A 72,089-nucleotide genomic window follows, 5' to 3' on the forward strand; every position below is an offset into this window, starting at 1 on the left:
ACAAACACAAATCAGAATAGGGTTGGTGTTTGATTGGCAAAGCATACATTGGAGTGGAAGCTATACAAATTCCCCCCAAAATTAATCCCATTTACAGCGCAATCTGACTTTGTTCACAAGAATCCATTGCGAGGCACAACTCTATTCAAATAGAATCAACTACAACCAAGTATACCACAAACTATGGTTCACCTGAGAAAAACGAGCTGTGTACATCATTTGACAATTCTATTCAGGTTCAGCAGTATTGTACCCTTTCGCCTTGAATCAGGTGGCAGAATACGGCGCTCTATGGGCCATGAGAGGCGCTTTGCGGCATCTGTAGCGTTCTGACGCATCCACGAAAATCTTTAAACTACGCGGACTGGCGTTCCAATTATTAGAATAAGGGAAATTTCTCTATCAGATATTTCAGTGTGAGGTGCACCCGTCCGCTGGTCTGGCCAGACCAATTTGATTCTCCGCGCGGGGTAGCCGAGCGGTCTATGGCTCCTTGTCACGATTCGCGCGGCTCCCCATGTCGGAGGATCGAGTCCTCCCTCGGGCATGGGTGTTTGTGTTATCCTTACCGTTCGTTAGTTTAAGTTAGATTAAGTAGTGCGTAAGCTTAGGGACCGGTGACCTCAGCAGTTTGGTCCCATAAGACCTCACCACAAATTTCCAAATTTTACCACCAATTTGGTTCACAGGCACGACGGTGTGTGCTGGAATTATCAAACGGCAGACAGCCAACTCCGGACGAATTAGTTCAGCCTCGCGACACATGATATGTCCGAAACGATATGCAGTTCCACTGTCTGTACAGTTGGAAATTGCCACTGGCTCATAGTCCACCACAGGATACCAACCGAAAGTATCACTCCCTAGGGAAAGACCTGAAGAGGAAGCAGGCAAAGAATCACCGTTACTTTCTACTGAGCCTCGGTATCGGAGCCGAATTAGCAAAAACGAAACCACCCCCACATTGCACAAACCAACTGAATTATCCTCTACTCATTGAATCTCCCCTCTTGACTGTTCTGTTGGCATAGTACCCAATCCAGACACAGCACCAAGGTTCCCACACTGGAAGAGCAAGCCTTCACTTTGGATAACCTGAGAGGAGCCAATCAGTGACTTCAAATGTCTCTTGTCTTAAAAGCGAAGATTTTAGACTCGTTAGGCGTCGTTCTCGCGGTAAGCATAGCCATGTTTCGGCAAAAAGCGTCTACCTAGCTGGGATCACAGTCCCACATTTACAGAGAGATCTAATCTTTCCAGGCCGACCATTTCCAGTTTCTGAAAGAAGCTCCCCAGACAGTCATGCCACTAACTAAAACAACCTGGCAGTTTCCTGGCGTCAGGGGAGTTACAGTCCTGCCTCCACTAAACACTTATGCCAACCATTCTGTCCGTGTCGTCCCAGCGTCTAACGTGAGAATACAGGAGTTTAATGACCTTCCCACCATTTGCGCAAAGGATCAGTTTACAGCAGTCTGTCTTAAATGGGTTTCTCCATCCACTTTCCACCAACTGGTCACCTTCGTGACGGACTGCCACCTGGCCCAGGTAAAATGTTTTGTGTCCGATACTAAGCGGAAGGAGGAGAGTGCTATGGCCATAAGTCCCTTTGCAGGTACGGTCCACTGCTTCCCAGAATCACTCACACAGCCTGTCTGCTGCACTCAGGATTTATGGCCCCTCAATCCATCTCTGTCCCTGTCTTCTGTGACCTCCACTACAGCCCCTAGGGTACACGTTCTCTACCGGTTCCACATGCAGTTATAAGAACATACTGCCCACAATTTCCTCATGTAAAAAAGTCATAAACCACACATACAAAATGTATTACTGGGAGACACCGAGATCATCACTTAAAATATGAACATTATACTGACTGACAATGTTGTTAAAGTGAGAGAGTGGCATGCCACCTCTCATAGTAATCATGCAACTTCGCTCCAGAGTTCAACACAAAAGGTCAATAATGTTGATTCGTGGTGACTATGGCGGGCAAGGTGAACATGACAGTTTATCCATGCCCTCACAAAAACAGTCCTAGACGATGTGAGCTGTTTCAACAGAGGCCCTGTCGCCCTCGAACACAGCAACACCATTGTTGTCAAGTCTTCGAAGGAAGACTTTGAAAAATGAATTCATGATATCCAGAAACTGTTGGCTCCAGAGCCGGCCGCTGTGGGCGAGCGATTCTAGGCGCTTCAGTCTGGAACCGCGCTACTGCTACGGTCGCAGGTTCGAATCCTGCCTCGGGCATGGATGTGTGTGATGTCCTTAGGTTATTTAGGTTTAAGTAGTTCTAAGTCTAGGGGACTGATGACCTGATATGTTACGTTCCATGGTGCTTGGAACCATTTTTTTGTTGACTCCAGTATGCCAGTATAGATACGTTTGAATGTCTATGCATGAGATGCATATGGAGCCTGAAGACGGCAAATCGAGTTGCCGAAACTTATTGTGAAAATAAAATAAAATAACTTTTCAAATGACACCGCTGTTTGGCGAGTCTCCTTGTGAAATAAATGGTACATACACTGTTCAAAGTTATTGTGGCACTGTAGTCCATCCCCAAGTGAACCTTTTCAGCAGTGCATTTGGCCCTAACGTCATTTTTATGGATGACAATGTGTGACCACATAAAACAAAACAGGCGGATGTTATCTTGGAATTAGAAGATATTCGACGAATGGAGTGGCCTCCCCATACCCCGAATTAAATCCTATTGAGCACATATGGGATGCATTGGGGGTCATATTGCAGCATGTCCACGCCCACCAGCGACCATCCAGTAATTGTCAAGTGCGTTGGTGGTGGGATGGATCGTCCTACCACAGGAAAACGTTACTGGTCTTGTCACCAACAAGGGTAAATGCTGCAGAGCATGCATTTGCATTCGTGGTGGTCACACACCTCATTAAGAACCATGTGCTGTCATTTGCAATGCCCAGGGAACCACCACGTATTGGGGTGACCTCAGTGAAATTATTATTGAATAAAGATGTCACTTCTGTTCTTAGTGTACTTCTTTCAGTTGCGTTCTGCACTATACTGTAGCAGTTTTTGCTATGTATGGTCCGGATTTCATAGAGTTACGTTATTTGGCAGTCACACATCATGCTAAAGATACTTTCATCCCTACGTTTTGCACGTCAGAGTGTGTGTGTGTGTGTGTGTGTGTGTGTGTGTGTGTGTGTGTGTGTGTGTGTGTGTGTGTGTGTGTGTGTGTGTCTGTGTCTGTGTACATATATGGGGTGATATAAAGTAGAAGGAGACATAATATTACCGTGGAAAGGCAGTTGCCAGACAGAGATTCATTGGAAGAATCCGCAGGAACAGTAGCCCACATCCAATGAAAGCCGCCCACGAAACCCTCGTCCGCCAGATACTTGAGTGCTGTTCCATCTGTGACCCTTTCCAGATAGCACTGACAAGCAAAACAGAGTACGATATGAAGATGAGAAGCGCGTTTCGCCGCGAGTTCCTTAAGTACGTGTGAAAGCTTCACGAAGAAGCTCATTCAACTTGTGAGGCCACTACTGCCTCCATCTCGATCGAAAGAGAACAAATAAAACGTCTGTGAGTTTGCGGCAACACGCGTTAGGCATCTATTGGCTAAGGAAAAAAAGCGATCGTAAAATTCATTGTTTAGCCCAGAGACGCTTAACCTTTAACTAACGTAGTGGCAAACATGGGACACTAACACCATGGTGCCATCAATCTGACCTCTTTATTATAGGTGGGTATAATGTTAACAATTTGAATCCCTTTGAAATTCTCTGTTTTGCGTATTGCAGAGTCTTTTATACAACGTAAATAAACATGAAAATATAAAACATTAACATTAAATAATTATTGTTAAACTGGTATTCTGATATGTTTACTGCACATCTTGTAAACTAATACATTTATATATTTTTCATAAGCTAATAACAAAATTAATGCTTCGATAGATTTTTTATTTCTTCTTGAAGAACTAATGGAACAAAACTGTAACGTTTTTAGCCTGAAAAAATACCTCATGAAAAATCAGAGCCCCCGAAATCACAATTTCTCACAACAGTGCTTGCAGACCTGGGAACAGCACTATATGAATATTGGTCTCTTGCAGATGTAGCAAACGTGCGAAGTCTCCTTTTTCTTGCTAGCTGGGCAGATTCTGCACGTTTTCCTATTCCTAGGAGCTAATTCTGCTTCCACTGCTTCTTCTGTTGGAGCGTCGGGGCCTAAAATCCACTGGACTCGCATTCGGGAGGATGACGGTTCAATCCCGTCTCCGGCCATCCTGATTTAGGTTTTCCGTGATTTCCCTAAATCGTTTCAGGCAAATGCCGGGATGGTTCCTTTGAAAGGGCACGGCCGATTTCCTTCCCAATCCTTCCCTCACCCGAGCTTGCGCTCCGTCTCTAATGACCTCGTTGTCGACGGGACGTTAAACACTAACCACCACCACCATCTAAAATCCGGCGGGTCATTAGTCGTAACTCCTGCGGAAGTCGTAGGTTCCGAGCTCGCTTTTGCATTCGTTTCAGCACAAGACTAAGGGCCAGCTCTTTCAGGAAGGTACCTCTGTCGACAGGAGCTTCATCTGATCCACTCTTCTGAAGAACATATGCATTTACTGTGCTGATGTCCAATAAACGGCAGAATAAACACATCGACCAACGTCGAGCTCTTCGACTGCAGGAGTATTTGGAGCACTTTTTGTCCAGTACATCGACACCTCCTTTAGTGGCGTTGCAGTATGATATTATTTCTGGTTTCTCAGAATTCAAATCCCCAGCGGGGCTATGATGCATGGAAGAGACAAGAAGAACCGCTTTGTTTATCTTTGGCACATGCGACAACAGAGTGGTGCCTTGCGTAAAACTGTACGAAGACGAACCAACTAGCCTATTCTCGTTTGGTTGGAAGGCTTGCGGAATCTCTTTCTTATTCTTTTTTAGAGTTCCAACAAAAGTCAATCCTCTTTTCCTTAACTCTTCTACAGCCTTTATTGAGCTGAACCAATTGTCAGCAGCAATGTTGCGATTACTGCCATAGACTGGTTTACACAATCGCAACAGAGACTGCGTTGCGGTCACCAGTTTCTTATCATTGTCCGGCAAAGTATCGCCATCAGAGCCTTTTGCAGTGTACATATACCCATTATAAAAGTAACTGGTCCTTGCATCGCACAAGGACATTATTTTTAAACCGTATTTACCATGCGTCTTTGCATGTAGACCACAAATGAGTATTTACCACGGAAGGAAACTAGTTGCTCATCTACAGTAGCATATGTGCCTAAACTGAAATATTTTTGGGAATTTTCCGCAATTTTTCTAAAGAGAAAAGAGGCTGCTGCTATTTTGTCAACTTTAAGACTCTCTTTTCTAGTTCAAAAGTCATCAAACCATAAGCAGTTCAACAGCATTAGGAAACGATTCCTAGACATGGTACATCTGAAAATTTCCCGACCTGAACCATCAGTTGCAAATACATAATTTACGTTTTCGTGGTTCGATTTAAAGACAGAAGAATGTATCAGAAGTCCTACAAAAGCCAAAACTTCATCCAAATCCAGGTTCTGAAGTTCAGCTTTGCTTTTGTCAGAGTACTTCTGCCTGATGCAATCTATTTTAGCATTTGTCCATAGTAGGATGTGATTGAGAACTTCGTCATCAAAATAGATGCCACGATGAAAATGGGTCTTTTGGACCTCCTGTAATCAACGTGGTGAATGGAAATTTCGTGATGATGTTATGGCGAGGAGTTCTAACGGCTCGGATCGGAGGTGCTTTGGCCCATTTGTTCTGATTCTTGCCATAGAATTTGAACTTGACATAGATCACTACTTTCAATACTTTCACCAGAGTAATTTTCTGTTGCACTTTGTTCTGATAAAGTGTCATGCTCACTGACAATGGGTTCAGTTTCTTCAGGATTATCGTCACAGTCACTATCGTCTGATTCCTCCAACCATCTTCTCGCAGTTTCCTCAAAGTTTCGGTCTGAAGTGTTCACACGTTGTCTGCTACCTGCATCAGATTCTTTACCTGTTAGGTTCTTCCTTATTTCAAAAGATGTGAAATGGAAAATATAGAGAATATGAAAGGAAAGTAATTGCAGAAAAAATGATACAAACAACGTAGTGCGGTCAAAATGACCACGAGCGATTTTCAAAAGGACGTCTCTCACATTATAAAAGCTCTGGGATAACACCACATGCGTTGCCGGTCCACTCACAACTAAACTCGAAGCTAACGAGCCGACGGCCGCAATGATGGCTAGGGAACTGGCTAAATCGCACGTTAGTTAAAGGTTAACGCACATTGTCGCCAGCTCAATGGTTGTCGCACAGTGCCCTTAAGCATCTCGTATCTATCGAGAGTCAGCAACGGTGATGTTGTAGACTCTAGTGACAAACACTACAAGACAACTGTTTACAGTTAAAATTCGACTTCGTGTTTTTCAGTAAAGTTCAATTAGAAAATTGCTTCCTCCTAGGTACGAGGAGTGTTTTTTAAGTAAGTACCTTTCTGAAATTAAAAAAAGACGTGCTAAGATAACTCAATAATTTTATTTTTACATGAAAGCCTGTCCCTTAATCTACTTTTCTACATAATTTACGTCAATATTGAGGCACCTGTCATAATGTTGTATCAGTTTTTGAATAGCCTCCTCATAGAAGTCTGCCGCCTGACTTGTCAACCATTCCATCACCACTGTTTTGACTTCGTCATCGTCTTGAAGACGCTGACCGCCCAGGTGTTTCTTCAAGTGCAGGAACAGATGGTGTTCACCACAATCTGCGTCGTTCAATTCAGAACAAAAGACGTGGCAAGCTGAGCAAGGGCATCCTTTTGCTGTAAGACAATGCCAGTCCGCATGTGGCGAATCAGACCAAAGATCTCATCACATCTTTTCGATGGGAAACTCTAGATCATCCTCTGTACAGCCTCGATCTTGCGCCCTGTGACTACCATCTGTTCCTGCACTTGAAGAAACACGTGGGCGGTCAGCGACTTCAAGACGATGACGAAGTCAAAACAGTGGTGATGCAGAAGTGGTTAACAAGTCAGGCGGCAGACTTCTATGAGGAGGGTATTTAAAAACTGGTACAACTTTATGACAAGTGCTTCAATATTGACGGAAATTATGTAGAAAAGTAGATTAAGGTACACGCTTTCATGTAAAAATAAAATTATTGAGATATCTTAGTACGTCGTTTTTAAATTTCAACGGTACTTACTTAAAAAACACGCCTCGTACATCTCGTTACAAGACCATGAAGTAAAATATGACTGATTACAGCTCATACGGAGGTTCAGCGGCATTCTTCCCGCACTCTGTTTAATACTAATACAGGAAAGGGAGGAAGTGATATTCGCTCATAAAGTACTCTCCGCTGCACACTGTAAGATGTAGATATAAACATACATAAAATTACGAAACACATAGAATACAAACTAAAAATAAGTAAGAACCAGCTCTAATGTCTTTTACACACGCACGGAAGGCGTGTATTCAATGGACGCAAGATAAGCACTGCCTACACAGCATAAAGTGGGAACAGTGGCGAAACTGTAAACATTAAAGCTTAATTCCATTTCTTACGTGGATCGAAAAATGCGATATGATACAGTATTTTTGTATTAGAGCTTCGGACTCTTATGTTTCTGAGCAGAAGTTCGCATCCAATCGACAAGGACCGATGTTTTCTAAGCGGACTGTACAAATGGCCGCTAGAGCTCCGGGAAAGGCGGCTATCCGCAATCCCGCCCATCAGAGTATACGATAACGGCAGAGAGGACAGCTTAAATTGCTCTGAGTGTAACGAGGAGCTATAACATTCATATTCTTCCTTGTCACAAATATTTGGCTGTTTATCGCCTATTGTATGCAGAGATAATGAAGAGACAGATACTTTACATTTTACAACCAACGGCACTTCCGGCTGATATATTTCTGCCACTAACGACATGTGGTCGCCAACACCTGGTCCCAGCGACTGCGGACCTTTGTGTGAGATGAGAAGAAATAAAGTCGCAATTTTTTATCTGTGCTACGAAAGACTCACTCATAATTAAGGCAATTGACTACTTACACTTGCGATAAATAGTTTCATGTTATCTCAATGCCATAAGCAGCCTTAACGGGTTATAATAACAATTATGGTACACTATATGATCAAAAGTATCTGGACACCCCCAAAAACATACGTTTTTCATATTAGGTGCATTGTGCTGGCACCTACCGCCAGGTTCTCCATCAACGACCTCATTAATCATTAGACATAGTAAGAGAGCAGAATGGGGCGCTCCGCGGAACTCACGGACTTCGAACGTGGTCAGGTGATTGAGTGTCACTTGTGTCATACATGTTTTAAGCACTTTCTTGCTTTCCACTGCTGAAGAGCAATTCGGGGATGGCGACTGCATCTTTCAACACGTCGAGCACCTGTTCACACTGCACGGCCTGTGGCGGAATGGTTACACGACAATACCATCCCTGTAATGGACTGGCCTGCATAGAATCCTGACCTGAATCCTATAGAACACCTTTGGGATGTTTTGGAACGCCGACTTCGTGCCAGGTCTCATCGATCGACATCGATATCTCTGCTCAGTGCAGCACTCCGTGAAGAATGGGCTTCCATTCCCCAAGAAACCTCCCAGCAGCTGACTGAACATATGCCTGCGAGAGTGGAAGCTGTCAAGTCTAAGGGTGGGCCAACACCATATTGAATTCCAGCATTACGGGTGGAGGGTGCCACGAACTTGTAAGTCATTTTCAGCCATGTGTCCAGATACTTTTGATCACATAGTTTCAGAAAACAACCGATCTCGTCTGAATCGTACTGCTAAGCAGGGAAACAAGGAAGTACAAGCATGGTAGCGTCAGTATGAATATCAAACTCTGCTGTACTGTAACTTTGCTTCCCCAAGTTTCCAAGAGGAGAAGAATATAATGCAACTGAACAGACCTACTACGGTATATTGCACCATAAATGGAAATCTTGATTTCGGGGTTTACATACAGAAATGTATAACAGTTAACTCGCACATCTGGTTAGTGAACATGACGAACGTCTGAAATATCATTTAGGACATTCTTCTATATTAACAGGAGTGTCATACAGTATCTAATACAGAATGACTTGACTGCCTTTTATCAATCATCCTCGTAAATAAAATAGGAAATAAGATAAGTGAATCGAATTTTGTGTCAGTTATTCTAGATGAAGCAACTTATGTGTCTCATTACTCGCAAGTTTTCTCAGTACTTCACTATTTCACAGCTGTTCATCAAACCAATGAAAGAATTACGGTGGAATTAGTCGTGGCTGGTATTTGAATGAATCGCAATCAAGAATGATAAACACGTTACCTATCGCAACATTCGTTGCCATTTGAATTCAGCGCTATCGCAAGCTGTGTCAAACACTGCAGAATTTTTTTTCTTCGCTTTGAATGGTTTAGCTACTGTTTTTTCGAGTAACCAAAAGAATCTGGGAAATAGATGAAGAAGTAAAGAAACGACTGTACCTCATCTGGGGAAACCTTATACCGCAGTGAGCTGATATCACTTTTCAAGAAGATAACGTACTGAGAAGTGAAACGAAGAAGCCTATAGTGCTGCTCGTGCGTCTGAAATCATGATGCAAAGTGTCAGATAGTTTGCCTCTCACTAACGCTTTCTTTGATGTATTACAAACCAGAGCTTACGATATTGGCTACTGTTTACCAAGTGTCACTGACTTGAAAGAATATGGGAAAAAGAGTCTTTCATGCCAACAAATCTCTTAACTAAATGTCCTATCCATAAAGCTGCAGTCAATTTGGAAAAAAATTTAAAAGAATCCACTTTAAAATTTTGAACACAGTGATGGGCCAGTTACGAAATAGGGTCAGTAACTTGAACTCTCTATTATTTCTGGAACTTTTAAATGTACATAGTTTGGATAAGTATAAACAGTGTTACTCTGAACGTGCATTATAATCACTAAAAGAAAGATCCAACTTCATTATACTGAAGATAATTTCATATTTTAAAATGATATTTTGTTCTTTTGTAACTGCTTACCTCAACGAAAAGTTCAATACATAACACTCTAAGTAACGTCACAAAAACCAGACCACCAAACTGATATTGAACACTTAGTTTACTGAGCTTAACTGCACATCACACAAGCGGACCGCTGAAACTGACACTTATTCAAGACGTTATGGCGGAACAAACCCTCTTCTCCTAAGTTAAACGGGCATAGTGGAAAAATCTATGATGTTAGAATTTATCCGCTTATGCTACCTAATGACTCCAAGATATGGGAATTAGGTCATTCGTCTGACGTGAAGAAAATACCTTTGCACTCATGGTGGCGTCCTCGGTAAGGTTAGAACCAACGCCGGATTAAGACAGTGTAGGACCCGTAGCAAATGCTAACAAGAGGCCCTTGATATGGTTTAGGTGTCAAAGTCTAGGATATAAAACAGCACTTTCCAAAAACTGTTTTCTCGATTTCATTTGGGCAAGTTCGGAGATAACACTAGTCAAATGAATGCAACTAAGTAAATCAAATTCTATGTTCATTAAGGATAGATCGTTTAACCGTTCCTGTCCGATAGTGTTCCATAACTCATTTTTAATGCGGTTTAATGTTGAAAAAGAACGGTCCCCACTGCAGACGGGGATCATCAAAGACAAGTAAATGCGTAAGGCTATTTCTACATTTGGGGAACATGATTCGAATGAACTTTCTATTCAAAGTTCATAAAACTGCAGTTCCAGGGGCTCGTGCTCTTTGCTGTCGAATAGGAACACCTACATCTTTTTTTGAACAGCTCAGCAAGCTGCACCGGTTCGTCACCTAGGCTTTCTTCCAAATCATCTGGGTAAGCACTGGTGATAATAATTGGAGCCCTTTCGAGATCTCTTCTGCTATTAAAGACTTAAATTGACGAAGTATTCCAAATACACTAGCCACTTGATGACACTTCTATGTGTTTAGCTAATACAGACAGCAAATTATCAATTATGACAAAAAACTCCAAAATTTGAAAATGTTGTCGAGGTGTTTGATTTATTCCAACTTCACAGAGTACAGCAGATTCACTGAGATGGTCGTACTTTGTGTTGCGCTTGTGTCGTCTTGAAATCTGTTACTTATATTCTTTACAGCCCGTCAGCACTTTGGCTTTTGGTTCAGTATCTGAAAATGTGGACCACATTGCTTGGACGTACTTGTGTTGTCTTGATCACAGGACTGCAGCGAAGCGCTACACATTTACAAGCAACAGTCGTTACGCCCCTTTCCAACCTATCCATCTTTGAAACTCGTCTATCATCCTGATTACGACAGTCTATCTTTTGATCCATGTTATTAAATATGTCATCCAAAACATGTCTGATAGTGGTAAATCCACATAAAGTGGCTTCATAGCATCTACTCACACCGACTACCTTTTAACCTTTGGGCGAGTTGCATATATTACGCAGCAATAAGGCAACTTTCACTCTAGGCGGCTCGTATTAAAAGTATTGTGACAAAAATAAATACACCGTAAAAGAAATGAACACCTATAACAGTAGCCTTACAAAAATAAATACTGTATATATTAATTGTTTTCTTATTGCTAATCAGCAGAAACCTGTTCCAACTGATCAGGTTATTACGACTGGCTCGGATAACATTTGGGAATATATGGTACGGCCAGCGCACACTTTTAGAAATCAGCTACAATCCTTGCCACTCGTAGATTTAGACACCGTCGCCTTTCGATTGGACAGATTTTTGTTACAGCCAGGCTCTGGGTCCCACAATGCGCGGGATCCATAGCATTTATTAACTCTTGCTGCATGCTAATCCGGCATGGGTTAGAACAATCCCCTCCATATAACAGAATATATTTTACTCTCCTCGCCCATTTAACCTTTCTCTTCTTTTTCTTTAGTGGTACAGGCTGATGTTATAGCCCTGTACCCATCTTTAGTTTCTTTTACACAGTTGCATCAACAGGGAATGCTGCAATACGTTTCTCAGTTTCTCAATCTCTACTTCTACAAGTAGTTGTAGTCTTATCAGCTAAGATAAGATCCGCGAGGTGTTAGTCAGCGAGAAGGTGCAGCAGTGTTGACGTAAGCCGCGCGGCAGTATCTGTGCGCCTGTCCAATGGCGCGCCATTAAAGTACAGGGTGTTTCAAAAATGACCGGTATATTTGAAACGGCAATAAAAATTAAACGAGCAGCGATAGAAATACACCGTTTGTTGCAATATGCTTGGGACAACAGTACATTTTCAGGCAGACAAACTTTCGAAATTACAGTAGTTACAATTTTCAACAACAGATGGCGCTGCGGTCTGGGAAACTCTATAGTACGATATTTTCCACAAATCCACCATGCGTAGCAATAATATGGCGTAGTCTCTGAATGAAATTACCCGAAACCTTTGACAACGTGTCTGGCGGAATGGCTTCACATGCAGATGAGATGTACTGCTTCAGCTGTTCAATTGTTTCTGGATTCTGGCGGTACACCTGGTCTTTCAAGTGTCCCCACAGAAAGAAGTCACAGGGGTTCATGTCTGGCGAATAGGGAGGCCAATCCACGCCGCCTCCTGTATGTTTCGGATAGCCCAAAGCAATCACACGATCATCGAAATATTCATTCAGGAAATTAAAGACGTCGGCCGTGCGATGTGGCCGGGCACCATCTTGCATAAACCACGAGGTGTTCGCAGTGTCGTCTAAGGCAGTTTGTACTGCCACAAATTCACGAAGAATGTCCAGATAGCGTGATGCAGTAATCAAATGAAATGGCTCTGAGCACTATGGGACTTAACAGCTATGGTCATCAGTCCCCTAGAACTTAGAATTACTTAAACCTAACTAACCTAAGGACATCACACAACACCCAGCCATCACGAGGCAGAGAAAATCCCTAACCCCGCCGGGAATCGAACCCGGGAACCCGGGCGTGGGAAGCGAGAACGCTACCGCACGACCACGAGATGCGGGCGATGCAGTAATCGTTTCGGATCTGAAAAATGGGCCAATGATTCCTTTGGAAGAAATGGCGGCCCAGACCAGTACTTTATGAGGATGCAAGGACGATGGGACTGCTACATGGGGCTTTTCGGTTCCCCATATGCGCCAGTTCTGTTTATTGACGAAGCCGTCCAGGTAAAAATAAGCTTTGTCAGTAAACCAAATGCTGCCCACATGCATATCACTGTCATCAATCCTGTGCACTATATCGTTAGCGAATGTCTCTCGTGCAGCAATGGTAGCGGCGCTGAGGGGTTGCCGCATTTGAATTTTGTATGGATAGAGGTGTAAACTCTGGCGCATGAGACGATACGTGGACGTTGGCGTCATTTGGACCGCAGCTGCAACACGGCGAACGGAAACCCGAGGCCGCTGTTGGATCACCTGCTGCACTAGCTGCGCGTTGCCCTCTGTGGTTGCCGTACGCAGTCGCCCTACCTTTCCAGCACGTTCATCCGTCACGTTCCCAGTCCGTTGAAATTTTTCAAACAGATCCTTTATTGTATCGCTTTTCGGTCCTTTGGTTACATTAAACCTCCGTTGAAAACTTCGTCTTGTTGCAACAACACTGTGTTCTAGGCGGTGGAATTCCAACACCAGAAAAATCCTCTGTTCTAAGGAATAAACCATGTTGTCTACAGCACAGTTGCACGTTGTGAACAGCACACGCTTACAGCAGAAAGACGACGTACAGAATGGCGCACCCACAGACTGCGTTGTCTTCTATATCTTTCACATCACTTGCAGCGCCATCTGTTGTTGAAAATTGTAACTACTGTAATTTCGAAAGTTTGTCCGCCTGAAAATGTACTGTTGTCCCAAGCATATTGCAACAAACTGTGTATTTCTATCGCTGCTCGTTTAGTTTTTATTGCCGTTTCAAATATACCGGTCATTTTTGAAACACCCTGTAATTGAATGTAACCCTTGTTAGTCGCGCGTCAGCAGAGACGCAAAAGCCTCTCGCTACTACAGACGCACCATTAGCAAGGACTGCATTGTGCGCCATTGGTCAATTGCACGGATACTACCATTCGGCTAGAGTCGCCACAGTCCACATTGGAATCCCACCTTTGCTCGAAAAATTTGCGACATCAGATTGGTCGCAGCAAGGCGGCCATACTCGATGGAAAGGGAGGGGGGGGGGGTTAGCGGGGTGCCCCTCCTCCCCCTAACTCTGAGGGAAAGGAAAAAATACAGAGTAGTCAGGTGTTTCTCTTTCAAATAATAACTTAAAAGCTGTTGTTATGGAGGTTTTTAAAAGGGTTGGAACTCGAACTTTGTTGTGGCTTCTTACAAGTAGCCTTCGTCTTCCCAAATATTAAAAATACTCCAAACCCCGCACCCAGTTTGCCCCCCACCACTCTACAAATATCGCAACAGCAGCTCTTGGCTCCCAGGTCTCGGCCAATAAATAAACTTCTTTGTCAACACGTAATAAACGTTTCTCCAATTTATTCCCATTCCCATAATAATTATACTTCTGAATGTGTAACTTTAGAGGTAAATCACAGATTAACTTGTGAAGAAATCCTCTGCCAGGAACAGTACGTTTACACTTATGCCTAATTTGCTGGTATTGACGCATTTCACAGGACATGGTGATTATTTATGCATCTTCCCAGCTATCTTATGTCAGAAAAGATACCATCAGTCGTCTAAGCATCTTACGACTACGATGTTTCAGAACTCACTCGACAAGGAGAACGTGAGGCTCAGTAGTTTTCTGTAACACTTCCGTATAGAAACCTTCTGAAATACGAGGGTTGGAACTTAAATAGTGGAAACTATTTATTCACACCCGATACAAAAGAGTAACATGTTTGCACCTGTTGCTGTCCTTCAAAGTAGTCACCAGCGCTGTGTAGAACCCGTTGCCAGCGATGTGGAAGGCTACCGTTAGCAGAGCCTGATCTGTTGATGGTGCGAATGGAGCGGTCTACTGCCTGTCGAATCTCCGGGACGGTTCTGAAGCAAATACCACGAAGTGGTTCCTTCATCTGCGGAATCAAAGTCACAAGGCCTTAAGTCCTGGGAGTATGGTGGATGGTACAGTACTTCCCAGTCCCATCGACCGAACAGAGCAGCCACAACTTGCGCTGTATGCGCCCGCGCATTGTCGTGCAAAATGATGGGTGGGCTGCGCAGAAAGTCTTGCCGCTTCTTTCGCAAAGCTGGTCGCAGGTGATGCTCCAGAAACGAACAGTAATACTGTGCGTCGACGGTCTGGCGTGGAGAAACGTAATGCGTTAGGATATCACCATCACAGTCGTACACGAGAATCACTATAACTTTCACAATACTGGGGATCTGACGCACTTTCGACTTTCGCGGCGACCCATAATGACGCCAATCGTTAGGCTGGCGTTTCAGTTTTGGCTCTTACGATGTGGCCCATGTCTCATCCAGTGTTACGATACGGCATACGAAAGCCACACCTTCGCGCTCATAGCGCACCAAGTACGTCTGAGCAGCGTCGTAACGCATCCATTTCTGCATTTCTGTCAAGTCATGCGGAACCCATCGTGATGCAGTTTTTCGCATGCCCAGGCGTTCCTTCAGGAGCGAAGCACAGTCATATGCGCTAATCCGGTTTCGTGGGCGAGCTCACGAATCGTATGGCGTCGATCACTGTCCACTAATGCGGCAACAGCACACACTTCTTCAGAGACGCTAGGACGACCTGCCCGATGCATGTCTGCCACAGTTTGCCGACCTTCATTGAAGGCTTTTACCCAAAGTGCCACTGTTCTGTACGGCAATGCCGATTCCCCGCATGCCTCTTGAAGACCTTGAAGACACCGTCGTTCTGTACGACCTCTGGCACATTTAATCTTGATGCAACTCCGTTGTTACTGTTTCGAAAACGTAGTGATACAGACCTCTCGCTCACAAGTGATTGTGTTGCCCTCGATTGTGTGCACGCCGGTGACGTGGGACGGGCGAGTCCATTTGCTCGGAGGTAAGGTAGGTATGTCAACAACGTGTTCCATCAGCGATAATAGTAGATTCCATTACATAGTGTCTCCACAGCAGTGTTGTCACTATTTAAGTTCCAACCTACGTATTTCCTCTGTCGTTCTTTCCAATGTATGTTCGTGGGCTGGTGTGATGAACTCTGTACAGTGATGTCCAATACTTAAGGAAGAAAGCAACTTTTGCGTAATGTGTCGCTATGAAGTAACAGCTCGTTGAAAGTTGTACCATACATAGAAAGAACTGCTGCAGTATTGTACAACTACGGTCGCAGGTTCGAATCCTGCCTTGGGCATGGATGTGTGTGATGTCCTTAGGTTAGGTTGGTTTAAGTACTTCTAAGTTCTAGGGGACTGATGACCTCAGATGTTAAGTCCCATAGTGCTCAGATCCATTTGAACCATTTTTCCCATTCCTCCAGCACTGCGACTGGGAGCTCCTGGATGGTCGTTGGCGCATGTAGACGTGCTCCAGTAAGTGTCTCCAACGCATCCCACCGGTGCTCAATGGACTTTAAGTCAGGGGAACAGACAGGCTATAGTCCAGTCGCAGAATATCCTCTCATCCTAGAGCTCCTCCATTTGCACTGTTCATCTACATCTACATCTACATGGATACCCTGCAAATCACATTTAAGTGCCTGGCAGAGGGTTCATCGAACCACCTTCACAATTCTCTATTATTCCAATCTCGTATAGCGCGCGGAAAGAATGAACACCTATATATTTCCGTACGAGCTCTGATTTTCCTTATTTTATCGTGGTGCTCGTTCCTCCCTATGTAGGTCGGAGTCAACAAAATATTTTGGCATTCGGAGGAGAAAGTTGGTGATTGGAATTTCGTGAGAAGATTCCGGCGCAATGAAAGACGCCTTTCTTTTAATGATGTCTAGCCCAAATCCTGTATCATTTCTGTGACACTCTCTCCCATATTTCGTGAGAATACAAAACGTGCTATCCTTCTTTGAACTTTTTCGATGTACTCCGTCAGTCCTATCTGGTAAGGATCCCACACCGCGCAGAAGTATTCTAAAAGAGGACGAACAAGCGTAGTGTAGGCAGTCTCCTTAGTAGTTCTCTTACATTTTCTAAGTGTCCTGCCAATAAAACGCAGTCTTTGGTTAGCCTTCCCTATGTGTTCCTCCCAATTTAAGTTGTTTGTAATTGTAATACGTAGGTATTTAGTTGAATTTACGGCTTTTAGATTAGACTAGTTATCGTGTAACCGAAGTTTAACGAGTTCCTTTTAGCACTCATGTGGATGACCTCACACTTTTCGTTATTTAAGGTCAACTGCCTCTTTTCGCACCATTCCGATATTTCTTGTAAATCGTTGTGCAGTCTGGTTTGATCTTCTGATGACTTTATTAGTCAATAAACGACAGCGTCATCTGCAAACAAACAAAGACGGCTGCTCAGATTGTCTCCCAAATCGTTTATATAGATAAGGAACAGCAAAGTGCCTATAACACTACCTTGGGGAACGCCAGAAATCACTTCTGTTTTACTCGATGACTTTCCGTCAGTTACTACAAACTGTAACCTCTCTGACAGGAAATCACAGATCCAGTCACATAACTGAGACGATATTCCATAAGCAGGCAATTTCACTACGAGCCGCTTCTGTGGTACAGTGTCAAAAGCCTTCCGGAAATTCAGAAATACGGAATCTGAAATCCCTTGTCAATAGCACTAAACACTTCATGCGAATAAAGAACTAATTGTGTTTCACAAGAACGGTGTTTTCTAAACCCATGTTGACTGTATGTCAATAGACCGTTTTCTTCGAGGTAATTCACGATTTTCGAACACAATATATGTTCTAAAATCCTGCTGCATATCGACGTTAACGATATGGGCCTGTAATTTAGCGGATTGTTCCTAATAACTTTCTTGAATATTGGTGTGACCTATGCAGCTTTCCACTCTTTGGGTACGGATCTTTCGTCGAGCGAAGGTTGTATATGATTGTTAAGTATGGAGCTAAAGCATCAGCATACTCCGAAAGGAACCTAATTGGTATACAGTCTGGACCAGAATACTTGCTTTTATTAAGTGATTTAAGTCGCTTCACTAATCCGAGGATATTTACTTCTACGTTACTCACGTTGGCAGCTGTTCTCGATTCGCAAATCTTTAACATAATGCAGCGCGTCAGCAACTGTATATGTATAGAAAATAAACAATTTTTTCAGGCTTCAGTTGCAAGGTAATTTTTACTCGTTTACCTAGGTTTCGATTCCAGTAATGGAATCTTCTTCAGAACCTATAAATTAAACCACATACGGACATATATTACACACTGAAATGCATCATCAGTCTAATGATTGAATAATAAAGAAATCGTGATACTTACAAAAAATTATATTATTTTGAGAGCCAAACATTGGCCATGTCACAGATTAAAAACTAAAACAATAAAGACGCATAATCATAAGATTATGTTTGTCAAGATTAAAACCATTAAGGCGAACGTAGACGGAGCTACGCCGGCCAGAAATAAGGACCACATGTGAGCGGCACGGAAACTAGCCGTCGCGAGCAGTTTCGCGGCGAGGCTCGGCCGCGGCCAAGCGCATGCGCGAGGGCAAGCGCAGTCGCGAGAGACAAACTGTCTCAAAAAATATTTAGAGCAAATATACATATAAACAAAATGTAACCGAAAGCCGTCCTACAAATGGACAAACCTATCTATTGGTATGGCAACATTAAACAATTTACCTGAGAACAAACTACAAAGCCAAGGTATAATTTTTTTTTACATTTAAATATTATAGTAAGAGGGCGAAGCCCCGCTAACCGAAAGCCGTCCTACAAATGGACAAACCTATCTATTGGTATGGCAACATTAAACAATTTACCTGAGAACAAACTACAAAGCCAAGGTATAATTTTTTTTTACATTTAAATATTATAGTAAGAGGGCGAAGCCCCGCTATAGTAACTAAAAAATTAGTGTCGAAACCATGCGTGCTAAGCATAAAATGTCTTTAACATAAAAACGCCTTAGCAACTATGTGTCATTAACAAGTATATTACGAAATACAAAGACACACATGTACAATCACACTATAATAAAGGGACAAAGCGGGTAGGGAAACAGCATCGGCCATTCGGAGCTGACTGTGGGTCAACTCCACCGAAGTAAAGGTTGAAATCCTTCGAAATAACTTCTATTTTTTAGTTGCAACTGATCATTAAGTAAGTTGTCTCTATCAATAATAAGATGTTTAAAAATTTGCAATTCTTCGAGGGTGTCTAGCCTACATCCCTTGACTTCATTATGCAAAAGCTCTGCGTCTTTTAGAGGCTTGGGAGCATGCGCCTTTTGGACCAGATGTTCAGCAAATGTAGATCCTCGTGTTCCATCATCGCTTTTTGTCGGCAGATGCTCTTTAAACCTAACCGACAGGGCCCTTCCTGTCTGGCCAATGTAATAAGAAGACTACCACCCTTTCCAGTTCAGGTACCCACAATCAACACCAGGCAACGAAATACATATCAATTCCCTTTATAGGTAACATATCCTATAAGGTAGGTCATTTATTAAAAAACCTAGGGTGTAAAGTTTCATACTCTACCACCAACAACCTCAAAAAGAATTTAGTTCATTCTCTGGATAAAGGTACTGATAAATCATCGCTGTCAGGTGCGTATAAGATCACGTGTGCTGAATGTCCTTCTTATTACATTGGCCAGACAGGAAGGGTCCTGTCGGTTAGGTTTAAAGAGCATCTGCCGACAAAAAGCGGCGATGGAACACGAGGATCTACATTTGCTGAACATCTGGTCCAAAAGGCACATGCTCCCAAGCCTCTAGAAGACGCAGAGCTTTTGCATAATGAAGTCAAGGGATGTAGGCTAGACACACTCGAAGAATTGCAAATTTTTAAACATCTTATTATTGATAGAGACAACTTACTTAATGATCAGTTGCAACTAAAAAATAGAAGTTATTTCGAAGGATTTCAACCTTTACTCCGGTGGAGTTGACCCACAGTCCGCTTCGAATGGCCGATGTTGTTTCCCTACCCGCTTTGTCCCTTTATTATAGTGCGATTGTACATGTGTGTCTTTGTATTTCGTAATATACTTGTTAATGACACATAGTTGCTAAGACGTTTTTATGTTAAAGACATTTTATGCTTAGCACGCATGGTTTCGACACTAATTTTTTAGTTACTATAGCGGGGCTTCGCCCTCTTACTATAATATTTAAATGTAAAAAAAAAAAAATTATACCTTGGCTTTGTAGTTTGTTCTCAGGTAAATTGTTTAATGTTGCCATACCAGTAGATAGGTTTGTCCATTTGTAGGACGGCTTTCGGTTACATTTTGTTTATATGTATATTTGCTCTAAATAATTTTTGAGACAGTTTGTCTCTCGCGCATGCGCTTGGCCGCAGCCGAGCCTCGCCGCGAAACTGCTCGCGACGGCTAGTTTCCGTGCCGCTCACATGTGGTCCTTATTTCTGGCCGGCGTAGCTCCGTCTACGTTCGCCTTAATGGTTTTAATCTTGACAGACATAATCTTATGATTATGCGTCTTTATTGTTTTAATTTTTAATCTGTGTCATGGCCAGTGTTTGGCTCTCAAAATAATATAATTTTTTGTAAGTATCACGATTTCTTTATTATTCAATCATTAGACTGATGATGCATTTTAGTGAGTAATATATGTCCGTATGTGGTTTAATTTATAGGTTCTGAAGAAGATTCCACTACTGGAATCGAAACCTAGGTAAACGAGTAAAAATTACCTTGCAACTGAAGGCTGAAAAAATTGTTTGTTCTCGATTCGAATCCTGGCATATTTACTTCGTCTTCTTTGTGGTCGCGCATTGTCATCCATCAAAAGAAGTCAGGGCCGAACGCACCCCTGAAAAAACGCACGTGGGGATAGAGTGTAGTGTCGCAGTAAAGTTGACCAGTGACTGTGCGGTGTTGAAAGCTTTTGATGTCAACGTGCTCATCCAACATGATTCGTCCCCAGACCATGCTTCCTGAACCACCAAAACTATCATATTCAACAATATTGGACTCACCTTCATATGGCGGGAGGTGGGAACACCTAATGCCCTGGAGCAGATGTTACTGTGTGGGGAGGCATAACGTTGCACTGGTGTACTGACAGCCAAATTTTTGAACGTGGTACACCCACCAGTCAGCATTACTGTGGCTCTTTATTCCATCCCCATGTGCGTCTGTTCAGGGGTGCATTCCGGCCGGGCTTCAGTTTTACAGATGACACTCCACTACCACATCAAACAGCGCAGCTGGAAGAGTTCTTGGAATGAGAGGATATTCGGCAACTGGACTGGCCTCCGGTTGCCCTGACATAAATCGCATCGAGAAGTGTGGGATGCGTTGGGAAGTCATATTTTAGCAAGTCCACATGCATCAACGGCCATGTAGCAGTTGTCATCCGCCCTTGTGGAGAAATGGGAAGCTCTACCACAAGACTTCCATTGCTGCCTGTATGACCCCATAACCTATTAAGAAACATGTCCTGCCTTTTGTAACGTTCAGAGGACCATCATGAATCGCAATTACTGCAGTGTAGTTATTCTATTGGAGTAAAAGGGTCATGGACGTATTGCTTATTTCCTTCAGTTGTCTTTGTACTACAGAGTGAGTTACGAGAAAGAGTACATGCTTTGAGGGGTGTTAGTGATGCTGAACAAAAAACCTCGCATGCACTTATGTCCTGTTCGTAACAGTGTCTGAGGAAACAAATGGGAAAGGGATAAATGCATATAACAGTAAATGAAACATTGTGATATTTGTTTTATTTAATTGTGTACATATCTTTACAAAAGATGTTCAATAAGTGCATCGTCCACTGCAATACATTTTGCAGCTCTTGTAGACAGTTCCTGCGTTGCTGATCTGAGCTCATTAGTACTGTCCTTTACTTGAGCCACGCATGTAAAATGCGAGCAAGATTTTCCTCCTTTGTTTCTACTCTGTGCATGTAGATTTCGCTCTTAAGCCAACCCCATAAACAGTAATCTAATAGATTAACATCGGGTGACCTCGGTAGCCAAGAAATGAATCCACAGCGATCGATCCAACGCCCAGGATACTCATCGCCCCACCATGCCATTAAAATGGTCATTGAGGACGTAGCATAACGATACTTTCATCGTATTAGCATGTGAATGCTAATGAAGAAGGACATGTAGCTGATTCCCATGATTTTCAATTGCTATATATTGGATATGGTGCAGAAAACAGCATAGGTTCATTTGAAGTTCTTTTTTCAGATTCACCAAAGCTAACACCCCTCAAAGCATGAATCCTTTCCTGCTGACTCATCGTGTATACTTTAGCAGTTCTTTCTATGTTTGAACCAAGTTTCATCGAGCTATGTTACTTGAAAGTGACACATTATGCGAGAGTTACTATACAGTGTGTATAGAGAAATCTCTCTACAATGGGATCTTCAATCTATGTAATTGCTGAATAGTGGTGTATATTGCACTGAAACTTTGAAGTGTACATTATAAATTCACCAACACCAACAGTGAGATGGTTGACAGGTTTACAAACTGCATATGTTTGCAGCAAATCATCGATCACATCGACAACTCCTTTGAGGTGTTCTGTTTACCTCGTACAGCAGTTTTATCGCGTAATTCGTGTCTGAATGGTAGCTGTTGTATCGAAAACTCGTATCGATTCATTCATTTAACTTACAGATATGATTTTGGTGTAATTTTGTATCAAAATACATCAAGTTGTATACGTTATATCTAAACTGGACCCTTGTGAATTCCATTGGTTATGGGGCAAGTGCTCTACCAACTGAGGTTTCGCAGGAGAGCTTCTGTCAAGTTTGGAAGGTAGGAGACGATGTACTGGCAGAACTAAAGCTGTGAGGACGGGGCGTGAGCCGTGCTTGGGTTTCCCAGTTGGTAGAGCACTTCCCCGTGAAAGGCAAAGGTCCTGAGTTCGAGTCTCGGTCCGGCACACTGTTTTAATCTGCCAGGAATTTTAATATCTGCGCACACTCCGCTGCAGAGTGAAAATCTCATTCTGGAAACATCCCCCAGGCTGTGGCTAAGCCATGTCTCCGAAATATCCTTTCTTTCAGTAGTGCTAGTTCTGCAAGGTTTCGCAGGAGAGCTTCTGTAAAGTTTGGAAGGTAGGAGATGAGGTACTGGCAGAACTACAGCTGTGAGGACGGGGCGTGAGTCATGCTTGGGTAGCTCAGTTGGTAGAGCACTTGCCCGCGAAAGGCAAAGGTCCTGAGTTCGAGTCTCGGTCCGGCACACAGTTTTAATCTGCCAGGAAGTTTCATAACAGCGCACACTCCACTGCAGAGTGAAAATCTCATTCTTCTACATGGATCTATGTCACGTAAAATCAACACCAACTTACATGGACACTCTACATCACTAGCGTCACAGAACACATGTTGGGCATTGATTTTCTTTGTCATTTTCGATTGTTGCCTGCCATCACAAATGCTTTACTCATAAAACAATTACTGGAGAATATATCCCTCGGCTTTTTGCCCTGATGGCACCTCCACACATTGTTCTAGTGTGCTGCCCTAACCAGAAACTCGACAATGGTTCTATGCGTGTCGAAATCCTGTTATGACAGCACAGGAACTTCTCATAATCCACTAGCGTTATGACAACTGCCATGCCAATATCAATGCGCTCCACACAGAAAATCCGTCCCTACCTCAACATACCAGCGACACTTTGATCGCCCTCACATTAAGACACCAACAGCTGTGGTGTACTTCATTCATGCATGGCATCAACCACCACGTGAGTACACCCCATACATGCCCACACCATTCGACTTCGCCTCACTTGGCACAAAGGTTAATACTGCACTATTTATTTCGCCTTGTGCCTCCTCACGCACTGTCTCTACTTCATTCCCCAAACACCACATTATCAAGGCTAGAGCATGCACAACAATCCACCCAAATGGCATAAAGTACGCTGACTAGCACCAGCTAACTTACACACTGCTACAGAAGTGATTAATGAAATACTGCAGGCTGGTATCATTCATCCATCCAATAGCCATTGGGTGTCGCCTGTCCAATTAGTACCAAAAAAAGACAGGGCCCTCCACCTCTGCATCGATTACAGATCCCTCAACATCCATACAGTGCATGACACTTAACCAGTACCAAATATACAAGATTTTACTCATACACTGGCAAGTGTGTGGTGTCACCGCCAGACACCACACTTGCTAGGTGGTAGCCTTTAAATCGGCCGCGGTCCGTTAGTATACGTGGGACCCGCATGTCGCCACTATCAGTGATTGCAGACCGAGCGCCGCCACACGGCAGGTCTAGAGAGACTTCCTAGCACTCGCCCCAGTTGTACAACCGACTTTGCTAGCGATGGTTCACTGACAAAATACGCTCTCATTTGCCGAGAGGATAGTTTAACATAGCCTTCAGCTACGTCATTTGCTACGACCTAGCAAGGTGCCATTATCAGTTACCATTGATATTGTGAATCATGTACCGGCCAGACGGACGTTCACCATTAATGGATTAAAGTTAAGTATTCCACCAGCTACGTCCGTTTTTCTAAATTCTAATTTCCTTGTCCTGTTCCAGACCTCACGCCAGCCTGCGTGAGCTAAAACGCGTGCCTTTCAGCCTCCTTCTAGTAACACGGTGTTGGCTCTCCTGCCAACCAAAACAAAGTGCATCCACCTTTAGTGTACTTGATTGTAAAAAAGCCTATTTACAAATCACTATGTGCACCGACGATATCACGAAAACCATGATTATCACACACTTCAGCCAATGTGAATACCTTTTCATGCATTATGGGTTGAAAAATGCTGCACAGACTTGTCGACGATTTATTGACAAGATCCTCTTCCAGCTCGATCATTTCTATACATGCCCCAATGACATCTTTATTTTATCGCCAGTCCTGAAGAACACAACGTACATCTCGAAAACATTCTCAGAATCTTACAGGACAACAGTGTGTTGATCAGTCTTTACAAATCTCAACTATGTCAAAAAGAAGTCACTTTCCTTGGACACTTGGTTAGTGCCACAGGCATCAAACCAGCAACAGACAGGGCAGATGCCGTACATCTGCTCCCAATATCACTAACTTACTATGAACTTCGACGTTTCCTCAGAATTTCAAATTTCTACTGAGGTCATCTGTCACAAACAGCTGCCTTACAAGGCACTGATCACAGACACAGTATCATGTCACAACAAAAATGGAAAAAGGTTGGTCGAATGGACTGAAGACATGTTGAACGCTTTTGATCGGACAAAATAATGTCTCGCTAATGCGGTCACACTAGCTCATTCCATCCTGGATCCTAAACTGACAGTTACAACTGACAAGGGTGACACCGCCATAGGTGCAGCGCTACAACAGCTGACGGGCAGTGAAGCTTAACTTCTCCAGTTTTTCTTCGACAGACTGACAGCTTCCCCATCCAAATAGTCGGCATTCGACAGGGAACACCATGCACTTTACGAGGTAGTTAAGCACTTCTGCGAAGATACTGAAAGTTGGAACGTCATTCTACTCATGAACCACAAACCAATTGTTGATGCTATAAAACACCCATCGAAGAAAGCCGCTCCACGACGTTTTTGACACCTAAATTTCATCTCACAGTACTCAGCAAACTTGCGGCACTTACACATTGCAGACAACATCACTGCCGGCTAGCTATTGAGGGTTAATACCATTTCCCTCTGCCTCGGCTATGAACGGCTAGATGCTGCCCAACAAACTGAAGCTAGCATTGCCAAACTATCATGCAGCACAATGACACTACCCTCAAAATTGGAAGACGCTCTATGCCAGGCAGTGAAAGACTGATCCTGTATAAAGTGAAATCTTTAGCCAACTGCACGGCTATATAAATCCTGGTATTCGCCCCACACTTCGCCTAACTACTGAGTGTTTTGTGTAGCTCAACACCAAGAGAGTTGCTGCACCTGAACAGACATGTGAATCTCGTCAGCGTAGCAAAGTAGGACGACTATAACTCGGCAATTCGCTTCTGCTTCCTGAGTCGGAAGGTTTACTAGTATCTTCTCTCCATCACAGACGGGGCTTCACAGTGGGTCAAAGCAACACTCATTAATCCATTACTGCACATTAGGCTAAGCGGTTGCCTGCCATGTGTCCATAATTTTCGAGCTATGCATACATATTGAAGAGCCAAAGAAGCTGCTACACCTGCCTAATATCGTGTAGCGGCCCGGCAGGCACGCAGAAGTGCTGCAATACAACATGGCAAGGACTCAACTAATGTCTGAAGTAGTGCTGGAGGGAACTGACACCATGAAACCTGCAGGGCTGTCCATAAATCCATACGAGTACCAGGGGTGGAGATCTCTTATGAACTGTAGGATACAAGACATCCCAGATATTCTCAATAATGTCCATATCTGGGCAGTTTGGTGTTCAGCGCAAGTGTTTAAACTCAGAAGAGTATTCCTGGAGCTACTCTGTAGCAAGTCTAGACGTGTGGGGTGTCGCAGTGTCCTGCAGGATTTGCCCCTAGTCCGTCGGAATGCACAATGGACATGAATGGATGCAGGTGATCAGATAGGACGCTTACGTACGTGCCACCTGTCAGAGTCGTATCTAGATGTATCAGGGGTCCCATATCACTCCAACGGCACATGCAACGCCATTACGGAGCCTCCATCTGCTTGAACAGTCCCCTGCTGACTTGTAGGGTCCATGAATTCATAAGGTTGTCTCCATACCCATACACGACCATCTGCTCGATACAATCTGAAACGAGACTCGTCCGACCAGGCAACATGTTTCCAGTCATCAACAGTCCAATGTCGGTGTTGATGGGCCCAGGCGAGGGGTAAGCTTTGTGTCATGCGGTCATCAAGGGTACACTAGTGGGCCTTTGGAACCGATAGCCCATGTCGATGATGTTTTGTTGAATGGTTCGCATGCTGACACATGTTGATGGCCCAGCATTGAAAACTGCCGCAATTTGCACTTCTGTCACGTTGAACGACTCTCTTCAGTCATCGTTGGTCCCGTTCTTGCAGGATCATTTTCCGGCCGCAGCGATGTTGGAGAGCTGATGTTTTACCGGATTTCTGTTATTCACGGTACACTCGTGAAACGGTCGTACGGGAAAATCCCCACATCATCGCTACCTTGGAGATGCTGTGTCCCATTGCTCGTGCGCCGACTGTAACACCACGTTCAAACTCACATAAATCTTGATAACCTGCCATTGTAGCAGCGCGCCAGACACTTATTGTCCTATATTCTGTGGCTTGGTTCTAAAAGAGCCATTGACAAGAACCTTAGTTTTAAGTTATAAGCTTCTGCACATTTCTGTCATTTTCTGACAACTATTAACAATATATTTGGGGCTATTTGTTACTATCATTATAGTAAATCAACTTAACTAAAGCTTATTTTTAAATAATAACTTTCTAGAATTTTCAACTTCAAAATTAAAGGACTTAAGAGGACATTGGCCCTTTTTAACATCACGAACTCTCTTAAATTATTTGACATTGGTCCTTTGGACATCAGGGCCAGGTGCACCGAAAAACCAAAACAGGTAATTTTAAGATAAATGTTTCCTTGTACTTATTAATTAAATCACTTTATTCATTCCTCAAGAATTTAATAATTGATAGCAACTGTTACATGTTCCAAAAATCACATTTTAACACCGCAAATCATGAAAACATTGTTTGATCTTGTAATCAGGGGGGAAACTGTTTAGCCACATTTCTTAATATCAGACAAATAATTTGCATACCCTACGGTCGATACTGTAAAAGGGGAAAGAAAAAATACGTTGCTTGTTTCCGCCATCATCATCATCATCCTCATCCTTGCGTTTGTAAGATATCTGTTTTTCCCTTTCATCTGACTGTGTATTGGCTCTCAGGTGATTGATGAACTGCATGTAGAAGGATGACTGCTTACATTGATGTATGGAAGAAGATCCCTTAAGTCCTTTAATTTCTTTTCTGAAATGGGTATGATGGCATCAGAAATAGGTGCAAGTGTTGACATAGACAAGTGTCAAGTTTTCTTTCTGTTCAGATCTATCATCTTGAATGGTTCTTCTGAGAAGTAACTGTGTTTGTAGGAGACAATTATTGGCATACCTGAGTGATACTTCATCCATTTTCTCTTGTTCCAAATAATAGGATTCCCTTATATATTGAAATTCTTGTGTAGATAATGACTCCTCATCGAGTCTTTAAAGTTGTAGAAGTCCGCCGGCCGTTGTGACCGAGCGGTTCTAGGTGCTTCAGTCTGGAACCGCGCGACGGCTACGGTCGCAGGTTCGAATCCTGCCTCGGGCATGGATGTGTGTGATGTCCTTAGGTTAGTTAGGTTTAAGTAGTTCTAAGTTTTAGGGGACTGATGACCTCAGATGTTAAGTCCCATAGTGCTCAGAGCCATTTGAACCCTTTGTAGAAGTCCTTTTCTTCGTTTTTGCTTTCAGGGAATCATGCATACTAATTTGGCCCAGTCTCTTAGCAGTTATACTTCAACAGTTGTTTTCTTTATCTTCTCAATGGCTGTGTGATGAGTCAGCTTCCAAGAGTGTTCTTCCTCCCCCCTTTCACTGAACTCTGTTGTTTCATTGCCAGACTGCTGTTGAATTAGACCAATTTCTTCAATCCTTGAAGATCTTTTCGTACAGCTATATTCCCTCCGTCATAGCTTTCATCACTGCTTTCGCCACCACTTGGAACATATTCATCAGAATCTTCAAATACATCTTCATCAGAACTTGAAATCATGTCTACCAATTTCGAGAAACTTGTGGCTAATTTCCAAATGTCTCTTCTGAATCATGAATTCTTCCACTACTCTCAGAAACGTGATGGCAATAAAAATATACGAATCGCTGTACAGGTGTACCTCAACAATTTCGTTGGCAAGTTTCATCAAGTAATCATATAGACAAGAAGCTGTTTCTTGGTCACCTCTTCCTACCACTGTTTCATTCCACATGTTACGTACTGGACAACATTCTTTACGTCTCTTTACATAGATGGTCAAGTTAAAGGTCCAAAGTTGTCTTTTGTAAAATGCTACACCACAGCTTAGAAAAGGAATGGGTAGACATTTCTGCAAATCAAAGGCCAGGGTTACTACACTGTAATTCTGCGCAGCTTTCTTTTTATCATTGTCTTTCTGGTCGCAAGCAGCGTGGGCTAAATCCAAATGTTGTTCCACTTCAACCGTACAACATACAGCATCATCAGTACAATTCTTGAGTAACATGGCGTGTTTGTCACATTTTGCAGAAGTGTCAGTCTTCGGTTTGTGGAAGCCAAGATTTAAACAGGTCACAAAAACTCTTCGATAACACGCTTCACTTCTTGGCTACATACCTTTGGTCTGGCAAAATTCTTGATAGAGCCAATACATTGCTGAAATACTCAAGTCTGGAGATAAATATTTTTTAGAAGAATGAGATCGAGAATAATGGCTTTCGTAGGAAGGAAATATGTTAATGTGTTCCTTTATCAAATCAGTGTCTTCAGATGGAACTTTCGGATGATTAGAATGTTTACTATGTCCATCTTCAGAACACACTCCTCCTTCAGAGCCCCGTCTTTTCTCCGCAATTATTCTTACCTTCTGCTGTGTTAAAGGAAATGTTCTAAGGAGCATATTCCGACGTACTTCTATCTTAGTCTTCAGAGAAGGACTGTTAAGAAAGTACTACCTGGAATATTTCCGCCTGTTTGCAGTTCCTTCAGTTTTGTTCCTTGAACGCTCCAAACGTTTCTTTTCCTCAGACACATGATTTGTTACGAACTGATTTTGAGTTTCTCGGGGCAGTTTGTAGTATTCTATGAACATTTTCTCTCTCTCATCCGCATTTACTTTTCCTCCGCAATTTTTCCTGCTCTTGCACGATGATTTCAGAACTTTAGCAGGTGTAACTTTTCCTTTCGACGTCACATATTCCTTTTCTGCAGTTTTCAATTCTTTCCTCCGATTTTTCTCCCATAATTTTTCGTTTCGCTTTCTCTTTCTGGAGGAATCCTGTGAATCACATTTCTTCCTCCCCCTTTCACTGAACTCTGTTGTTTCATTGCCAGGCTGCTGTTGAATTAGACCAATTTCTTCAATCCTTGAAGATCTTTTCGTACAGCTATATTCCCTCCGTCATAGCTTTCATCACTACTTTCGCCACCACTTGGAACATATTCATCAGAATCTTCAAATACATCTTCATCAGAACTTGAAATCATGTCTACCAATAATGACGAACATGCACTTCCTTCTGTACTGGTACTGGGATGACCTTAAAGAAAATAAAAATGAAATAAATTTAATAGGCGGTTGATAATATTTTACATTGGCGTTAAGTAGAGATACCTGTCAATTTATGGTCTTGCGTCGGAAACATTGGGATAAATGCTCCTGATACCAGTTTATTTTAGTAAACTTACCTTTCAGGCAAAGTGACGACTTCAGCGGTGATATTCCAGGTGCAGTTTGTTCCTCAAGCCCTTCCTTATCGCCTCTGTGAAACATGATGTTTGCGCCCACCAAGACTGTGTACTCCCGCCAGATTTAAGTCTAATGTCACAGCACTGTTTTAATTGTTGAAACCATCTGTCAGCATAAAAGGCCAATGTCGACATTGGCCCTTCTTACAACAACTGTAAAATAAGAGGAAGGGCCAATGTCAAGATTGGCCCTTTTATGCTCATTGGAAACTTGATAAAACACTTTGGGGCTTACATCTTAAAACCCCAGTATATCTCATCCTATGTGACTTAGACATTGGCCGTTTTAACACTACGAAGAGCACGTGAAACTGTATGGCATACACCAATAAAACCAGTTTTGACAAATATTTACATTGGCTCTTTTAGAGCCAAACCACATATGGGCGTTGCCGACCGCAGCGCCGTATTCTGCTTGGTTGCATATCACTGTATTTGAATACGCATGCCTATACCAGTTCCCTTGACGCTTCGGAGTATATAACGTATGTGCGTTCAGCAGAGACTGATCCACCAAATGAAAAATACTTTTTTATATCATTCTACAATTTTTCGTGCACATTTTACTGAACTTAGCATCATGTAGCTCCTGTCGTCGAACCCATATTTTCATTGTAGCTTATGATGCAAGCTGGTTTTCGTTTTGCTTCTGCCATTTTTGTCACTCGCTATAAATTTGCCGAAGAGCTGAAAGCATCCTCACTTCCCACTTGTCCTGCCACTTGAAAGCAAGAAGTTTATCTTTTGATATAACAGTCACACCTGTTTAAAGTTTTTTTCGATAAAGCAGCCATTCCGTTACGATTTTTCCTTGCAGTTCCACAAGCATTAGTCACTCTGATATGCTGATAAGAAAATACCGCCCAGCTAGTGTGCCAATTGTTAATATACAGTGTGTACCTTTACCAAGGCAGCGTTCTAGTAAAGTATAAAAAATGCATGCAGGTATACCATCATTCACACAAAATCAGTTTCCAAACCTAAGACGTTTGGGTGGAATGTACTGTTAAAGAAGACACGACCTTTGTAGATAACTAAATTTTTGTCAGTGTGCAAATTTTTAATATGTTGGAAAGCAGCTGGAAATACTTTCCTTAGATGTTACACAGTTCGCTTAATTTTCCAGATTTCGTCATTTCCAGGCTAGTCATTGGTATCAACAAAGTGTAACAGTCTTAGTAAGAGAAGGTGTCTTCTTTTGGCATTATTTCCGCAAACACTGGAATAGCCAGTAACGGATTGTTGGCCAAGTTGATTATTTCATTTTTTTCACTTGAGTCATCAGGAAATTTAAGGCAAGAAATCAATAAATCTCATCAGTGTTTGTGTTTTGTCTTGATTTTTCACTGCCGTCGTGACAAAGGTGCTCGTAATATAAATTACATTGCTCAGCTATGTGGTTTACAATTTCTTGTCGACACAAAACTTGGGAGAAGTCATATGCAGTAGATGAATCAGCTAGACTGAATATTTTGCAACCGGAATGACTTGTTATCCAAATTATACACTTGGGGGTCGAAATCAGAGTCTTTTAAACTAAACTGTTTTAGTAGGTCATTATACATATACTCAGGCTCTTCTTCGGAATCAGAGGAAGAAGCAATAACATCGAGATCTAGATCTGCATTTACTGGTTTAGTTCACTGGTATTTTGAATATTTTTGGTGACAGACTGACCTATAGATTCATTGGCATCATTAACTGCCCAACCAAATCAGCTGGACTGAGCGTGATGAACTTACGATCTTCAATTTGATTTAGAAGACTCGGCAGCTCGTCTTCTGTAATGTCGAATCGTTTCATTGATAACACGGAACGTGCAACACACAACTAGGTAATGTTACTATACCAGGGATCTCTAATGAGAATTCAGCCTTCAGTAAGTCGTTCAAGTAGTTCCCAGAATTCTAACAATTACACCGCTTACTCGTGCAACAATCATCCCCGACTTCCTGGCCGGGTAGTAGACGTTATACGAATCTTTACGATTATAGCAGGACACTGCCGTAAATATTATTCAGAGCAGGTCACACACGCCAGGGGCATTGAAAAAATATATATTTACAGTGAAAGGGTTGAAGACATTACAGCTGAAATGACAGCATGTACTTCTGGTGATACTTGGTTATCGAGCTTCGGGACACCAGAAATCAGCGTCACATCATCACAGACCATCACCATTTAGAATCGGCGCTCTTTGCGGCACTTTGCAGCCTGTGCGGTATTGAACGTACCTGTACCACTGCCTTCCATTCACAGAGCAATGACCTGGTCGAGCAATGGCATAGGACCCTTAAGGTCACTGTCATGTTCCACAGCAAATCTTGGGCGGAGGCTCTGCCCTGGGTTCTTCTTGGAGTGCGCACGACCTTCAAAGAAGACATCCAGACATTATCCGAAATCTTATACAGGAATCTTTGGTCCTCCCAGCGGACTTTGTACTACCAACACGAAACGACGAATAATCAACCCCACCAGCACTTGTACAACATGTCAAAGAACACATCTAATGCTCCCATATACTATCACCCAACCCTCAAACAGCAACTCGAGTATTTGTACAAAAGCCCCTTTCAGACTGTAAATGAGTTATGTTGCAAGATGATGCAGTGCAACCTGGGCTCTGACCACCTTATTCAGGCCCAAACAAAGTCATAAAACGAAAGATACACTTTTACCATAGCTACAAAAGATAAAGTCACTTCTGTCACTGTCAATTGACTGAAACTGGCATGTGTACTTCAAGAAGACAACACTTTAGATGATTCCAGTAGCACCAGATGCTACCCACCTCCAACATCACTCAGACAGCCACATCCAAAGCAACACCATATTTCGCCATCCAGCTCAGTGTCGCTGCCTTCGAACGTAATGGTGTTTCCACCAAGCCCTTGGACGATGGCTACACTATAATGGCCCTTAACAATGACACACCTCCCAACGATGCTGCACATATCTGCCAACCTGAACATACTTATTCCCTTCCAGATAACAATGATTATGCTGCCACCTCATGTGACTGTGTATGGCTTCCACATCATTATGTTTTGCCCATCCCGCATAACGTGTTTGATGCATCAGCAGGGAATACCACATCCCTGACTCCTTCTTCGCCTCTCATGCCCCCTCCAACTTTTAGGTATGGGCACATCTGACACCCCCTCATCAAGTACAACCATACCATGTGGGAAACAGTCTGACCGTGCCCCCAGCAGAGCCAACCACAGCACAGTTGGTCACACACAATTATGCCAGCTACCATCTAGAAATGGTCCGACAATGTATCACACCTGCACCAGCCATGGCACAGCCAGCCATGCGTACCTGCAGCACCAAACCCCATACTCCAGCTGTCACCATGCCAACTGTCTTATTAGTCAATGTCCCCACACACGTCCTTCTTTCAGTGCTCCACACTACAAGTGGGAGGGGAGGGGGGACACTACGTAGGAATATCGACACCAACGACCACCGCTAGTGAGTCAGGACTGCAGTATCTGTGACCTGACCAAAGACTGCACTACATTCCTGGCTGTGTCTGAATGAGTGTGCTTCTTCTATTGTTTATTTCTATTGTTTTTTACTGGTATATTCCTACCACCCCATTTTCAATTCTACCAACGAGTCTTATTCATCAAGAGTCTGTCGCAGTTATTCAGCAATGTGTAAATATCACACCCGTGATAGCCCAATTCTGTGTTCTACATCTGCTGCCCGATCAGGAGAAAGCTACTACCACATTACTTATAGGTTAATTCTGACTCCTGGGTCGAACAAGAAACGCACTGAGTGTTGATGAAACGATTACTAGACATATCTCGATGAGAGGAAGAACGACATATCAGAATTAAAAACCTGGCTGTAGTGTCACGATAATTGGCTGGTGCTAGTGGTACAAAATGAAGTACTAGAAATTGTGACTCACATGATCCACCGAGACACTGTGCAGCAAATAAAAAGCTCTCCACCTTAGAGAGTTATGGCACATTCAACAGGGGACATGGATGGCTAGGAGCAGTTCAGTTTTTGTGCACTTAGTTGACACTGAGATGCTCAAGGTAAAAGAACGTTTTTTGGGTTTATACATTTCATCGGACTCCAGGACGCAAAAACTGGCAACTACCACTAAGGACATTCTTCTAAAACTCTCTCTTGAAATGGAGTTTCTACGCGCCCATTGTTTCGATGGTGCAGACAATATGCCTGGGAGGAACAGAAGTGTGAAGGAAATCCATTTCCAAAACCAACCAAAGAACTGTTACATCCACTGTAGTAATCATTGTTTGGACCTTACACCACACAAAGTTTTAAAAAACTGTGAGCCAATGTGTGGTGCCTCAGTAACTATGAAAGACGTCTCAGATATAATTCTGGAATCCGCGAAAAGAAAATCAGATGTGCTTTGATCTGATGTCAACAAGGTGTATCCAAATCCGAAAGTTCAATAACTGATACCATTGTGTCCAACCCGACTACTTGTAATCCTAAAATCTTGTAAGCATTTCAGGGAAAACTGTAACAGCACCCAGAAAATAGTGACCAAATTATTGAATGCATAGAGCTTAATTAGAGACGAGAAATGGTCATCCCTGTGGGGCTAAATGAAATGTCTATGAAAGTTTGGCACTATTTTTTATAGAACAGTCGCTATTGAAATACCTGGACTTTATGAATAACTCAACAGATCTCTATATAATCCTAATATTAATGCAGCCAGAATAAAATGTTCAGTAGATCTTCTAGAAGTAGCTGTTCTGAATCTTAGGACTACAGATCCATTTGATATGCTGCCAGATAAAGTCGAACATTATTCCAATCATATTAATCTGATACACCCAAATATCTCATGGCCCAGAAAACTACCAGCGAGATGGAAACATTCATAAACATCGTTTGTTCCTGCAGAGTTGTCTTTTGAATGGAGATTTAAGAAAGATCTATTTGAAATACTTGATCTCTTTCTGAGTGAGATTTATTGAAGGTTCAGCTGAGAGGATCTGAAGCAAATATCCCATTTTGAAGATATACTCATTATGTTCTTCCAAATATATACTCCATCTACACAGTGTTTGGGAAAGTTTTGTAGATTGTTTGCACACAGCAGACTTCAACCTGGACAGGCTTCATCCACACTTCAAAATGCTGTGAACTATGATGACTGGTGTACAGCCATATAATGTTTCCTCTGTCAAAACCAGAGTATGAGATGACTTCCTAACCCATGCCCCCTTTCTTGGAGACAGACCAATCAGAGAACTTCAAAGCCATTTATTTTACATTTGCAAACACAGTCTAGTATTTTACTATCTTAAAAATGAAACAGCTGATCAGTACAGTCTCCAGACCCATCATCTTATTCTGATAGGCGCCAAACCTTGATGGTGGCTCGATCTTAGTCACCACTTGTTGCAAGACACAATAGACCCTAAAAAATTATTGCAATGCTATTTTCATGTCTAAATTACCTGTATTATTTGTAAAAATGCGTAAAGATTTTTTCTATAACAGTACAAAACACATGTGGCTCGATTATTGGCACTTCTGATATAACTTACAGACTAAAGTACACTTGGTGCCAAAACCCGACTGTGGTGTGATCTTTGTAGCCATTTGGCATTTCCATCTCTCTCATACACACACACACACGCGAATACCTGCTGGCAGCTTACTTCTTTCAGAAATAATAATGTCTTTGAATAAGGTTCCACCATGGAGGTAATCCATGGGTTCCACATAGAGTTTGGTCTCTGATCCCAAAGATGTTACATGAGTAATTAGATCTCTGAACTATGGACGAAAGATTGATATTTACAGCAACAATAAAACAGAACTTTAAAGAAACGAAAAACTGTCTGTATTATTTGTCATAAATTGTCTTACTTTGGCTGAAACTGATGTGCAACTTGCCAGAGCCTGATGATCAGGGCGCAGTGTATGCAGTCATTGGAGCCTGTAGAACACTGGACACTGTGCTTGGCACCGAGCGAGGTGGCGCAGTGGTTAGACACTGGACTCGCATTCGGAAGGACGACCGTTCAATCCAGCATCCGGCCATCCTGATTTTGGTTTTCCGTGATTTCCCTAAATCACTCCAGGCAAATGCCGGGATGGTTCCTCTGAAAGGGCACGGCCGACTTCCTTCCCCATCCTTCCATAATCCGATGAGACCGATGACCACGCTGTCTGGTCTTCCCCAAACCAACCAACCAACTGTGCTTGGCTCTATACTTGCTGTACTTCGTGATAGTTACAATGTGTGAATAGGCATGGCTCCTTTTTGCATACTAACGAAAGCTGCTACTTTTACCGACTGGAACTATGAAGCTATGGCTCTCTGAAAAGTTTATAGTCTGTATCTCCTTTCCTTTCCATAAACAAGTAGTATACCAAGAGCTAACTCCAAGACAATATCTGTAAGATGTTCAGTCACCGTCATATTTCCCAGCAGTTTAGCCATACAAACTATATTAAAAATGATATATTTAGGAGAGGATTTTTATGCGGTGCACCATTTAAACGGCATATTTTCGAAATACGCAAGTATAACTGTGAAGAGCCGCAAATGTTAACTCCATAAACCCTTAGATTAACATGGTGGCTGCTCTGTTGCTTCTGTCACTCAGCCACAGAACAGGATCTGAGACATGATGAAAACATCACTGTTTTGTGATATTGAACACTCTTCCCCATATTCCAGCGAATTTGGCAGACAGATTTCTACATTGGCAGACAAATGGTTTTCGAATGCAGATCAGTTTTAATCTCTACAGATGGCTTCTATGGTACTCGATACATAATATATAGACCACCATAGTTAGATTCAATATAACCATACATTTTTAGAAGATCCAGATCCAAATGGGAATGAAGTTTTATAAAATGATTTTTCATATCTCCTCTAATGCAGTAAATGTCTTTGGATCCATAGTTTTCTGTGAGCACTCCAATGCATGGAACAGAATAGAATAGAATAATTTTATTGTCGTTAGGCCATTAAGGCAATAGACAAAGTCATACATATAATACAATATAGCTCATGTTGCAATAGAACAATAGGTTTGTAAATTAAGTGTAATATTACAATTGATGAAATCCTACAAAGTCATAATATAATTCCTGTTGCAAAAGAGCAATAGATTTCTTATTACAGCACAATATTACAATTGACAAAGTCATACATATAATACAATATAATTCATGTTGCAAAAGAACAATAGGTTTGTTATTACAGTGTAGTATTATGATTGGTGAAATCCTACAAAGTCATACTTATAATTATATAATTCCTGTTGCAAAAGAGTAATCGGTTTGTTATTACAGTATAATATTACAACTGATGAAATCCTTTATGTCATAGAGTGTGTGGGCAACTAACCACTCATACAGTGCTTGTTTGAATGGTTGCTCTGGTAAATCTTGCATAGCGAGTGGAAGTTTATTAAATAATTTGTGCCCCATTGGTTCATAACTGTTCAGTGATTTTGAGAGTCTGTGGAATGGAGTATAAATTCATCTATTCGTCCTAGTGTTGTAGCAATGTATATTTTCTCTGTGTTTAGCTTCGGCTGGCTTCTTTTTCGTATATATTAACACATAGTATATATACAGGTTTACTACCGTCATAATTTTTTGGTCAGAAAACGAAGGTTTACAGTGTGCCTTATAGGGTGCGCCTGTAATTACCCAAATAGCTTTCTTCTGTAGTAGAAGGATGTCATGCACACTGGAGTGTCCCATAAAATGATACCATAGGTTATTATGCTTTGGAAGAATGAGAGATAGGATATTCTAACATAATCCATTTGTCGCCTTAACAGATAGATTACCCTAAACAACTTACCACTAAGATACTTGGCATGTTGACCCCAAGATAATTTGTCATCCAAATATACTCCTAAAAACTTAACATAACTACGATCATCAGATGGTAGCTTGTCTTTTAGACTAAATACTATCTGCTGATTTTATTTTCACTAAGCGGAAATCCATTTGCTTTAAACCAGTATCATGCTTGAGCAATTGTCTCTGTAACACAACTTTTACGGCTATTGAGGTCCTTACTGCTGTTCAGAAAAGTTGTATCATCTGCATATAGTACGGTTTTTGATTTAATACTTGATGGCAGGTCGTTAATCACTGTTAACAACAGGAAAGGGCGAAGTACAGATTGCAGTGGGACATCTACCTTAACTTGTTCTACCGTGGTCAATTCTTTGCCAAAACAGACAGCTTGATTACGGTTCTATAAAAATGATCTTAATAGTTTAAGGCTATTACCTCTAAACTCATAGAAGTACAATTTTTCAAGTAGTAGTATATACTCTACACAGTCAAAGGCTTTGCCTAGGTCACAAAAAGTGACTTGAGCAAAGTCTTTATCCTCAAATACTTGATGGATGTATTTTACAACAGCATCTATCACATCAGTTGTTGACATATTTTTCCTAAAACAATATTGAGATCCACTAATAATTCCTATATTATCAAAGTAGTCAGATAATTGTTTGTAAATTGTGCATTCCAGAACTTTAGAAAAAGATGGGACTATGGAAATTAAGGCAGAGTCTTTATCCCCTTTTTTATAAACTGGAACATTGCCGCTTGCTGTTGGCATTAACAGAAAATATTGAGTCCTGTATTGCCTAGTCATATCCAAATTTTTCCGTGTACTCTGTTTTAAGTAATTTGTAAGCCTTGTTTCCGCATTTGCAGTGGCTTGTTCATTTCCCAGTGGCAGTTTATATTCTTCCTTTAAAACAATTGTTTTCCTTGCATAGTTTAGTTTGCATTTTGTTTTTCATCTTAATCTCTTCCATTTCCAGTTTTCTTTTGCATAAAGGAATAATTTCTGTAATAGGGAATGGCTCAGTCTGTTCTATACATTGTTTCTTTTTCTTTAGATCTGCAGAGCAACATTATTCGTGTGAACCAATCCGAATTTGACAATACTTGTGACTCCAGTACTGTGGAGGGGACTGTCCTGGAATGACAGTAGTATGTTTCTCCAGCTTTGGTACAACACTGATATATAATACTTGTCATCTTTATGGGAGTTTGTTAACAATTTCCACAAAGTTTACAGTTAAAAATTAAAACTACTGGCAGAAAGAATGTAGTTTTTGAACTTTTCTCACTCTTGATTGTCTGGAAGGTTTATTTGCATGCAGTAACATTAGTGTATTCTTGTTACCTCAGCAGACAATTTACAGAACACTGGTAAACAGAACACAGCACCTGTTCTGGGAACCATCTGATAGTTTATACCATTTGTGAGCAGTTGGCACAGAGTACAGAAGAGAAAATTTTAGATACTGTTTGTCAGTGTCTAATACAATTAGACAGTCTTCCACAGAGCCAAACACAGCATCGATTCTGCAGTAGTTTCTAGTCTGGTTATATCTTGTTCTCTGAAATCTGTGACTCGTTCAAACTATTGGGAACTATGCTTGACATGTTCAATGAGCTGTAGTGGAATATAGGTTTGTATGAAGCAGAAACAATAGTAAGAAAATCAGTTCTTTATGAGCATCAAATAAGTGTTGAATGAAGTTGTTTTCAGTATGCATAATGTAAAAAAATATTCTGTGTGACACTGAGCTATGTGTGCACCGGACAACTATACTAGTACTAGAACACACCATTAAAACAATTTCTTTACCAGTGTTCATTAAGTAAATAATGAGGTTATTTTCACTGTATGTCACGTGAAAATTATTTTGTTTCATGTCAAACTACATTCTCATATATTAAATATATTATTCGACAGTAACAAAGAGGTGTTAATATTTTCTTTCTTCTGTAAGACAACATATTAATACATTTCATTATAAGATGGAATGGGTGATACAGCCTTGTCACAGAGAGTTTACGGTAACTGTCTGGTCATGCAGCAGTGCAAAATAAAAACGAAATGGTTCATTACTACCAAATACTATGAGAGTGATTGTAGCTGGGTCCTCAAATTATGGTAACACTAAAACACTCACCCATCTTGATGATGGCATCTTGGGGATGTGTATCATGGGAGAAAATGGGATTGGTAGAATGAATGAGAGGGGAGAAAGGCTAATTAAGTTCTGCAATAAAGTTCAGCTAGTAATAATGAGTACCATGTTCAAGAATTACAAGAGGAGGAGCTATACCTGAAAAAGGCCAGGGGATATGGAAAGATTCCAGTTAGATTACATCATGATATGGCAAAGATTCTGAACACAGATATTGGATTGTAAGGTACATCCAGGAGCAGATAAGGGCTCAGATCACAATGTAGTAATGATGAAAAATAGGTTGAAGTTTAAGAGACTAGTCAGGAAAAATCAATGTGCAAAGAATTGGGATAGAGAAGTATTACAGAATGAAGAGATGTGCTTCAAGTTCTCTGAGGCTAAAGATACTGTGATAATTAATAGTTCAGTAGGTAGTTCAGTTGACGAGGAATGGACATCTCTAAAAAGAGCATTCATAGAAGATGGAAAAAGTAGGTAAAAGAAGATAACTGCGAAGAAACAATGGGTAACTGAACAAGTACTTCAGTAGAAGTAGAAGAAAGCACAAAAGTGTGCAGGGAAATTCAGGAATACCGAAATACACATCACTTAGGAATGAAATACATAAGGAAAAGTAGGGAAACTAAGGAGAAATGGCTGCATGAAAAAAAAGATCAACTCGAAAAGAATTTATTGTCAGCGAGATTAAAATCAAGTGTGGTAACATTAAAATTGCAATGGGAATCCCACTGTTAAACACAGGAAGACTTATCTGATGATATTCCAGAAGAAGAAACAGGAGACGACAGGGAACATCTAGGGGATCTGGTATTAGAATCAGAATTTTAAACACTTGGACGACTTAAGATCAAATAAGGCAGAAGGGATAGATAACATTCCATTGGAATCTCTAAATCATTGGGGGGGGGGGGGGGGTTATGGGAGTGGCAACAAAACAACTATTCAAGTTGGTGTGTAGAATGTATGAGACCAGTGATGTATCACTAGACTTTTGGAAAAACATCATCCATACAATTCTGAAGAGAGTAAGAGCCAACAATGGCGAGAATTATCCCACAATCAATATAACAGCTCCTGCAGCCAAGTTGCTGGCAAGAATAATACACAGAAGAATGGAAAAGCAAATTGACAATCTGTTAGATGAGGATCAGTTTGGCTTTAGGAAAGGTAAAAGCACCAGAGAGGCAGTTCCAATCTTCCATCTGATAATGGGAGTATGACTGAAGATAAAACAAGACACATTCATAGAATTTATCAACATGGAGAAAGTGGTTGACAGTGTCAAATGGTGTAGAACATTCAAAACTCTGAGAAGAATAAGGTTAAGCTGTAGGGAAGATCGGTCATACAGAATATGTATAAGAACCAAGAGGGAACTATAAAAGTTGAGGAGCAAGAACAAAGTGCTTTGATTAAAAAGAGTGTAAGACAGGGATGTAGTCTCAATGAGATTTTCACTCTGCAGTGGAGTGTGCACTGATATGAAACTTCCTGGCAGATTAAAACTGTGTGCCGCACCGAGACTCGAACTCGGGACCTTTGCCTTAGGCGGACAAGTGATCTACCATCTGAGCTATCCAAGCACGACTCAAGCAAGGTTTGCAGGAGAGCTTCTGTGAAGTCTGGAAGGTAGGAGACGAGGTACTGGCAGAAGTGACGATGTGAGGAGGGGGCGTGAGTCGTGCTTGGGTACCTCAGATGGTAGGGCACTTACCCTCAAAACGCAAAGCTCCTGAGCTCGAGTCTAGGCCTGGCAGGAAGTTTCAGGGATGTAGTCTTTTGCCCCTACTGTTCAATCTCTCTATTGAAAGAGCAATGATGAAAATAAAACTAAATGTCAAGAATGGGATTGAAATTCTAGGTGAAATTGCTATCCTCAGTGAAGGTGAAGAAGAATTACAGGTTCTGTTCAATGGAATGAACAGATTTAGTGTGCAGAATATGGATGGAGGATGAATCGAAGAAAGTCAAAAGTAACGAGAAGTAGCAGAAACGAGAACAGCAAGAAACTTAACATCGGGATTGTTGATGACAGAGTAGATGGAGTTAAAAATTCCGCTATTTAGGCAGCAAAATATCCCATGACGGACACAGTAATGAGGACACAAAAAGTAGACTAGATCTGGCAAAAAGCGCATTCCTGGCCAAGAGAAGTCCACTAGTATCGAAACTTAGGTCTTAATTCGAGGAAGAAATGTCTGGAAATGTACATTCAGAGCACAGACGTGTCTGCTAATGAAACATGGACTGTGGGAAAACTGGAGCAGAAAAGTGTGGAGTCCCTTGCTATCGACTCCACCACTGACGAGATCACTAGCACATGTTGGCAGCCTGAGGTTGTGCACAAAAAGAAAGTGGGCTACCTGCACAGGGGTTCCCAGAGTGAGGCAACTTGACCCGGGACGAAAAGTGTCCCTTTGTTATGTAATGAGGCAGCGCACAATGACAGCGGATGGGCATGGCCCAGTGGCTGCCGGCGAGCAAGAATGAACGAGACATTCTTTGTCTGATTTTGGCGCGCCGGTTGGCGATGTGCTGTGCTGAAAGACTCGAGGCTCACGCCCTGCTGTCTTTCTCAAACGGTTTTGTAGAAACGAATCGGTAGAGAAATGATTTTCAAATTAAGCATAGCTTTGCATGTCAGCTTCATGGTGAAGTGCCCAAAATTTCGATAGTAATCATACTTAACATGATATTCGGATTTAGTGCGACCCTGCACGAAATTCGGAAAGTTTGCAATGAAAAATAGAGGTCGCTATGATTTTGCGTTCGGTGTATATTACAACATAAATTGCTTCATATGAAATTTAGGTAAGATACTGAATTTTTCTTTAGACTTGAGAGGAGGTCTCTGTTTCCAGTCTCAAGAAAATGGAATTTGTACAGCACTTTCGCTTCCGACCGCGCGCGTGCGAGAGTGAAATATTCATAACGTACCTCGTATCTCTTAAACCGTTCGAGACGTCAGTTTGAGATTTTAGCAAGCGGTAGAGCGTAAGAGGAGAGTAGTTTGCTACGTGGTTAATACACAGAACTTTTTAATCCACAGCGGTGTAGCTAGAGCTTTTGTTTTTATTTTATTTTTTCAATTCAGTACTGTAATTTGTAAGGGTTTTCGGCAGTTATTGAGAAGGGAATTAGTATGAAAGTAAACCTGAAATCTCTTCTCTTACGTTATTGCAAACCAAAACAATATTTTCCGTAAGCTATTGACCTCTCTCGCCGCCAGTTGCTTGTTTAATATAACACGGTTTCAGAATTATGTGGCAATAGCTTCTCCAAGGCGAGTTTGTCATATATATATATATATATAATATATATATATATATATATATATATATATATATATATATATATATTTTACCAAGAGAAACATAGTCGTTACTCATGACTGATCATACTTCTTCAAATGAGAAAAGGTTAACAATTCATACAAAAATGACTCACCCATTCTGTTGAAATTTTGGTAGAATCCTGTAACCCACTGTATTTTCAATAGTGAACGACTGGAATAGAAAATTACCAAAGGATTTTTTCCGCGTTCTTCATCCGAGAAATATGAAAATAATTCACTGCAAACAGTGTACCATATTTTTTCTCTCTATTCAGAGTGTATTGGTGATCTTATTCACCATGATTGTCTTTTGATGTGTTAAAGATAGATTATACACAATTCTAACCCATTTTAACCTTAACGCATGGTCTCGAGCGATTCATAAAGTAATAACTACCATGTTTTTCTAACCTCGTTGTCCATTGCTACACGGGCACCAAATTTATTATTTCTAATAGAACGATGCTTCATTTTTGTTGCAGAGTAGAACTGACCTATTAAAACTCTTTCGTCATTCTGAAGCTGTGAACACACTGATGATTTGCGGAATCTTGCCAACTATTCGTCAAAGTCGAAATCACTGATGAATTAAAAGATGTCTGCAGTAAGACGATTCATTCCCTCACTCTGTACAGGGATAGGAACTGTATCTTTTCATATGCAAAATATAATTGAGGTGTGGAAAGAAGAGGTTTTGTCAAGTTTTCGTCCAAGCCGTTCATTATTGAAGACTTACTGGGTCACAGGACTCCCCTGAAATTGCAACAGAACTGGCGATTTACTTTCATCTGAGTTGTTAATTTTTTTTCTTCAGGGGAATGTCATCAGAGATGAGTTTTAAGTAACTGCAACGTTAAATTTTGCTTTTTTGCCAGACACATTATAAATTTCACGCGCTCACCTTGCAACAGCTGTTATAACAGAATCTTGAAACAATGATTTATCAAATTAGCAACAGGCGACCAGAGCGGTCAATATCTTATAGAAAACCCCATTGTGTCGACTTGCTGTCATAGTAGAGAGAATTTCATGTTTATTTTCATGCAAGCAAATTCTCTTTTCTCTAGCCATCAATGACTTTCGAGAAATTACAGCACTGTATAGAAAAAAAATTAAATAATAAACTAAGGCAAAATACTCATGCTCATAAATCGTTTGAGATAGCGAAACGAGATCTCGTTTCGAATGTTTGTGTGTTTGAGGCATGTTATGAATATTTCATTCTCGCGCGAGTCCCGTCGAAGTGAACGTGCTACATAAATTCCAATTTCTCGAGGCCAGAGACAAAGGTAAGAGACCTCCTTCCCTGTCTCAAGAAAAATTCAGTATCTTAGCTAAATTTCATTCCTGGCAATACAAGGTGTAATGTGCACCAAACGCAAAATCATAACGACCCATATTTTTCATTACAAACTTTTCGAATTCCCCGCAATGTCCGACGTAAGTGCGAATATCACAAAAAGTGCGCCCATTAGTTTAGCGAGGTGTTGGGCACTTCACCATGACGCCGATGTCTTGAGCTATATGAAACATAAAAGTCAATTTTTCTGTTTTAATGAGTAGTCGCTGTAAAATCATATGAGAGAGGTTACAGAGCTAACGGAGCGCGCGTGATGTTCTACGTGTAATGACGCTGCTGCACCTTGACTAACAGGCTAATGAACGTTCTATATGTGCGGTTGTGGGCGCGTATAGTTGCACCGGACAACGTGACGAGTCGTCACGCAGGTTACCTGCTTTCGTTCTGTTCTACACTAAGCCACGTGAGCCGCCACCAATCCGCGTCCTCCTGCAGGGAAACCCTCGGCAGGCAGGGACTGCAGCACCCCATCGGAAGGGTTGGAAAGGCGCAGCCGGCCAGCCCGCCAGCAGTCTTGGTAGATCGCCCACTCCTGCTTAACGCGGCCTGCTAACCAGGCGCCGTTACTTGGACTCTTGTGACCTCCTCCTGAATTAATTGGATTTGAGTTGCTTTATTCAACACTGTACTCAAATGGTTTAAATCATACCTAACGGGAAGAGTGCAGAAAGTTGAAATAAGCAGTTCACGTAATATGCAAAAAACTGGCGATTTCTCAAACTGGGGAACAATCAAGAATGGGGTGCCGCAAGATTCGGTCTTGGGTCCTTTGCTGTTCTTAATATATATTAACGACTTGCCATTCTATATTCACGAAGATGCAAAGCTGGTACTTTTTGCCGATGATACAAGTATAGCTATCACACCCGACAGACAAGAATTAACTGGTGAAATTGTAAACGATGTTTTTCAGAAACTCATTAAGTGGTTCTCTGCAAATGGGCTCTCATTAAACTTGGACAAAACACAGTATATACAGTTCCACACACTAAATGGAATGACCCCACTAATAAATATAGACTTCGATCAGAAATCGGTAGCTAAGATAGAATATTCAAATTTTCTAGGTGTATGCATTGATGAGGGGTTGAACTGGAAAAAACACACTGAGGATCTGCTGAAACATTTGAGTTCAGCTACTTATGCTATCAGGGTCACTGCAAATTTTGGCGATATACATCTCAGTAAATTACCTGACCACACCTATTTTCATTCTCTTCTTTCGTATGGCATCATATTCCGGGGTAACTCATCACTGAGTAAAAGAGTGTTCATTGCACAAAAGCGTGTAATCAGAATAATTGCTGAAGCTCATCCAAGATCATCCTGCAGACACTTATTTAAAGATCTAGAAATCTTCACTGTAGCCTCACAATATATATATTCTCTTATGAAATTTGTTATTAACAATCCAAACGAATTCAAAAGTAATAGCAGTGTACATGGCTACAACACTAGGAGAAAGGATGATCTTCACTACTCAAGGCTAAATCTAACTTTGGCTCAGAAGGGGGTAAATTATGCTGCCACAAAAGTCTTTGGTCTCTTACCTAATAGCATCAAAAGTCTGACAGATAGCCATATAGCATTTAAAAGGAAATTAAATGAATTTCTTAATGGCAACTCCTTCTACTCATTAGATGAATTTTTGGATATAGTAAGTGGGTAATTTCCCAACCTCCAAAAAAAAATAAATAAATAAATATTGAGTGTCATGTAATATTTTGTTTAATGTAATATCTTGTATAACCACCTTTTATTAACCTGACATGTTTCACATCATTACGAAGTGTCGTATTCATGGTCTATGGAACAAGTACTAATCTAATCTAATCCAATCTAATCTCTACTTGTATCATGGCCTGCCGTGTATCTAGACACTGCAGCTAATAAAGTTAACTAATATCAAGCTGTTGCTTATTAAGTGTTGTTCGCCTCATCACTGTTTTGTGTTTGAGTGCCACCTCACCCTCAGCACTTGGTTTGATTTGATTTGATTTTTTATTGGTCCTGTAGATCATACAAACTGTACAGCAAAGGACATCATGATATAGGACAAGTCAATTTGAAAAATTATGTTAAGATGGTATATGACGAGAGATGACAGTAGTGGCATGTAACTCACATAGCAGAATACATATAGGATATATAGACAAAATATAAAAAAGGTGGTGTGTGACGAGAGATAACAGTGGTGCATACTGCACATAGCAGAATACATATAAGAGATACAGACAGAATATGAGTAACAAATGATAATTAAATTATCTTACTAAGTAGAAATATCTACAAGGAAATATACAGCTTATTAGAAGTAATTAAAATATTGTGGTACATAGTTCACATAGCAGAATACATATATGAGATACAGAGAGAATATAGATAAGATACGATAATTAAATTATCTTACTATGTAGAAACATCTACAACTGAATAAACAGCTTATTGCAAGTAATTAAAATTTTGTTTCAAGAAATTCATGTATGGAATAGAAACAGTGATTTATTAGCAATTCCTTTAATTTAATTCTCATTATTTTTGGATTTTTGCTTGTTTTTATGTCTGTTGTGAGGTGGTTGTATATTTTAATGCCCATACATTTAACCCCATTTGCATATAATTTTGTGTTGTGGGCTATAATTTGTAACTGTGTTTTGTTTCTGGTGTCATGTGTGTGGCAGTCTGCATTTCTGTTGAGGGCATCCAAGTGCTGTACTGTAAAACAAGCTAGTTCCAATATATAGAGGCATGGCAGTGGCAGGATTTTTAGCTGTTGAAATAGTGGTTTACAGTGTTCAGTTCTTTTTTTACATTTCATTGTTCTTACTATTTGTTTTTGTAACTTGAAAATTGTGAGAGAATCAGAGCACTTTCCCCAGAAGATTAGGCCATAGCTCAAGACATACTCAAACAGGGCATGGTACACCAGCTTCAAGGTATCTACACTGGGTGTGTCTTTTAATGATCATAATAGATAGCAGGGTTTTACTAAGCTTTTGTGACAATGCCTCAATATGTGGTTTCCAATTTAGTGTGTTACTGATGGTAAGTCCAAGAAATTTGGTGTCCTGCCTGTTCATAATGTCATCTTTGCCAATAATTATAACTGCATTGAAGGGGGTTAGATTTTGTCTAGTATGGAAGTTCATACTTACAGTTTTTTGAGTATTTATGAGTAGTCTATTTACTTCAGACCACAATTGTAAATGACAAGTAGTTTCATTAACTGCATCTTGCAATGTGTCACCTCTACTGGTTATCAGGATATTTGTGTCATCTGCATACAGAAAGGAGCTGGCATTTGGTATGTGTTCTGGGAGATCATTTATGAACAACATGAAAAGAACGGGGCCAAGGACAGATCCCTGAGGGATGCCATTTGTTGTATGTAGTATATCTGACCTGCAGTGCCTGAATGTCTCTGATTTTCTTATTTCTACATACTGCTTTCTTTGACTAAGGTAGCTATGGAACCAATTGTGGGCTACACCTCTAATCCCATACTTATGGAGTTTCATAAGCAGCAGCTTGTGGTCGACTATGTCAAAGGCCTTGGACTGATCAAGAAATATACCGACAGCAGGTTGTTTATGGTCAACGAAACTTGAACACTTTTCTAGAAATGCATACAGAGCATGTGTGGTGGACCTATTTTTTTCAAAATCCATATTGGGAAGATGTGACTATGTTGTTAGAACTTAAACATATTTCTAATCTAGTTAACATACAGTATTCAAATATTTTTGAGAAGGAAGATAGTATAGCAATTGGCCTATAGTTTGTCATGTCCGTTTTCTCTCACTTCTTGTAGAGAGGTATAATTTTAGCAAGTTTTAGCTGGTTTGGAAATGTTCTCTCTAGAAATGAGGTATTTATGATATTTGACAGGGGTCCACTGATGTAATTTGAACACTTATGAAGTAAGAAGAAGGGTATCAGAACATGCCCTGCAGAATAAATCTTTTTGACTCTTTTTTTAATAATATCTTCAATTTCATATGGTGTTTTACGAGATAGGAAAAAGGAGTTCAGAGGAGTATTATTTTTGAGACAAGAGTGTGCAGTGTTTGGAGAGTTAGTCAGGAGATTTGTGGGAGGAGAGTGAACAGTATTTGAAGAGTTGGTTAGGAGATTTGCGGAAATTTCTGAAAAATAGCTGTTGAATTTATTGGCAATTTTATGTGCATTTTCAGTCTTTTGTCTTCTATATTTAGTGTGATTTTATCCTCTTTCCTTTTACACCTGGGACAACACGAGAAAAAGAATCAGAGCATTTGAGATGTCATGCTACAGAAGAATGGTGAAAATTAGATGGGCTGGTAAGGTCAGGAATGAGGTGGGGGGGGGGGGGGGGGGTGTTCTCTCCAGAATTGATGAAGAAAGGAATATATGGAAAACACTGACAAAAAGAAGGCACAAAATGATAGGACATGTGTTAAGACATCAAGGAATAACTTCCATGGTACTGGAGGGACCCGTGGAGGGTAAAAGGTGTAGATGGAAACAGAGACTGGAACACATTCAGCAAATAACTGAGGATGTAGGCTGCAAGTGCTGCTCTGAGATCGAAAGGTTGGCAAAGGAGAGAAATTCGTAGCTGGCCACCTTAAACCAGTCAGGAAACTGATGTCTCAAAACCATTATTCCATCCCAAATATTAATCACTGACAAAAATTTTGTCAGATATTGACAGTCTAATGTATATTGCATTCGGCAGCTGATAGTGGTACCTCCCCCAGACAAAGCGAAGCCAATATCTCAGGATATTGTGAATCAGAACCAGAAAAAAATAACACACTATTTCTATTTTGACAACATAATACTACTGACATATACTGTATGTCATAAAAAAAAATCACAAGTACCAAACAGTTGGTGCATGCCAAAAGAAACCTTACGATATTCAAACAGGATGTTAAAAATTTAAAACACATGTATTACATGTCTTTCAACTATCTCAACAGTCTCTATACCAAGTGCTGAAACCAAAGTAAGTAAAAGTTTTTACTTATTGATAATGCATTTAGTCTGAATGAATGACGACACAGATGGGTCTTCAAAGAATTTTTACGTGCATTTGTTGTTGGTGGTAACCAAAACAGACAACAACACCTCTACCTTTTTGAATATTGGATTCAGTTAAGAAGTCAATTTTGACGGAGATGTGTGATTAGCTAACATCAAACCACAACTTCTGTGTGCAAGAAGTCTACCAAGGAAACAGCATAGTATTGTGAACAATGATAAGACAAGACTCTATACCAACTGCTGAAACCAAAGCAAGTAAAAGTATCTACTTATTGATAATGGATTTAGTCTGAATGACTGACGCACAAATAGGACTTCAAAGAATTTGTATGTGCTTTTGTTGTTGGTGGTGACCAAAATAGTCAGCAACACTTCTACCTTTTTGAATATCGTATTCAGGTAAGAAATAAATTTCGATGGAGATGTGTGATTAGCTGACATCAAACCACAACTTCTGTGTGCAAGAAGACTACCAAGGAAGCAGCATATTATTGTGAACAATGATAAGACAGTTGTAATAGACATTTTAATGTGGATAAGCTCCAATTGCAGAATAAAAATAAAAAAAATTATCTGGCAATCACAAGACCAGGAATGAACAAAGATATTGGTAGCCATGTTATTGATTTTATGAAGTGCCCTAATATGCATCTGTAAGAAACTGCACAGCCTGACAACAAAATTAAGCACTCAAAAGGGTAGGAGGACATGAAATGAAACTTCACTGGTTTCTCAACATATATGATATTATTCCAGTAATCACAAAACACAAAGTTACAGAAAATTTTGCAGTACAAGCCCACACATCAGTATGAAACTACATTCCCTCTGTCCTGGGAGCATGCACTGATCTGGTTGGAAGGGCATCATAAGGCCACCCTATCCTCTCCTGAGGAAAGCTGGCCCACAATGATTGTAATTGGTCCTTGATATCATATACTGGGATGGAACAGATGTCTGGGCTGATCTGATCTGACACAAGTCCTATGGGGGACAGATCTGGGATTCTTGATGGACACAGGAGACATGCCATGTGTGGATGAAGATTATCCTGTTGAAAAATGTCACCATGGTACTGTCTCATGAGAGGTACCACACAGGGATGCAGGATGTCCATTACCTACGATTGTGCCATCAGAGTTCCCTCATTTACTACCAGCCTGACCTGAAACATAGCTGATGGTTCTCCACTGTATGACATCAGGATTAATACCATTTTGCTTCTTCTAAACATTAAGAGAATGGAACCTTCCCCATGTTGCTGCCATTCTCACTGATGATGGTTATCTAGGATAGCACAGAACCGTGATTCATCTCTGAACACAATGTGACAGGTGTTTGTGTTGTGGTGTCCATGCAGCCTATGCATGGGATGGTAATTCCCTACACCGGCAGCTGTTAGTCTTCTGCCAATAATGTAGGGCGACACAGTGTTGCAGATAGTCCATTACTTATCCTTGGCTGACATTTTTAGATGTGAGGGGGTTATGATGTGCTTGGATGCACAATATTGCTGTTCTCCCTTATGACAGTCAGACGTGGTCAGCTGGAACCTTGATGACAAGTATATCTGTCCTCACATTCTCATGCAGTCCAGCACTGGACCATTGCCATACCCAACTGCCCCACCAATCTGGATATTGCACAAGCCATATGGAGACAGACAATGAGGCCCCTTTCAAATTATGTTGGATACTGATAGTGCTGTCTTGCACAAGTACACAGTTTCTCCCAGACCTTCACAATGATCACTCAACACCTGACACTGTTCACACACCTTAAAAACCCTACCAGTTCTGGTAACAACACTAAACATGAACAACAGTACTGCACATTGGTGGCTGTTTTGCCTGTTACATAGATTTGCAACTCTAATTAGTTACAAGGGCATTCAAAAAGAAATGAGCCGGAGGCACAATTATAGAAACCAGTACCTGTATGTTAGAAGTACTGACCCTGCCTGTTGAGACACTTGTCCCACTGTGACACAATGCAGTGAATGGCTGTCTCATAAAATTCCCGGGGCTGCGATGTTAACCAGTTCTGCACGTACAGCTGGCTGTCGTCGTCCAAGGTGAATCATCTGTCCCTCAGAGCCTTTTTAAAGGGACCAAAAATTCATTGCTTCTGATTCATTTCCTGCAACATGGGACAACAGTGAATGCCCAGCATTACTCGCAAACTTTACCCACCCTTCACCAAGTGATCATATCAAAACAACCAGGCAATCTCACCCATAGGGTCATTCTGCTCCACGACAGTGCAAAGCCTCATACGGCAACACAGTAATGGCACTCCTGCAGAAATATAAATGGGAGGTTCTCGGCCACCCTCCATACAGTCTGGACCTCTCTCCCTATGATTACGCCAGTTTTGGTCACCTTAAAAAGTCTCTGAGTGACAAACGATTCACCTCAGATGACGACTTCCAGCTGTTTGTGCAGAACTGGTTAACATCACAACCCCAGGAATTTTATGAGACAGCCATTCACTGCCTTGTGTCACAGTGGGACAAGTGTCTCAACAGCCACAGTCAATACTTCTAACATACAAGTACTGGTTTCTGTAATTATGCCTCCAGCTTGTTACTTTTTGAAAGCCCCCTATACATACTCACCAATGGTGTGTGTGTTAAGAAAGTTACATTGACTTCTGACCATGTCTTCTGGGCACTTATCTTTTCTTTTCTTGACGTACTACATCTTCCTTGGCTGGATATGATTTGATTTGATATCATTTGATTTGATTTTTATTCAGTCTTTTTAAATTAAGTTCTGTATATGCATTGTACTGTAATGCAGTATTCTGTTTCATATTAAAGATAGCAGGAATTATTTCCTTCTCATGCTGTCTGATAAATCTCGCCTGAACCAGGTTCTGGGTGACTTTCCTGAACTACACCCTTTTCCCTAAACCTCTCAAGTTCTTTTCCTTCACCCCTCTTCATTCCCCTTCAACTCCTCTGCCAGAAGAAGGAGCCACTGGCTCTGAAAGCTTGTACAAGTTAAATCCTTTCTTGGTGAGTAGATTTTTTATTTATCCATTTATATTACATTATTAGATATTGTATGTTATGTTTGTGGTTAAACTGAAAGACAAGAACATAAATATAAATATGTTTTATGTGTTCGTATAGATGCAGCGCTATTCAGCGTCATTAGTGTGGCAGTTGCACTTCCTGCTGGTGTGATAAGAGAGTGCATGCCATGACAAAAGATTATTTGGAGGCAATGTGTGAGTGCAAGAGAGGCAGTTGGGTCTTGGAGTAGGTTAGGCATAGAAGTCAGAGCATCCACAGGCACATGAATGCTGTCATACTTGTATTGACATTGACAGGCATGGACAGAGTGAGGCTGACAGACTGGAACTGGTGAGAGGCATGCACAAGTGACAGGGAAGAAAGTGCTATGTTGTTGCTGGCCTGGAAGGTCGTGCTGCAGGGGAGCAAGTGCTACATCATGCTGCGAATCCGTGACGGCTGCTTTCATCCTCTCAATCTGTTCAGATAAATGATGAGCATCCATTTCTAATTGTTGTAAATGGTGCTATGTTATGCTGAGATCAAAAGGGACTCATTGATTGTATATCAGCTTTGTTGTTGTTGTGGTCTTCAGTCAGAGACTGGTTTGATGCAGCTCTCCATGCTACTCTATCCTGTGCAAGCTTCTTCATCTCCCAGTACCTACTGCAGCCTACATCTTTCTGAATCTGCTTAGTGTATTCATCTCTTGGTCTCCCTCTATGATTTTTACCCTCCACGCTGCTCTCCAATACTAAATTGGTGATCCCTTGATGCCTCAGAACATGTCCTACCAACCGATCCCTTCTTCTAGTCAAGTTGTGCCACAAACTACTCTTCTCCCCAATCCTATTCAGTACCTCCTCATTAGTTATGTGATCTACCCATCTAATCTTCAGCATTCTTCTGTACCACCACATTTCAAAAGCTTCTATTATCTTCTTGTCTAAGCTATTTATCGTCCACGTTGCACTTCCATACATGGCTACACTCCATACAAATACTTTCAGAAACGACTACCTGACATTTAAATCTATACTCAATGTTAACAAATTTCTCTTCTTCAGAAACGCATTCCTTGCCATTGCCAGTCTACATTTTATATCCTCTCTACTTCGACCATCATCAGCTATTTTGCTCCCCAAATAGCAAAACTCCTTTACTACTTTAAGTGTCTCATTTCCTAATCTAATTCCCTCAGCATCACCTGACTTAATTCAACTACATTCCATTATCCTCATTTTGCTTTTGTTGATGTTCATCTTATACCATCCTTTCAAGACACTGTCCATTCCGTTCGACTGCTCTTCCAAGTCCTTTGCTGTCTCTGACAGAATTACAATGTCATCAGCGAAACTCAAAGTTTTTATTTCTTCTCCATGGATTTTAATACCTACTCCAAACTTTTCTTTTGTTTCCTTTACTGCTTGCTCAATATACAGATTGAATAACATCGGGGAGAGGCTACAACCCTGTCTTACTCCCTTCCCAACCACTGCTTCCCCGTCATGTCCTTCGACTCTTATAACTGCCACCTGGTTTCTGTACAAATTGTAAATAGCCTTTTGCTCCCAGTATTTTTCCCCTACCACCTTCAGAATTTGAAAGAGAGTATTCCAGTCAACATTGTTAAAAGCTTTCTCTAAGTCTACAAATCCTAGAAACGTAGGTTTGCCTTTCCTTAATCTTTCTTCTAAGATAAGTCGTAGGATCAGTATTGCCTCACGTGTTCCAACATTTCTACGGAATCCAAACTGATCTTCCCCAAGGTCGGCTTCTATCAGTTTTTCCATTCGTCTGTAAAGAATTCGCGTTAGTATTTTGCAGCTGTGACTTATTAAACTGATAGTTTGGTAATTTTCACATCTGTCAACACCTGCTTTATTTGGGATTGGAATTATTATATTCTTCTTGAAGTCTGGGGTATTTTGCCTGTTTCATACATCTTGCTCACCAGTTGGTAGAGTTTTGTCAGGACTGGCTCTCCCAAGGCTGTCAGTAGTTCTAATGGAATGTTGTCTACTCCGGGGGCCTTGTTTCGACTCAGGTCTTTCAGTGCTCTGTCAAAATCTTCACGCAGTATCATATCTCCAATTTCATCTTCATCTACATCCTCTTCCATTTCCATAATATTGTCCTCAAGTACATCACCCATGTATAGACCCTCTATATCAGCTTAATAGTGATTATTCACAGAAGCCTATTCTTTGTCTGAGATTCTAAATTGTACTGTTTGTGCTTTGGTATTGCCTTGTGGAACTACCTGTTAATGTCTTTCCTGCTAATGTACCAATCCGTGGATTTAAATATATTTACAGTGAATACTGAATTGTAGTCATCTGTCCTGTCATGTTGTGGCTTTAGTGGGAGGAGTTAAAGTTGATTGTTTTCTGTTAACAGTTTATCATTCTGCATTCATTTACTTGCAAGTTCATGTGCAGTACATTGTTACAAGAATGCACCTTTTGTTCTGAACTGTTTTTTGTATGTACTAAGTTAAGCTGGCAAGGGACCCGTGTGGACTGGTGGGTTTTGTACCAGTTGCTGTTCCCCAATATGTTACATCCATCAGGTGCTATTGTTCAGGTACTGGTATAGTAAACAACTTGCCATTAAACAAATTGCCTTTGCCTGTTGTTAAAAAATCTGCTAGTGTAAGAATTGATTTTAAACTGAAAATTTTATGTTCAGATCATGTTTTGATTGTAACAGACTGATGTGAGTTCCTTCCAATGTTAAGTGTTGTAGAGTTTAGTGAAACCTGGCTAGGTTTAGTTGAGGTAACTTAGCCGGTTTGCCAGTGCACAATTTTTCTTGAATATATTATAAGGTGACATATCGACTGTTGCTCAAGTAAATTCAAATAAGTCAGTAATCCATGACAATCTCTCTTATTTGCTGTAAACTTCATGGGCCTTTTGCTGTATTAAAGCTGTGCAGCTAAATGAAATATCCATCCCTGTAGACATCTATGGCTGCCACATGGGGTCAAGTTGTTAAAGTAGTTAGCATTTTTTATATTCTTGTGGATAAATGAGATTTTAAGAGCATTAGGCTGTTGTTCAAAGGCCATTGGTTTGTATTGTGATGAATATGTAAAAGCTGTTGGTCATTGTTTAAATTGTAACTTTATAAATTACATCAGTTGACATAGTTTAGTCCTGTGGTCAAAGTGTTACCCCACCACGATAGGTGACATTAGAATAAACAAGTACAGTGGTGACCAAGGAAAATGCATTATGCTGTGAATGAGTTCAAGGTAGTTTTTGCATATATTATCAAGTGGTTCAGAACTCATGATAAGCTGACAGAAGCGACCTCATTCCCAGGTGCAATAATATTGTTTTCGACTAATACCAGTATGTGTTGATGTGAAATAATTGTTAGTAAATAAAATTGTTTAATGTTACTTAACGAATCCAGCACAATGGCTTTCCACACCCATATCCTTGTATCCTATCTCTGTGTATCAGTGAAAAATGAATATCATTTCAACAAAAGGACAAAACAGTTTATATGAAGACTGTTCCTTCTAGCAGTACATGTGGAATTACTTGTTATCTGCTTGTGGTGCAGTCTAATATGCAACAAATAAGGTAATCAGACTAAGCCTTACTAATATGAGGGTTGGCTCTTTCTTCCAATCCCTTCAGATGCACCTGTGAATGCTGTAACTAGTCTAATTTTTTCACAATCCCTACAATAGTGATAAGTAGGTGGCTGTAGTATGTTCCCAAGTTCCTCTTGTAATACAGGTTCCCGAAATCTTTTGCGCCATGTTTGATATTTGTATCCACACTTGTGCCAATTCAGGTTTTTCAGCTTTTCTGTGTCTCGCGCATAGGCCAAACATACCTGTTACTATTGATGCTGGCCATCTTTGTATCACAGTCACTAAAATGAAAAGAAGACAGGTGGGAAAAATAAGTAAACTTTCTATTATTTCAAAAGCAATTCCCATAACTTAATACACTTATCCTGCAGAACCCTTTAGATGGTCAATGATTTCCTGGATAAAATGTTTGTGGTTAGCTAAAATATCTCAATTGTATGCAGGCACGCTTCTCTTAATCCGAAACGAATCAGTGGTCACAAATGTCTTTCTGCAGGGCTCCAAAAACACAGAAATCTCATGGGGAGAGGTCAGGACTGTATGGAGGATGTGTAAGGGCTTCCAGAGAAACTTCTGCAGTGTAGCTGAAACAGACACACCAGTTTTTCTTTGTCCACATGTCCCGCTGCTTGTTGGCTTTCTGGAACATGGTGGCATAATTAAAGCACAGCAGTTCATAGATACCCTGCAAAAACTGAAGTGCATCATCAAGTCCATATGCCCAGGAACACTGAAAGATGGCTTATCCATGTGTTGCCAAGGTTGTTCCGATTACACTGCAGAAGTTTCACTGGGAAGCCCATACATGTCCTTCATACAATCCCAGACTCTCCCCCTGCGATTTCCAAATTTTTGGAGCACTGAAGAAAGGCATTTGTGACTGTTGATTTGCTTTGTATGAAGAGATGCACACCTGGGTACAATCATGGTCTGTAGGCAACCACAAACACCTTTCAATGAAGGCATAGATGATCTTGTCTCTCAGTGGGATAAATGTATTAACAGTTATGGTGATTACTCTTGAAATTAACTGTTTAATTACTTTTTTCCCCATCTGTTTCATTTTAGTTTGATTACCCTCTTATATTACCCAATATTTCCTGTTAGTTCTGTGTTATGGATTTCCCACACTTCAGCAATATTCTGAGGTGGGTCGCATAAGTGTATTGAAAGCAATTTTCTTTGTAGACTGATGGCATTTTTCCAGTATCCACCAATGAATCAAAGTCTGACATCTGATTTACCTGCAGCTCCTTATCATTCCTTTCTTATCACCACAAATTGGTACAACCAAGTATTTGTATGAGATGACTAATTCCAATTGTAATTGTGGAATATACAATGTTTTACAGTGATGTGTATACTTATGGTCTGATAATGCTGTTAGTAGTGTACACAGGCTATCACATCATCCTTCTACTTGAATGGCCATATCTTGAGACAGTGTAAATCAATTAACTTCAGAATATTTATATGACATTGTATCAAAAGGAAAATGCACTTGATAAACCATTAAAAACACAAAGATACAGAATGGCTGGCCAGTACTAACCTTCCAGAAGTAAAGTTTCAAGTACTATGGACACATATAACAGTAGAAAAACTGTCTTAACTTTCTGAACTGTTTTAGCTCATTCGTAAAGTAGGAAAGAGGAATAAGCTTGTAAAGTTTAGGTAAGAGAGAGAGAGACCAGCCTGTTACCGTTGCAACATGTAGTGTAATATTATATATTCTTTTGGATATGTCTGAAAGAACAGACAACACATATATACAATCAAGATGACGATGGCCAATAATCTCTTCAGTGCGGATGCACACCTGCCTCGAGCTCTTATGGGGATTTGTGAAATGCTGTGAGTAATGAGAATATTGGGCAGATCACTACACTAGTTGTGTGGGAATAAGATGAGGATGTGGCTGACGGGAGGCGTGCTAGGGTAGTCCATGCAGTTGCAATGACGTCTGTGTCCAAGATGGCTTAGTAATCTAGTAAGTGGGAGACTTGGGTTTGAATCGTGGTTGGATACCAATTTTCAACTTTCCCCATTGAATTAAACAAATGCTCACTTGAAGCCAATGTCTGTAATTACTTTGTGTCTTAGCGTAAATTGTCAGACATTCACTCCATAATGAGACTGCTGTATTAAAAAGAACAAACAGGTGACACAGTTCTTAATACTCCCTATACAGATGTGCCACATAATTTAATCTGCCAGTGACATATGCTGTTCTGCAGATGTCCCCATACAGTGGATCCACAACCTAATGTTGATGATGCCAAAATGTCACACATCCATCCACAAGCGCAAGTTTTCAGCATATTGTTCTCAGGAATATGTTCCCAGATGGAGCACTAATGCTGGTCAATCAGTGCAGCAAACATTGACAAGCATTGGTTGACCATTCAGGCATTCACCAACCAGTTTGCAAGATTGTGACCCCAGTCTCTCAGCCTTCCAAGATTCCTACTTTACCAAGCATCAGCATACACCATATTTTTTCCTTAATTAACATTATAATTGTGTCCTAACCATCTGCATGCTAGCCATCCAAATGCATAAACAGAACTGGAAAGGTAACTACAAACAAAAATATAACAATAAGATAAGTAGCTTAATCTCCATAATATAGTACAGAGCAGTATATTCATTTGTTTTGACAATGTAGTAATAACTGATGCTGTGTCAATGAACAGGAGTATACAGGTGGCGCCTGGTACTGTGTGCAAACATCACTTCTATTTGCGTTACCGTGTGTTAACTTTTGTGGAAAGTTGTCATGGAATGGGCTACACTTGTTTTTTGTGTTAGAACCACTCTCTCTAGCATGGTCTGAGAATTTCTGTACACAAGTTATATCAAAAGCAGCTGTTTAATGACACATGAAATGGAAATGTGGGAACACAAAGTAATAATAAAAACAAGTCTAGTCATATTGCTGTACTTCTGTTGTTAACTGAAGAGTCCTCGGAATCTAAATGACACTTCTTACAACTTAACTTGTTGTGGCACCCTTTCAATGTAGTCACTGTATTTGGGGAGGGTGAGGACTGTTACAAAATCTGCACCTTATGAAAATACAGTTTTGTGCTTCAGGAACAAAAGCCAAATCTGAAAAAGTTTTAGAGAAGACATAGAAGTTGGGGACAAAGAAAAGTCAGTCAGAATCTGAGCCCTGAAAGGGGGGGGGGGGAGAACTTTAGAAAAGGGAAGACAGCAATATATGGAATGAATAAACAATATTTTCATTTCTTTTACTCTGTGATGAAGCTTTTTCTTCTTCCAAATCCATCACCATGTTGCCAAACATATCAAGTGAGAATGTAAGTATGCAAATGTTCTATTTCAACTGTGTATTCACAAAATGATATCAAATTTCCATGGAAGATTATTTTGTCAGGCTCTTGAAATGAGAACACTTCTCTTGTAGTTTAATAGCTCTTCATGCCGCCATAGTAACAATTTGTTTATGCACTACCGTTTGCAGAAATTGCAACACCAAGAAGTAAATACTAACTGCTAACTGACAAGAAGTAAACACATGAATTCAATTAATTTAATACCACAGGTCAGGTACATGACAAGTAACAAATGACTACCTTTTCAAATCTGTACATTTCCTTTGAGCCCTACTATTCAGTATGTCACGTGGCCACCGTGCATTGCAATTAGAGCTGCTATGCACCATGGTATTGAATCAATAAGGTTCTGAATATGTTCCTGAGGGATTTCCCTCGACGCAGTTTGTATCCGAGCCCACAAATCTGTGACACCAGTTACCGGAGGACCATGATGTACCAGGCACTGACCAACCATATCCCAGACATGTTCGACGGGTGACATGTCTGGCAAATGTGCAAGCCAGGGAAGCAATGGTACTCATCGCTCTTCAAAGGAGGCCTGTACATTCCTTGCAATATGTGGCCGGCATCGTCCTGTTGAAATGTGACCCGTGGAGATGCCTGAAGGAGGGGGAGTACCTCAGGCTCCACAACCTCTGTTAGATACTGGTTGCTATTCAAAGTGCCCACAATACGTACAAGGAGAGATCTGTTATTGTAACCAATGACACCTCAAATCATCACACCTGGTGTTTGTCTGCTATGCTGCTCCAAAATGCAGCCCTCCAGATTGCACTCACCACTGAACACGTATGTAGCATCGCTGTAGGACACGTTGAAGTGGGACTCATCCGAAAAGATTACATGTTGCCACTCAGCACCCCTGTGATGGTGTTCATGCGTCCATTGCAGTTGGAGGAGCTTGTGGTTTCTGGACAATGGAAGCCAACATAATGGTATGTGTGCAACCAGCCCAACCTGCAGCAGATGGCAACAAACTGTCAATGCAGACAAGTTCACACCTGTCACAGTGCTCCAGAGATGGGCCAACTCTGTGGATGATGCCGTATGGTCCGTAATCACCATGCGGACAAGATGACGGTCATCCCGCACTGTGGTCATGTTCCGTGGTCCAGTTCTCACTCTGCGCTGTGTACAACATTCCCCTATCCACTGCTTCCACACATGCTTCACTGTATTAGCAGCATGCCCTGTGCGAGCCAAAATGTCACCGTATGACAACCCCATTTCCTGGAGACCGATCATTCTGCCCTGTTCAAGCTCGCTCACATGCTGATATGGCTCCCTTTGACGTTGACAAGGCATGCTGGCACTTACTGTATTGTTTCCACCTTGTGTGACAGCTCTTCACTGACTACACTAGGTGCAACACTGACTCTGTCAGACCGACACAATAGGGCTCTGCTCAGCCTATGTGTACCCTATCTCACTGCAGGAGTTGCACTTTTCACAAATGGCAGTGTATTCTCTCATCTGTAGTGTCTTAATGCTGGAAAATACTTTCATGTTTTGAATTGTCACATTTTTTTCTGTTTTAATGATTTTCATTCACACATGTTCCTTGCATCCCATCAAAAAGGAATCTGGAATGAATCAAGCTACATATTAACAGACAGAAGTAATGACTGCAAGCAACATCCGTGACACATTAACAGCAGATAACAGATCATGACTAGTGCTAATCCGTTCATACTGAATTGTAGGAATTACTTTATATATGTATTGACATGTAATGACAAAAGAAGCTACTCTGAAAAAGTCACTGCTTCTCGTTTACTACTTAACTACTCACCTGTTCATTTTATATAATATGTAAAGCACTTATTATTAAATATCAGAGTTTGGATTTTTTTCATCCATGAATCCAAATATTCCTATAAGTTTACAAGGAATAGCTAATAAGCTATTTTAATATGTTTTTAATATTTGGGAATTTTTAGTTTCCTGTCTGATGTTTAGTGACAATCAGTTCTAGTCTTTTGCACCAAAATATGAGACTCCATTCCATTTCAGAATGGCATGCTCACTGCTGCAGAGAGGAAAATTCCATTTTGGAAATAAAATTGTCCAAGGAAAATGGGAATGATACAGCATTCATTGTTTGAAGTCTTACCTTTGTAGCGAACATAGTCACATTAGCCAATTATATGACAAAAAACACTAAACTGAGAATGAGAAAACATTAAACATGGTGTTTCTCAAAGCACTGAACTTTGAGAAACACCATTAGAACTACTAACAGCCTTGGGAGAGCCAGTCCTGACAAAACTCTACCATCTAGTGAGCAAAATGTATGAGACAGGCGAAATACCCTCAGACTTCAAGAAGAATATAATAATTCCAATCCCAAAGAAAGCAGGAATTGACAGATGTGAAAATTACCGAACTATCAGTTAAATAAGTCACGGCTGCAAAATACTAGCACGAATTCTTTACAGACAAATGGAAAAACTGGTAGAAGCCGACCTTGGGGAAGATCAGTTTGGATTCCATAGAAATATGGAAACACGTGAGGCAATACTGACCCTACGACTTATTTTAGAAGCTAGATTAAGAAAAGGCAAACCTACGTTTCTATCATTTGTAGACTTAGAGAAAGCTTTTGACAATGTTGACTGGAATACTCTCTTTCAAATTCTGAAGGTGGCAGGGGAAAAATACAGGGAGCAAAAGGCTATTTACAATTTGTACAGAAACCAGATGGCAATTATAAGAGTAGAGGGACATGAAAGGGAAGCAGTGGTTGGGAAGGGAATGAGACAGGGTTGTAGCCTCTCCCCAATGTTTTTCAATCTGTATATTGAGCAAGCAGTAAAGGAAACAAAAGAAAAATTCGGAGTAGGTATTAAAATCCACGGAGAAGAAATAAAAACTTTGAGGTTTGCTGATGACATTGTAATTCTGTCAGAGACAGCAAAGGACTTGGAAGAGCAGTTGAACAGAATGGATAGTGTCTTGAATGGAGGATATACGATGAACATCAACAAAATCAAAACGAGGATAATGGAATGTAGTCGAATTAAGTCGGGTGATGCTGAGGGAATTAGATTAGGAAATGAGGCACTTAAAGTAGTAGAGGAGTTTTGCTATTTGGGGAGCAAAATAACTGATGATGGTTGAAGTAGAGAGGATATAAAATGTAGACTGGCAATGTCAAGGAAAGCGTTTCTGAAGAAGAGAAATTTTTTAACACCAAGTATAGATTTAAGTGTCAGGAAGTCATTTCTGAAAGTATTTGTATGGAGTGTAGCCATGTATGGAAGTGAAACATGGATGATAACTAGTTTGGACAAGAAGAGAATAGAAGCTTTCGAAATGTGGTGCTACAGAAGAATGCTGAAGATTAGATGGGTAGATCACATAACTAATGAGGAGATACTGAATAGGATTGGGGAGAAGAGTAGTTTGTGGCACAACTTGACTAGAAGAAGGGATCGGTTGGTAGGACATGTTCTGAGGCATCAAGGTATCACCAATTTAGTATCGGAGAGCAGCGTGGAGGGTAAAAATCGTAGAGGGAGACCAAGAGATGAATACACTAAGCAGATTCAGAGGGATGTAGGCTGCAGTATATACTGGGAGATGAAGAAGCTTACACAGGATAGAGTAGCATGGAGAGCTGCATCAAACCAGTCTCAGGACTGAAGACCACACCAACAACAACAGCACCAGCACATGAAAAATTCAAGCAAAAAGCTCAGTTCTTAGTTGAATTGGTGAAAGGGTTGCTAGCATACTTGCAATCAGTGCTGCCCAGTGGCGTAGTCTCTAGGGATAATGCAGCAAAGATGAGAATTATTCAACAGAAATGTGCAATAAACACACTGTATGATGTTGAAGTCTCTCCAAAGGCTTACAAGCCAATGTATATGCTCTCTTACTGTATTTGTGGTTAATAAGAGTTAATTTGAAATGAACTAACTCCACACCCACAATATTAGAAGTAATTTTCATGTAGACCACACATCCCCCTCTAGGGTTCAGAATAGAATTTTATATTCTGGAGCAAAGATTTGTAACAGTTTATGAGCGAACACCTTGTACAAATTGAAAATCCAAAATATTCAGAAACAAAGTTTAAGAATAACTCATTAGCTACTCATAGTTCATCACAGTATTGCATTACAGGTGTAAGTGTCTGACTCCAGTAGCTGAATGGTCAGCGTGACGGATTGTCAGTCCTCTGGGCCTGGGTTCGATTCCCGACTGGGTCGGGGAATTTTCTCCGCCCAGGGACTGGGTGTTGTGCTGTCCTCATCATCATCCTATCATCCTCATCTACTGCAGGTTGCCGAAGTGGTGTCAAATAGAAAGACCGGCACCCGGCGAACGGCCTGTCCAATGGGGGGCCCTAGCCATACGATTAGATAAAATAAATTACAGGTAAGTAAATTCTGCTTAACTAATATTTGTGTTAAGTAGATCGTCACTTTGCCAGTATACAGGCAGCTGACAGTGGTCTACATAAAATTTCAAATGCTGTATTGGATTAAAAATAGCCTAGTAGTAAAGAAGTAGGAGCATGGCTTTTCTCTCAAAGCAGTTACTTTTCTCACATACATATAAAGTACCAGTAACCTAGAAGTAATTCCACAGAAGTAGCCAGCTTTGGTTGCTTCTGCCTGTTGCAATGGACCAAGATTCTCCTAGACATATACAATACAGGAAAATTCCTATTTCATAGATGTTTGTTTATGACTGTTATGTTTGTTTACAACTTACAACAATCATCATTTAACTCTTTCAGACTCTCTGACTACAGTTGCCTACATTCATTTTCACTGTTTCAGCTGTAACAGAAGTATTTTTTCCAATGGAAACCTGAGGTATACATGTTTGGATGTTCAACCTTTTCATCATGTTCAAGTGCTGCCAACTGTTTGGCATCACTATGGAAATATTTGCAAGTCATTTTAGCAGTGAACATCAGCTAGTGACCACCAGAATACACAGATCTGGTAGGTTTTGTTATAAACCACTGTGTAATGGAATATTGCTACTGTTTTTGCATGGTGGTTACTGAATGATCATTTTTACTATATATTACAACAGAGAATTTTTCATATTTATTTATTTTAGACCATAAAATGAAGCCAAGTATACAGAGTACGTTTTGAAAGTGGGTGCTTCATTAAAAATCACATAAGAACACTACCATATAAAGACACACTTTCCTTTCTCCAGAAAAAAATTCACATCTGAAAGGGTTAACAACACTTACAGTACAATAGGTCATCATATTTCTGAAGAAAGACTGTGGCTTTGTTCAATCTGAAATTTCATATATGTGAGTGTCTCTCAGTTATCTGAATGCATTCAAATCTGGAATGGTAAAGATATATTCTTGGTAATGCAAACCGACGATGACAACGACGACGACCACCACCACCACCATCACCACCACCACCACCACCACCACCACCACCAACAACAACAACAACAACAAAAATTAATTTGTGATATGGCCTCTGAGTTGGTGTGCAACATTGGATTCTTTCATTTTTACAATCTTTAGCTTCTGTTACCAATTGAATGCAGCAGTCTTTCTTAAGTCTGTCCCATCTGTTTTTTTTTGGTAAACTAGGCTACAATCTAATATTTGTTTTTACCATCTTCCACCCTTTGTTTGAGTGACATGAGCAGCTCATTGTCATTTCAAGGAAATTTGCTCTTTCCAGTATGCCACTGGTCTTTTTTGTACATACCATATCTATGCTTTCCTTCTGTCTGTGTTTCTGTAGCCCAGCAGTGTTCTAAGTTGTTATTGGCTGTATTCATTGGTCACAAACTGCTTTCTTCAGCTTAACCAACATCAGAGATTTGAAAACTGAAGAATATTTTCCGTAAGGCAAGCCCAATTTAAAACATAAATACTTTTCGTTTTGAAGAATAACAATAAAGTGTTCAGAATGTAAACATTTAGTACAATGCTAAGCTTAAATTTAAGTTAAGATACGAGGCTAAACCATTAATCATAGAAAAGGTTTTTGAGGCAGTAGCCATTCAGTTATATAGTTTAAAGAAGAAAATAATTGTTGCAGCAATTTACAGGTCACCATCTGGAGATACTGAAGTCTTTCTTAAGAATTTGGAAGAAATGCTCAACATTTTCTCAAATGAGAACTCTACCATAATTCTTTGTGGTGACTTTAATATTAATCTATTGGTCCAGAGTCCAGTAAAAAACAAGTTTTTAGACATACTGAAAAGCTTCAACATGTTCCCCCACATATCAGCTCCCAGTGAAAGCCTAATAGATAACATCTTCTCAAATGTGGACACACATGAAGTTGCAGTTACAGATGTGACTATAGGATTATCAGATCATAATGCACTAACCTTTAATCTCACTGCAACTCCCAAGAAGGAGGAAAATAAAAAGGAGTACAAACGATTTTTCTCTACTGAAAATTGTAATCAGTTCAAAAATAATTTAAAAAATGCAGTTTGGTCAGAGGTCCTGGCACAAACAAACACAAATGATGCTTACAATATATTTGCTTCCACTTTTATGACATACTTTGAAATGTGTTTCCCAAAAAAGCTTTTGAGTTATAGATCATCTGGATCCAAAGGGACCTGGATTACACGCAGAATAAAAAAGTCAAGTGAAACCATGAAATTACTAAGTTTAAAGTTAAAAACATGTCATGATCAGCTGTTTGTTGAGTATGTGAGGACATACAAAAAGACTTACCACAAAGTAATAGCAAAAGCAAAATTATTAAGTAATGATAGATTATAAGGCAGGCTAGTAACAAGTCCAGAATGATGTGGAAAATGGTAAAAAAAGAAACTGGGGGTCAAACTAAAGAACAGGAAATCAATCTTAAAAATAATGAAAATATTCCCATAGAAAAAGATGCCATGGCAAACTATGTAAACAATTATTTTGTAAATATTCCCCTTACTTTAAGTAGTAAATTTAAGCAACAACCAACAGTGACAACTCCAATGGTAAATACCAGCATGATGGCAATGCCAACAGATGAGCATGAAGTTCTAAAAGTCATTAAATGCTTGAAATCCAAAATGTCCTCTGGGTTGGATGATGTACCTGTATCAATAATTAAGAAAATTGCTCCATGTGTTGTCAAACCTATAGTGCACATAGCAAACTTGTCCCTTAGTGAAGGGATATTTCCGGACAAACTTAAAATCTCCAAAGCGATACCTCTATACAAAAATGGTGACAGACATAAAATAGAAAATTACTGACCTATATCTCTCCTCCCAGCATTCTCCAAAATACTTGAGGAATTAATGAAAATTAGGGTTACAAAATATCTAGAAAAACAAACTAATAAATAACAGTCAACATGGCTTTTGAGCAGGGCACAGTACAGAAACAGCCATATTGGACTACACAACAGAAATAGTAAGAAATTTGGAGTCAAATAAACAGGTTGTTGGAATTAATCTAGATTTATCCAAAGCCTTCGATACTGTGAACCATGTAATATTACTAGTGAAACTTGAAGCAATAGGCATCAGGGGTACTGTTAAAAAATGGTTTGAATCTTATCTGCAAAACAGGTCACAAGTTGTTGAGCTGCGGTCATCCAACAATCTTCATAATTTTAAACTCATATCTGAACCAAAACAAATTGAAATAGGTGTTCCACGGGGAAGCATTCTGGGCCCATTGTTATTTCTAATTTATATCAATGATATACAGTCTCCAGACAGCTCAGCCAAAATTCTACTATTTGCAGATGACACAAGTATCATAATTAGTGATATAGAAGAATCATTGTGTACTACAGCAGAGAAAATGCTCTCATACATACAGTCATGGTTTTATTCAAATAAGCTGACATTAAATACAAAGAAAACTAACTTTATACAGAATGGAAGCAAGTGTCAAGAGGAAAATATGTGCCTTAAGCTGGATAGCAAGCAAATAGAAAAAGTGTGCACCACAAAGTTTCTGGGAATGCGAATTGACCAAGATTTAAACTGGAATGAACACAGTGTATATCTTACTCAGAAACTTAGCTCAGCATGTTTTGCCTTAAGAATAATATCCAAGGTACACAGCAAAGAATGTATTAGAGCAGTGTATTTCAGTTATTTCCAATCAGTTGCAAGCTAAGGCATAAGTTTTTGGGGAAAAACCAGGTCAAGATTAAATGACATTTTTATTATGCAAAAGAGAGCTATTCGTATCATGACACACAGCCCACCACATACTCACTGTAGACCCTTATTCAGGCAACTAAAGATGCTTACAATACCATCAATATACATTTTTAAACGCCTGGAAATGATAAGTAAAAATAACTGCGATCTCCAAACCAACTCAAGCTACCATGATCACAATACAAGGCATTGTAAAGACTTCCACATTCCCTATGTAGCAAAAACTAGAAGTCAGAAACATGTTAGCCACTTAGGAATAAAGCTTTTAAATGCACTTCCATCACAAATTAAAGAATTGAAAGGCAAAAATAATTTCAAGCATGAAGTAAAAAAATACTTGATGGAAAAATGCTACTACAGTGTAAATGAATACCTGTCTCAGACTGTGGATTGAAACCTGTAGCCTACTTATTTTTTAAAAATTCAGACTAATTTAATGTTGTTTTCAACTTTGTAATAATGATACTTAGGAAAAATCTATTAAATATCCGTAATACGTTTTGTGTATATCCGTAACACGTTTTGTGTATAAGGCATAGTTCATGATCTAAAATTGTTTATCGTGAGCAAGTACTTTTGTTTTTTGGGTAATAAGTTCTTGTACACTACTTATGTACTATGTGTATGTAATTTGTTTGCTGTTGGTGCATGTTTGTCAATTTATTATGTGTATGTGTTGTTATGTGTTACGTGTAATCAAATGACAAATCCTATACCACGTGTGAGATCTATTGGATGCTAAATAAATAAATAAACTTTCAATACAACTCAGAATATTGTTCTTTGTGTAAAATGATAAAACTTCAGCACTGTAGTCACTATTATTGCAACAAACTAAAATAATATAATTTAATAAAATTGATATACTTTAATATTAATTGTTAAAACTAATATTTTTACAAAATTTGGCATAGAAACTGAATTTTACAAAATAATTTAAAATCTTGTTAGTTTTTGCTGTATGTGTTATTATTACATTCAAATTAACTTGGAAAAAGTTTTTTGATTGTATATTATGCAAAATTAGAATTATAACTATGTAAAAATAATTTTGCTTTATCACTAACCCCTGAACTAATTTTTTTTTTTTTTTCAAACTACATTCCAGCAACTATTTTTTTTCTATTAATGAATAACATCCTATAATGAATGACGTATAGACACATATAAAGACACCTTTTAAAGCTCAAAATAATGAATTATAAAATTTTTAAAATCACCAATAATAAAATTCCGAGTAGACTCGTCCACTGGACTTTGACTAAAATATCCTGAAATAAAGTCTTTTTTTTTGTTTCTGTGTACCTATGAAGTCTAATAATGTATTTCACAACAGTTTCCTGTTAACATAATATTGGTAGAGCTAGCTGGAGCACTGTGGATTTATTTGTCTCATACAATTGGGGGGCACTTGTCACTTAACTGACTATTATCACTTTCCGTCTCTACATCTACATCTACATCTACATTGATACTCCGCAAGCCACCCAACAGTGTGTGGCGGAGGGCACTTTATGTGCCAGTGTCATTACCTCCCTTTCCTGTTCCAGTCGCGTATGGTTCGCGGGAAGAACGACTGTCTGAAAGCCTCCGTGCGCGCTCTAATCTCTCTAATTTTACATTCGTGATCTCCTCGGGAGGTATAAGTAGGGGGAAGCAATATATTCGATACCTCATCCAGAAACGCCCCCTCTCGAAACCTGGCGAGCAAGCTACACCGCGATGCAGAGCGCCTCTCTTGCAGAGTCTGCCACTTGAGTTTATTAAACATCTCCGTAACGCTATCACGGTTACCAAATAACCCTGTGACGAAACGCGCCGCTCTTCTTTGGATCTTCTCTATCTCCTCCGTCAGACCGATCTGGTACGGATCCCACACTGATGAGCAATACTCAAGTATAGGTCGAACGAGTGTTTTGTAAGCCACCTCCTTTGTTGATGGACTACATTTTCTAAGCACTCTCCCAATGAATCTCAACCTGGTACCCGCCTTACCAACAATTAATTTTATATGATCATTCCACTTCAAATCGTTCCGCACGCATACTCCCCGATATTTTACAGAAGTAACTGCTACCAGTGTTTGTTCCGCTATCATATAATCATACAATAAAGGATCCTTCTTTCTATGTATTCGCAATACATTACATTTGTCTATGTTAAGGGTCAGTTGCCACTCCCTGCACCAAGTGCCTATCCGCTGCAGATCTTCCTGCATTTCGCTACAATTTTCTAATGCTGCAACTTCTCTGTATACTACAGCATCATCCGCGAAAAGCCGCATGGAACTTCCGACACTATCTACTAGGTCATTTATATATATTGTGAAAAGCAATGGTCCCATAACACTCCCCTGTGGCACGCCAGAGGTTACTTTAACGTCTGTAGACGTCTCTCCATTGATAACAACATGCTGTGTTCTGTTTGCTAAAAACTCTTCAATCCAGCCACACAGCTGGTCTGATATTCCGTAGGCTCTTACTTTGTTTATCAGGCGACAGTGCGGAACTGTATCGAACGCCTTCCGGAAGTCAAGAAAAATAGCATCTACCTGGGATCCTGTATCTAATATTTTCTGGGTCTCATGAACAAATAAGGCGAGTTGGGTCTCACACGATCGCTGTTTCCGGAATCCATGTTGATTCCTACATAGTAGATTCTGGGTTTCCAGAAATGACATGATACGCGAGCAAAAAACATGTTCTAAAATTCTACAAGAGATCGACGTAAGAGATATAGGTCTCTAATGAAGTAACATCATATTCTTGTTCACCTTCTGAGCTACTAACTTCAGTATAGACTCAAGATGACTAAGCCATCCTTTTATCAAATACAGGGGAGAGACTGAAAGCACATGTTTTGTTGCTGAGTATACAATACTGCATAGAGTGAAGATGGTATCTGTTGGCAATCACCTCAACCAAAACACGACAGTCAGGCTACAATTGTGATGCCAGATACTCTCTAGCAGCTGTACACTTAACTGTTTTTTTATATGTTTCTGTCAAAATAATAAAAACAAGATCACTCTGAGTTTTATGTTGAGGGGTTAATCTACCTACGGGCCAACGCTAAGCCAAAGAAGAGAGATGAAGTTTTAACAGTTGTAGGAAGTGGTTTTTCAGTACTTGACATGCTAGAAATGAAAATTGTTAATAAATGAAGAAAATATTAAATTTTGACAGCAAAAATTATTTGAAAAACATAAAACATATTTCCAGATCTTGAACATAAAATAGACCAAAAAAGGAGATGCCAAACTGTGAATGTTGATTCTTCAAGTGCCGCCCTGGGTAGCCGAGTGGGCTGAGGCGTCTTGTCAAGCGCGGCTTGCACTGTCGGAGGTTTGAGTCCTCCCTCAAACGTACGTACGCGTGTGTGTGTGTGTGTGTGTGTGTGTGTGTGTGTGTGTGTGTGTGTGTGTGTGTGTGTGTGTGTGTGTGTGTGTGTGTGTGTGTGTGTGTCGTCCTTAGCATAAGTTAGTTTAAGTTAAATTAAGTAGCATGTAAGCTTTCAGCAGTTTGGTCCCATAAGACCTTACCACAAATTTCCAATTTAATTCTTCAAGCTAAGTGCACAAAGACAAAGTTACATTTCCTGCTCAAACTTTCGTTGCAATAATCTCATTTTATTGACAAGACTGCAACTTCTAGCTAAAATTTAAGTTGATTTTTATCTATAGATACAACAAGATAGACACACTGTCAGTGCATTTAT

The sequence above is a fragment of the Schistocerca piceifrons genome, chromosome 6 (genome assembly GCF_021461385.2).
Source record: "Schistocerca piceifrons isolate TAMUIC-IGC-003096 chromosome 6, iqSchPice1.1, whole genome shotgun sequence".
NCBI classification, from domain to species: domain Eukaryota; kingdom Metazoa; phylum Arthropoda; class Insecta; order Orthoptera; family Acrididae; genus Schistocerca; species Schistocerca piceifrons.